Raw genomic sequence first — 71,911 nt, forward strand, 5'->3', positions numbered from 1 at the left:
CTCCGACGCCATAAGGCGGGACATCGCACTTCACCAAAATAGGCTTGTAGGGGTGGTAATGTGTCGTCAACCCTGATGACAATAGCTGCTGCTTTACCGTAGCAAAGTCATCCTTCTGAGGCGCTCTCCACACCCATTCTTGGTGCTTCTTCAGCAATGTGCGCAGTTGGGGCGAGTAGAGTCGCTGGGCCAGGGATAAATTTCCCATAGTACTTTACAAAACCTAAGAACTGCAGCAATTCTGTCGCGCTTTCCTGAGTGGGGGTTTCTTTAGCCGCCGCGCCTTCTCCTCTGCCGGGTGTGGTCGGGCCAATCCACCAGATACCCAAGTACGTGACTTCCTTGGCATAGAAAACGCATGTTCCCCTCTTGAGGCGGATGCCTGCCTCGAAAAAGTGGCGGAGGACTTCCTCCATGTTGCTCAGGTGCTCCCTTTCCGTGGCTCCGGTGACCAGGATATCGCTTGTTCTCTATAACGTGCTGGAAAATTGCAACAAGCCAATGACATTCCAAATGGCAACCCCGTGGATTTATAGAGAACCCCGTGGGTATTAATGCTTATGCAACATCTGGGATCGATGCCCAGCTCCAGCTGCAGTTAGGTGTGACTCATGTCAAGCTTGGAAAAGGAATGGCCCCCAGCTAAATTCGCGTACAGGCCTTGTTGGGTACCTGTCCAGGCGGGAGACCTTGTTTACGGTAAACTTATAATCTCCGCACAGGTGCACGGTTTTGTCAGGTTTTAATGCCGGCACTGCCCAATGGGCAAAACATACCGGCCGATGATACCAAAGCCTTCCAATCAGCTGAGCTCACCCTCAACATTCGGCAACAGCGCAATGGGGACCAGACGGGCCCAGCTGCATGTTGGCTGGGCCTCAGGGTCTACATATATCTTAGCCATTGCTCCCTTATTTAGCCCAGGCCCTCCATAAGGTTCTGGGTCCTTCTCCAAAACCTCGTAAAGTCCTCCGATGCCCATCCCAGAAGATCCGTTGCCAGTCCAACCAGAGGCATTGTAGCCAGTCACGGCTCAGGAGACTCGGTTCAGGAAATAGAACATAGAACTGTACGGCCCAGTACAGGCCCTTCGGCCCACGATGTTGTGCCGAACTAGTCTGAAACTAAGATCAAATCAACCTACTCCCAATCATTCTATTGCACTCCATATGCCTATCCAATAACCATTTGAAAGTTCCTAAAGTGTTCGGCTCCACTACCATAGCTGGGAGTGCGTTCCACGCCCCAACCACTCTCTGAGTAAAGAACCTACCTGTGACATCCCTCCTGTATACATAGAACATACAGAGCAGAAGGAGGCCATTCGGTCCATCGATTCTGCACCGATCCACTTAAACCCTCACTCCCACCCTATCCCCGTAACCCAATAACCCCATCTAAACTTATTTTGGACACTAAGGGGCAATTTATCCTGGCCAATCCACCTAACCTGCATGTCTTTGGGCTGTGGGAGGAGACCGGAGCACCCGGAGGAAACCCACGCAGACACGGGGAGACCGTGCAGACTCCGCGCAGCCAGTGACCCAGCGGAGAATTGAACCTGGGCCCCTGGCGCTGTGAAGGCACAGTGCTAACCACTGTGCTACCGTGCTGCCCATAACCCGGCACTGTTATTAACGGCCGCCTGACGGACTGCTGCCCATAATAACTGGGGTCATCGTCATGCCTGGAGGTTCTCCCGTGTAGGTCGCTCGCCTTGCCTCAGTGACCTACAAATCAGCTGTTGAACATCTGTCCTGATCCCGAAGGTCTGCCTCCCTATTACTGAAACTGTGCCCCCTGCGACCAACTCGAACGCATAACAGGCGACCTTTCACTTGGGCAGTAATCCTGATTCGGACAACTTGTGGTGCGGTGCGGCAATGCAATGCAACTGCATACACTTTTCATCAACAGGCTGCTCCAAGCGGAGGGTCCTGGCTCTGGGCTGGCGTCTCCCTCGGGCAGGGCAGCGGGTTTGCTGGCCGGCCTGCGGTTTCCTGTCCCTACCGCACGGCCTTGGATCAGGTTGTAATACCCGTGCCCCACCTGGTTGCAGCAGCCCAACAGGCCTGGTCCCGGAGGCGTTCATGTCAGGGTGGGGTTCTGGGGGTTCCAGCCCTAGGGGCACTGTTCGCCGGAATGAGAGCATCCGAGAGCGGTTTACCTCCATCCCTGACATCCCCTAGATTTAGATTTATTGTCACGTGTACCGAGCTACAGTGAAACGTATTGCTCTGCGTACAGTCCAGAGAGATCGTTCCATACATAAAAGAACTTAGGACATGGGAAATCCCGTTGACAAGCAGTGGTAAGAAATCATGCGGCCACCAGCGACCGACACGGAGCCGAGAAACACGTGGCTGGGAGTTTCCAGCCCATTGACACATAAACGTTCATACTCAACCTCACACATTCTCCAAATCACACTCCGGGACACTAGAAAAGCTCAGGAAGCCCGAAAAGCTACTTTAAACCACATTTAATTTGTAAGCATGAATGAAAAGCTGCGACGCGGCATACAGCTCGAAGGTCCCAGTCGGGACAACCAAAGTCCCACTCCATGTCTGGGCGTTTTTTAAAGGGCGAATAGCGAGCCCCCAGCCCACTAGCGGGGGAGCTTGTGTTCTCCGAGGCCCACAGGGAGATCAATCAATGTGTCCCAGTGGTCTCCGTAGAATCCCTACAGTGCAGAAGGAGGCCATTCGGCCCGTCGAGTCGGCACCGACCCTCTGAAAGAGCACCTGACCTAGGCCCACTCCCCTGCCCTATCCCCACAACCTCGCCTAACCTGCACACCTTTGGATTGTGGGAGGAAACCGGAGCACCCGGAGGAAACCCACGCAGACACGGGGAGAACGGGCAGACTCCACACAGTCACCCAAGGTCGGAATTGAACTCTGGATCCCTGCGCAATGAGGCAGCAGTGCTAACCGTGCCACCGTGAGGGTTATTATAGACACAAACATAACTAATTAATATTAGAGTACCACACCGCATGTATAATGACTCGAGCATCCTCGACAGTAAATATTTAATCATTGGTCACTTAGCCAAGAACGGAGACCTTGGAGAGTGTTAGCCCCTCCCCCACCCCCTTCAGTTTCTGTTTCTGTTTTAGTTGCGCCTGATTCACGGATTAATATCCGTATTCCGCCAACACCTACATGGGGTAAGCCAGGCATGAGCTGCCGAAATGGTGATGAAAATATAAAACTGGAAATGATCCAAAGGTGGGCCTTCAAGATCTCAAGTGATGGGCCTGTGACTAGTTCCTTTGACAGCTTGTTCCACTGTGGGACTGTGCTTGGGAAGAACGTTTGTTGGTACATTGTCTTGGCAACTAATGGGCCATTGTTGTTTGTGTGGATGGCTACCTTGTGTTTTATTATGGCCGAAGAGCACAAGGGACTTCTTTCTGTCAGTCCCCACCAGTCCATTCCATGTGTTATCGAACATGGCCCATCTACTTTTCTCCCCCCTCTTTGCTGCAGTTCCGAATTTTTAATTAAAGTTCTGACACTGGTGTACTCCCCGTCCTGATTTGTGTCGAATCATGGGGGCAGCACAGTAGCATAGTGGTTAGCACTATGGCTTCACAGCTTGGGTCACTGCCTGTGCGGAGTCTGCACGTTCTCCCCGTGTCTGCGTGGGTTTCCCCCGGGTGCTCCGGTTTCCTCCCACAATCCGAAGATGTGCAGGTTAGGTGGATTGGCCATGCGAAATTGCCCTTAGGTTAGATGGGGTTGATAGGTTACGGGGACAGGGTGGGCTTTAGTGGGGTGCTCTTTCCAAGATCCAGTGCAGACTCGATGGGCTGAATGGCCTCCTTCTGCACTGCATATTCTGTGAATCACGCAGCTTGTCTTTGGGTCCCTTCAATCTGACTTATATCTCTCGGCATTGTTTGGGTCCTTCCCGTTTATTCCCTTATTTTGCCGTTATTATTTTGATCCGTGGATGATTAATGAACATGTGACTTTAAAACAAACAGCAGAGAGGAGGGAGGAATCCAGTAGTTACAGGAGAGAACGCGCTGCTAGTCTCTGCTTTTTTGAACAGGAGTTCTCAGACTTTTCGGCACCAGAGAGAGAGATAGGGTGGGACTCAGTTTGATTTATTATGGCCAATGAATTGTCCCAAAAGGCCATACATGCCCGATAACAGGTCGTGATTGGATCCTATCCCTGCGGAATGATTTTCAGTCCTATTGAGCTCAGTTTGACTCCTGGAACTGCAGGGACAAGGAGGTAGTTTAGCTCCAGAAAGGGTGTGAGCGCTGTATTCCTGAAGCTGGAGAGAACCTGAATGAATGAATCCACAGGGAAACCATTGCAGGTGGCAACCCAAGACCACGCTCTCCAGAAACGCTGTGCGCGCTGTATTCCTGAAACTACAGAGACCTGAATGAGTCTGCAGTGAAACCTTGTACTGAAAGCAACGTCTGAAGAGGAGTAAGGTACTGGAAACAACCATCTGAAAGAAAGACTCTTTTTCCTGTTACTTATGATTTTTATCCCTTTCCTCCCTTCTGTGTTTGTCTGTCTTGTGTGTGTTTGTGTGTGTAGAGGGTGGGGGGACAAGTTAAAGTGGAGGATTAGGAATTAGGTAATAGTTAACTCATTGTATTTGCTGCATATTTCATTATAGTTCTTGTTATAAATAAACAGTAATTGTGTTTGCATTTACAAACCTGGTGACTGTAATTACTTGGCAACCAAGTGCCAAAGGCTTCGAGAATGTTTCGAAGATTGACTGGTAAATTCACCTGTGTTGTGACTCCAGGTCAAGTGGGGCAGGGATTGACCAGGCAGGAGCCCAGGGTGTCGTAACCGACATGAAGGGTCCCACAGCCAACTTGTATACTCCAGGAGTAGACCAACAAATGTTTCAGGATAAGTGGCCGATCATTTAGGACTGGGATCAAGCAAAATTCCTCCATTCAAACGGTCATGAATCTCTGGAATTCCCTTCCCCGGATCCGGGTTGTAGGTGCCGCAACATCGAATAAGCCTCAGATAGTCGTTTGATCAGGGAATCAAGGGATGTGGGGGTGAGGAGGAAAGCTCACCCCGACTTGTCTGTGCCGGTGTTTCTGGGGCACACGTGTCTGCTCCCACCTCACTTCATCAGATTCTAGCAACAGATCTTTCTATTGCCTCCTCCCTCAAGTATTTATCTAGCTTGCCCTGAAATGCATCTATGTTAACGTTCAGGAAATGGTGCTCTGGGAAGGCAGAACGCAGACGGGGCACATCAGCCACATCAGCAAGTGATCCCCTTGGATTCCCCTCCAGCTGAGGTTAACAGAAGAGAAATCTGCGGGGTTTTCGAAAGGATCCTGCGTTCTATATACGGGAAGGATTATCTCCTGTGACTCATCCCCCTGTGATGAATTTGTGAATTTTGGATATCTTGTATGATATGTATTTGGTGCAGTAAGGATTAAAAACCTGGGATAGTGTGTGACTGCTGCAGTCACGTTTTCAAACATCCTGTCTGGAAATTCAGCTAGCCTTTTCGGAGCCAGAGGTGCAATTAAAGCATCGTAAAAGCGAATTGACTTTTATTTAGATTAACAGGGTTCCCTGTGGAGTAGACAATTAGAGACAGTGTTCATCTTAGCAAGATGATGTAGTTAATAGGAGGAGCCACGGGATGAAGCAGTCGGATGTTGAGGTTTTCAATGTTAGTTTTGGGCTGGAAGGTGAGCTGAGAAGGGTTCTGAAGAAACAGCCAGAGATTCTGTATTATTCTGACTCTTTCTTTCTATTTTTTTAATTAATTTAGAGTGCCCAATTCATTTTTTTTTCCAATTAAGGGGCAATTTAGCGTGGCCAATCCACCTATCCTGCACATCTTTGGGTTGTGGGGGTGAAACCCACACAAACACGGGGAGAATGTGCAAACTCCACACGGACAGTGACCCAGAGCTGGAATTGAACCTGGGACCTTGATGCCGTGAGGCAACAGGATAACCCACTGCGCCACCGTGCTGACCTGACTCTTTCTTTCAAGCAGTCAAAAGATCACTCTTCCTCAAAGTGGAGTACCCTAAACATCCCAGTACAACAAATATTCCTTTGTGCGAACTTTATTTAAAAGTAGATTGGGATCTGAGATGTTTTTGTTGTTTGAATGGAAATTAAAAATAACAGTTAAGGGCTATTGTGTCACTGTTCTGAATAGCATTGTTTTAGAGGTAAGTGTAAGCTATTTTTTTCTGTGATGTTAAGGATATTTTAATGGGGGCAACAGGGTGGCACAGTGGGTTAGCACTGCTGCCTCACGGCACCGAGAATCCAGGTTCGATCCCAGCTCCGGGTCACTGTCCGCGTGGAGTTTGCACATTCTCCCCGTGTCTGCGTGGGTTTCGCCCCCGCAACCCAAAGATGTGCAGGGTAGGTGGATTGGCCACGCTAAATTGCCCCTTAATTGGAATTTCTTTTCAAAAAGACACTTTAGTAATAGTTTTAGCTCAGTTGGCTGGATGCATGGTTTGTGATGCAGAGTATGGCAGGGGGGTGGGCACAGGAGCAATAGGTCAGAAGGTGAGAGCATTGAGGGAGAACTAGGGAACTGGGGCTCTGAGGCAGAGCAGACAGGGAGAAGTTGCTGAACACAGCGGGTCTGGTGGCCTGAAGTGCATATGTTTTAATGCAAGAAGTATTACGGGTAAGGCAGATGAACTTAGAGCTTGGATTAGTACTTGGAACTATGATGTTGTTGCCATTACAGAGACCTGGTTGAGGGAAGGGCAGGATTGGCAGCTAAACGTTCCAGGATTTAGGTGTTTCAGGCGGGATAGAGGGGGATGTAAAAGGGGAGGCGGAGTTGCGCTACTGGTTCGGGAGAATATCACAGCTGTACTGCGGGAGGACACCTCAGAGGGCAGTGAGGCTATGGGTAGAGATCAGGAATAAGAAGGGTGCAGTCACAATGTTGGGGGTTTACTATAGGCCTCCCAACAGCCAGCGGGAGATAGAGGAGCAGATAGGTAGACAGATTTTGGAAAAGAGTAAAAACAACAGAGTTGTGGTGATGGGAGACTTCAACTTCCCCAATATTGACTGGGACTCACTTAGTGCCAGGGGTTTAGATGGGGCGGAGTTTGTAAGGAGCATCCAGGAGGGCTTCTTAAAACAATATGTAGACAGTCCAACTAGGGAAGGGGCGGTACTGGATCTGGTATTGGGGAATGAGCCCGGCCAGGTGGTAGATGTTTCAGTAGGGGAGCATTTCGGTAACAGTGACCACAATTCAGTAAGTTTTAAAGTACTGATGAACAAGGATAAGAGTGGTCCTAGGATGCATGTGCTAAATTGGGGGAAGGCTAATTATAACAATATTAGGCGGGAACTGAAGAACATAGATTGGGGGCGGATGTTTGAGGGCAAATCAACATCTGACATGTGGGAGGCTTTCAAGTGCCAGTTGAAAGGAATTCAGGACCGGCATGTTCCTGTGAGGAAGAAGGATAAATACGGCAATTTTCGGGAACCTTGGATAACGAGAGATATTGTAGGCCTCGTCAAAAAGAAAAAGGAGGCATTTGTCAGGGCTAAAAGGCTGGGAACAGACGAAGCCTGCGTGGAATATAAGGAAAGTAGGAAGGAACTTAAGCAAGGAGTCAGGAGGGCTAGAAGGGGTCACGAAAAGTCATTGGCAAATAGGGTTAAGGAAAATCCCAAGGCTTTTTACACGTACATAAAAAGCAAGAAGGTAGCCAGGGAAAGGGTTGGCCCACTGAAGGATAGGCAAGGGAATCTATGTGTGGAGCCAGAGGAAATGGGCGAGGTACTAAATGAACACTTTGCATCAGTATTCACCAAAGAGAAGAACTTGGTAGATGTTGAGTCTGGAGAAGGGTGTGTAGATAGCCTGGGTCACATTGAGATCCAAAAAGACGAGGTGTTGGGTGTCTTAAAAAATATTAAGGTAGATAAGTCCCCAGGGCCTGATGGGATCTACCCCAGAATACTGAAGGAGGCTGGAGAGGAAATTGCTGAGGCCTTGACAGAAATCTTTGGATCCTCACTGTCTTCAGGGGATGTCCCGGAGGACTGGAGAATAGCCAATGTTGTTCCTCTGTTTAAGAAGGGTAGCAAGGATAATCCCGGGAACTACAGGCCGGTGAGCCTTACTTCAGTGGTAGGGAAATTACTGGAGAGAATTCTTCGAGACAGGATCTACTCCCATTTGGAAGCAAATGGACGTATTAGTGAGAGGCAGCACGGTTTTGTGAAGGGAAGGTCGTGTCTCACTAACTTGATAGAGTTTTTCGAGGAGGTCACTAAGATGATTGATGCAGGCAGGGCAGTGGATGTTGTCTATATGGACTTCAGTAAGGCCTTTAACAAGGTCCCTCATGGTAGACTAGTACAAAAGGTGAAGTCACACGGGATCAGGGGTGAGCTGGCAAGGTGGATACAGAACTGGCTAGGTCATAGAAGGCAGAGAGTAGCAATGGAAGGATGCTTTTCGAATTGGAGGGCTGTGACCAGTGGTGTTCCACAGGGATCAGTGCTGGGACCTTTGCTCTTTGTAGTATATATAAATGATTTGGAGGAAAATGTAACTGGTCTGATTAGTAAGTTTGCAGACGACACAAAGGTTGGTGGAATTGCGGATAGCGATGAGGACTGTCAGAGGATACAGCAGGATTTAGATTGTTTGGAGACTTGGGCGGAGAGATGGCAGATGGAGTTTAATCCGGACAAATGTGAGGTAATGCATTTTGGAAGGTCTAATGCAGGTAGGGAATATACAGTGAATGGTAGAACCCTCAAGAGTATTGAAAGTCAAAGAGATCTAGGAGTACAGGTCCACAGGTCATTGAAAGGGGCAACACAGGTGGAGAAGGTAGTCAAGAAGGCATACGGCATGCTTGCCTTCATTGGCCGGGGCATTGAGTATAAGAATTGGCAAGTCATGTTGCAGCTGTATAGAATCTTAGTTAGGCCACACTTGGAGTATAGTGTTCAATTCTGGTCGCCACACTACCAGAAGGATGTGGAGGCTTTAGAGAGGGTGCAGAAGAAATTTACCAGAATGTTGCCTGGTATGGAGGGCATTAGCTATGAGGAGCGGTTGAATAAACTCGGTTTGTTCTCACTGGAGCGAAGGAGGTTGAGGGGAGACCTGATAGAGGTCTACAAAATTATGAGGGGCATAGACAGAGTGGATAGTCAGAGGCTTTTCCCCAGGGTAGAGGGGTCAATTACTAGGGGGCATAGGTTTAAGATGAGAGGGGCAAGGTTTAGAGTAGATGTACGAGGCAAGTTTTTTACACAGAGGGTAGTGGGTTCCTGGAACTCGCTATCAGAGGAGGTGGTGGAAGCAGGGACGATAGTGACATTTAAGGGGCATCTTGACAAATACATGAATAGGATGGGAATAGAGGGATACGGATCCAGGAAGTGTAGAAGATTGTAGTTTAGTCAGGCAGCATGGTCGGCACGGGCTTGGAGGGCCGAAGGGCCTGTTCCTGTGCTGTACATTTCTTTGTTCTTTGTAGGTGTGGTGATCCTCAGGTTAAATCACCACCAGCCAGCTCTCCCCCTCAAAGGGGAAAGCAGCCCATGGTCATCTCATACTATGGCGACATTAGTAATAAAGTTAATTTTAATATACCATAAATATCCCTATATTGTGTGAGATCACTCCTCGAGCAAGGTATCCTTTCCTCACGGTCTTACAAAATTAAAAATAAAACATTGGGGTTTCTGTCCAGTATTCTAGCCACTGTTGGGATCTGATCAAGGTCATGGTTCCAGTGATAATGATTGACACGATAATGAGCCTGATATTGTGTTTCACATTGCCAATCTGTAAACACACGGGAAAACTCTGCCTTCCCAGAGCACCATTTCCTGAACGTTAACATAGATGCATTTCAGGGCAAGCTAGATAAATACTTGAGGGAGGAGGCAATAGAAAGATCTGTTGCTAGAATCTGATGAAGTGAGGTGGGAGCAGACACGTGTGCCCCAGAAACACCGGCACAGACAAGCCAGGATGATTCATCAGTTTCCATTTGATTTGATTTGATTTTGATTGATTTGATTTATTGTCACATGTACCGAAGTACAGCGAGAAGTATTTTTCTGCGGCCGAGGGAACATAGAGCAAAATGTGCAGAGGATACTGGAAGTCTGCAGAGGGATTTGGATAGGCTAAGTGAATGAGCTAGGGTCTGGCAATGTTGACAAATGTGAGGTTATCCATTTTGGTAGGAATAACAGCAAAAGGGATTATTATTTAAATGATAAAATATTAAAACATGCTGCTGTGCAGAGAGACCTGGGTGTGCTAGTGCATGAGTCGCAAAAAGTTGGTTTACAGGTGCAACAGGTGATTAAGAAGGCAAATGGAATGTTATCCTTCATTGCTAGAGGGATGGAGCTTAGGACTAGGGAGGTTATGCTGCAATTGTATAAGGTGTTAGTGAGGCCACACCTGGAGTATTGTGTTCAGTTTTGGTCTCCTTACTGGAGAAGGGACGTACTGTCACTGGAAATGTGCAGAGGAGATTCACTAGGTTAATCCCAGAGCTGAAGGAGTTGGATTACGAGGAGAGGTTGAGTAGACTGGGACTGTACTCATTGGAATTTAGAAGGATGAGGGGGGATCTTATAGGAACATATAAAATTATGAAGGGAATAGATAGGATAGATGCGGGCAGGTTGTTTCCACTGGCGGGTGAAAGCAGAACTAGGGGGCACAGCCTCAAAATAAGGGGAAGTAGATTTAGGACTGAGTTTAGGAGGAACTTCTTCACCCAAAGGGTTGTGAATCTATGGAATTCCTTGCCCAGTGAAGCAGTAGAGGCTCCTTCATTAAATGTTTTTAAGATAAAGATAGATAGTTTTTTGAAGAATAAAGGGATTAAGGGTTATGGTGTTCAGGTCGGAAAGTGGAGCTGAGTCCACAAAAGATGATCTCATTGAATGGTGGAGCAGGCTCGAGGGGCCAGATGGCCTACTCCTGCTCCTAGTTCTTATGTACACAGTACGGACATAGCAGACAAAAGAATAATCGACAGAGAACATTGACAAATAGTACATTGACAAACAGTGATTGGTTACATGCTGTTAATGGTAACAGCATGGTTTCCATGCTGTTAATTCCATGTAACTAATGGCCGGAAACTCTCGGGCTGTGGAGGGGACGGAATTATGGAATTTCTCCGACACTCACCACCCCAGGAGCACCGGAGTGGAACATCCGATTACATGAAGCAGCAACGCTCTGGCCAGATCCTCCGCTCGTTCCTCCACACCGCGCAGTCTCGCGTTTTCCTCTTTGTAAGAGCCTCCCATTTTAAATTTCCAATTCTCTCGTATCATCATTCTCTTTCCCCCTCTTGGTCGACTTCCCTTTAATCCTCAGCTGCCTCTTCCAGTGAGTTCCCATGCCTGGGAATATGCCGAATCCAGCCAATCCAAACTTGTTGGCTTTTCTTGACGATATCCACTGACCACCCGCCCCGAGGCAGCAGCCAATTGGCCCAATCACTAAAAATGGAACTAATCGCCGTATAATCTGGCTTGTTTTGTGTGATGCTGGTCGAGGGATAAATATCACCAGGGCTACTCCCCCGCCCTCCTTTAGACCATTAGAACATTACAGTGCAGTACAGGCCCTTTGGCCCTCGATGTTGCGCCGACCTGTGAAACCACTCTAAAGCCCATCTACACTATTCCCTTATCGTCCATATGTTTATCCAATGACCATTTGAATGCCCTTAATGTTGGCGAGTCCACTACTGTTGCAGGCAGGGCATTCCATGCCCTTACTACTCTCTGAGTAAAGAACCTACCTCTGACATCTGTCCTATATCTATCTCCCCTCAATTTAAAGCTATGTCCCCTCGTGCTAGCCATCACCATCCGAGGAAGAAGGCTCTCACTGTCCACCCTGTCTAATCTTCTGATCATCTTATATGCCTCAATTAAGTCACCTGTTAACCTTCTTCTCTCTAACGAAAACAGCCTCAAGTCCCTCAGCCTTTCCTCATAAGATCTTTCCTCCATACCAGGCAACATTCTGGTAAATCTCCTCTGCACCCTTTCCAATGCTTCCACATCTTTCCTACAATACGGCGACCAGAACTGCACACAATACTCCAAATGGGGCCACACCAGAGTTTTGTACAGCTGCCCTGGGATCTTACATGTTGACCAGAATGGTTCCAATGATGAAGAACCTCAGTTATGAGGATAGATTGGGAACCTTCTCCTTGGAGAGAAGGCTAAGAGGAGATTTGATAGAGATGTTCAAAATCACGAGGGAGCTGGACAGAGTAGACAGTGAGAAACTGTTCCCTCTGGTAAAAGGATCAAGAATGGAAAGACACAGTTAAAAGTGATTTGCAGGGCGGCATGGTGGAGCTGTGGATAGCACTGGGACTGCGGCGCTGAGGACCCGGGTTCGAATCCCGGCCCTGGGTCACTGTCCATGTGTGGAGTTTGCACATTTTCCCCATGTCTGCGTGGGTTTCACCCCCACAGCCCAAAGATGTGCAGGTTTGGTGGATTGGCCAGGCTAAATTGCCCCTTAATTGGAAAAAATAATAATTGGGTACGCTAAATTTTGAAGAAAAAAAAAGTGAATTGCAAAATAGGCATATGTGATGTGAGAAAAAGCTTTTCCACCCAGTGAGTTGTGGGGGTCTGGAATGCACTGTCTGCAAGTGTGGTGGAGGCAGGTTCAATCGGAGCATTCAGGAGGGCATTAGATGATTATTTGAATAGAAACATTGTGCAAGGGTATGGGCAAAGGACAGGGGGAAGGCTCGGAGTCATGATGGTTGTTTGGAGAGCCGGTGCATTCACAATGGGCCGAATGGCCTCCTTCTGCGCTATGAATCTGTGACACGTTCCCCTGTGAGGGCAGAATGGGCCCTCGCATCCCAACACATCATCCCCAAGGTCAGTCGGAAGGACCAGCGGGAGTGAGGAGGCACCGATTGGAGCGGCATTGTTGATGACTATTGGTGTCACTGTCGCCACATGGAAAGGAGTTGAGGCCTACTTACAGTCTGGAATACCAGAAGCTGCTAGCAATGGGCCGCAAAAAAACTGCTGCCTCTTAGAATCCGTAGAATTTGTACAGATTCTACAAATCTGTAGAAGTTTGAGAGAGTTGATGCAGACATGCCAAATTTCTTTAGCTTCCGTAGGAAGTAGAGACGTTGCTGGGCTTTCTTGACTATTGCATCCACGCAGACACAGGAAGTGCAAACTCCACTCGGACAGTCACCCAAGGCTGGAATTGAACCCGGGTCCCTGGCGCTGTGAGGCAGCAGTGTTTTTTAAAATAAAATTAGAGTACCCAATTATTTTTTTTTCCAATTAAGGGGCAATTTAGCTTGGCCGATCCACCTAACCTGCACATCTTTGGGCTGTGGGGGCGAAACCCACGCAGACACGGGGAGAATGTGCAAACTCCACACATGGACAGTGACCCAGGGCCGGGATTCGAACCCGGGTCCTCAGCGCCGCAGTCCCAGTGCTAACCACCGTGCCACATGCCACCGAGGCAGCAGTGTTAACCACTGCACCACCCTTGCCACCCCGTAAGCCTCCATAACCCTCAGCGCTCCAACCCAACAAATAAGCGAAATACTGCTGATGCTGGAATCTGAAACAAGAGCAGAGGAAGGAGAGCAAGCAGGATTAATGTTCCAAGTCCTTTGGCTGTTCATCAGAACTGAAGAGAGGGAGAATGTGTTAGATATTAAAGTGTAGCGGTGAGAAATTGCAACAAGATGTGGCAACTTTAAGAACAAAAGTCAGATGTCCTGGTGTGGAATGGGAAGCAGAGGTTCACATTGAGAAAATACATGTACAGCATGATTAAAAACAAGGGATTTAGGATGGAGGAGGAAGGTCACAATCTAAAGCTGCCCAACTCAAAAGTTGAGACCCCAGGGTTGCAAAATGCCCAACCAGAAGATTTGATTTGATTTGATTTATTGTCACATGTACCGAAGTACAGTGAAATGCATTTTTCTGCAGCCGAGGGAACATACACAGTACGTACATAGTAGACAAAAGAATAATCAACTGAGAACATTGACAAATGGTACATCAACAAACAGTGATTGGTTACAGTGCGGAGCAAGGGGCCAAACAAAGCAAATACATGAGCAAGAGCAGCATAGGGCGTCGTGAATAGTGTTCTTGCAGGGAACAGATCAGTCTGAGGGGAAGTCGTTGTGGAATCTTGTAGCTTTGTCTGGATGTGTGGGTATTCAGACTTCTGTATGTTTTGCCTGATGGAAGGGTCTGGAAGAGGGCAAAGCCTGGGTGGGAAGGGTCTCTGATAATGCTGTCTTGCTTCCTGAGGCAGCGGGAGGTGTAGACAGCATCAATGGGAGGATGGCAAGCTTGTGTGATAAATTGGGCTGAGTTCACCACACTCTGCAGTTTCTTGCGATCTTGGACCGAGCAGTTGCCATACCAGGCTGTGATGCAGCCGGATAGGATGCTCTCTATGGCACATCTGTAGAAGTTTGTGAGAGTCGATGCAGACATGCCGAATTTCTTTCGCTTCCGTAGGAAGTAGAGACGTTACTGGGCTTTCTTGACTGTCACATCAACGTGAGTGGACCAGGACAGACTGTTGGTAATGGTGACCCCCAGGAACTTAAAGCTATCGACCATCTCCACTTCAGAGCCATTGATGCAGACGGGAGTGTGTGTCGTGCTACGCTTCCTGAAGTCGATGATCAGTTCCTTGGTCTTTCCGACATTTAGAGAGAGGTTGTTTTCGGTACATCATGCAACCTCGTGATTTATCTCCCTCCCTGATATGTTGTTCCTCCAGCTTGCACCGGGCTTCACTGGAGTATTGCAGCAGGCCAAGAACCAGCATGCGGGCAGGAGAGAAAGCTTTGTGTTTAGTCTGCCCAGTGTAGAGGAGACCTACCAAAATGGTCAATCTCTGTTTTGAAACTTGGATATGATGCCAAGCTTGTTGGAGGAGAGCGTTCCAGATTTGTGTGGAGAAGTGCTTCCTGACTTCAACGCTAAATAGCCCAGTTTTGTGTTTAAGGTTGTCCAGGGAGGTGTGAAACTTTCCTGAGACAGAAATGCAACAGAGCTGAGCTGAGAGATCCCTTCAAAGGTGAAGGCTGACAGGTCACCTGATCAAGGCTCTGGAGATTCGGAAAGAGTTGGTCAGGGTAGACAGAGAGAAACTGTTTTCACTCGTGTAGGGGAGTCTAAAAACGGGAATCATAAATATATGGTGGTCATTAATAAACCTATTAATAAATGGCTCGATCACAGAGGCAGAGGGGAGCAGTGAAGGGTATTGTTCTGAAAGGAAGGTTGTGACTAGTAGTGTTCCACAGGTATCAGTGCTGGGGCCTCTGTTATTTGTAGTATACATAAACGATCTGGAGGAAAATGTAGCTGGTCTGATTAGTAAGTTCGCGGATGACACCAAAGTTGATGGAGTGTTGAGGATTGTCAGAGGATACAGCAGGACATAGATAGTTGGAGATTTGGGCAGAGAAATGGCAAATGGAGTTTAATCCGGACAAATGTGAGGTAATGCAATTTGGTAGGTCCAACATAGAGGGGAAATATACCGTAAATGGCAAAACTCTTAGGAATATAGAAAGTCAGAGGGATCTGGGCGTACAGGTCCACAGATCTTTGAAAGTGGCAACACAAGTGGACAAGGTAGTCAAGAAAGCATACGGAATGCTTGCCTTCATTGGACGGGGCATTGTGTATAAAACCTGGCAGTCATGCTAAAGTTGCATATAACCTTGTTCAGGCCGCATTTGGAATATTGCGCACAATTCTGGTCGCCACACTATCAGAAAGATGTGGAGGCTTTGGAGACGGTGCAGAGGAGGTTTACCAGGAGGTTGCTTGCTATGTGGAGAGGCTGAATAGACTCGGACTGTTTCCATTCGAACGACAGAGGTTGAGGGGTGGCCTGATTGAGGTCTACAAGATTATGAGGGACATGGATAGAGTGGATGGGCAGGCACTCTTTCCCAGGATGGAAGGCTCAGTCACCAAGGGGCATAGGTTTAAGGTCTGTGGCGCAAAGTTTAGAGGAGATGTGCAAGGCAGGATTTTTACGCAGAGGGTGGTGAGTGCCCGGAACGTGTTGCCAGGGGAGGTTGTGGAAGCAGATACATTAACGGCGTTCAAAAGGCATCTCAACAAATACATGGATAGGATGGGTATAGAGGGACACAGCACGAGGAAGTGCTGAGGGTTTTGGCCAAGGTTGGTATCATGACCGGTACAGGCTCGGAGGGCCGAAGTTGCCTGATCCTGTGCTGTATTGTTCTTGTTCTTTGAGGAATTCTTTACTGGGACAGTGGTGAGAATGTTGAACTTGTTACCACATAGAGCAGCTGAAATGAATAGTGTTGATGCATTTGAGCGAAAGCTAGAGAGGCTCATGTGGGGGAGAGGAATCAAAGGGTACACAAATGTGGTGGGATGAAATAGGTTAGATTGGGGCTCATGTGGAGCTTATAGGCCAGCATGGAACAATTGGCTTGTATTGCCTATTTCTTTGAGTACATTTTGAGTGGGGCGGCACAGTGGTTAGCACTGCCACCTCACAGCTCCAGGGACACGGGTTCAATTCTGGCCTCGGGTGACCGTCTGTGCGACATTTGCACGCTCTCCCCGTGTCTGCGTGGGTTTCCTCCGGCTGCCCCGGTTTCCTCCCACAGTCCAAAAATGTGCAGGTCAGGTGGATTGGCCGTCCGATAAGTTAGGTTGGGTTACTTGGCTACGGGGCTGGGGTGGAGGTATGGGATTAAGTGGGGAGCTCTTTCCAAGGGCCGGTGCAGACTCGATGGGCTGAATGGCCTCCTTCTGCACTGTAAATTCTAGGAGTCACCTCAGCTTGTCCGTTTCTCTTCGTCTCTCCATTGGTCTCTCGATTTTAGTCTTGAAACTAGGTATAGACTAGAGACAAGAGTAAAGAGTTTGAGTTTTCTACTCGGCTAAAAAAAAACCTTGCGATTGTTGTATATTTTACATATTTCAGAGCAATGCAGGGATGACACAAACTTCAAAGTATGCAACAGGTTGAATTTTAAATATCTCTGCAATCACAATCACAAAATGCCTACCCTCGTGCTTATCCCTGTTCTAGTTTCTCATAGCTTCTGTGGTGCCTGCTAACTTTGCTCAGAGTCAACAGCCAGACTTAATCAATCAAGCACGGTGAGCATAGATCAGTTCCCAGACTCACATAATCAAATGCAGTGCAATTGAACCATTGAGCACCTCAACAATCTCAGGCCTCTAGGAGCTCAACAAGCATTGCCTCTACCTTCTTCGGGCCCTGCTCTCTGTTCCTGCCTCTGCATAAAAGACATGATGCAGGGGAACACGAACATCTCCAAGTCTCCCTGCCCACCCAAACTCCCCCAGCCACACACTATCCTGACTGATATAACGCTGGTCCTTCAAAACCCTGGAACCTACTTCCTAACAGCACTGCGGGTGTACCTGCACCAGATGGATAACGCCGATCGAAGAAATTATCTCGCCGCCATTTTCTCAAGGGCAAATGGTAATCATGCTGGCCTTACATCCCCAGAATGCCTCTTGGTTTCAGGTGCAAACTTTCAAGAACCAGAGCCAAGTTACCTCGGACACCTTTCATAGTTTTGTCTTGTGATTCATTGACAGCAGAGTTTCCTCCATTGCAACAACAATACACTTGATTAAAAAAATCTTCAACGGTCGTAAAAAAAAAAAGAGATCCCGAAGCCATAATCTTTGGAATTACAGGCTCTCTCTTTCTTTCATTCATTCATTTCTTCCACCTTTTCCTCTGTCTGCTCTCCTCTCGCGCAGGGCGTTGACTCTGACTGGGGAACCTAAATGAAAGTTGCCAATTCCCCATTGCTGAACTGGATGGCGAGAAACTGGACGAGGCCATTCAGCCTCTTGCATCGTACAACAAGATCGCGCATGACGAATACTGTGGTGAAAAACATCACTGTAAGTACACAAAGGGTTAATGTACATACACTACACCTAGCTAGACACTAGAGGGAACACCAGAGACATGACACACAGGCAGTCAACCAATAGGTCAGTAAGATAGGACATGACCAATGGGCAGTCACGATACACACAGAGGTGACACTACCACAGGGGGGTATTACACCAACCCGTATAAAAGGACACAGCACACATGACCTTCCCCTTTCCAGTGGAGACTCGCAGTGAGTACAGACACAGGGTTGATTGAAACACATCACTCCCACCACGTGGATTGGAGCAGACTGGTTAGTCAGTCTGAGTAGCTATAGCAGGATTAACAGTAGCGTTGAATCCAAGTAGCAGAATCATTAACAGTAATAAACGTGTTGAAGCTATCTCCAAGTCTGAACCTTCCTTTGTCAGAGTGCACATCACATCAAGGAAGCCGCTTATGCTGCATCAAGAGCATAACAAAAGATGGTAAAGTCCAGTTATGCAACCCAGCCCCATTTCCCTCGTCGCTTATTGTTCCTCTTCCCGTTATCTGGCAGAAGGCACATATACATACATACATACATATATGTTCTCATCGCCAGTACATTCCTGGAACAGGTCAGTCGTCTGTCACCAGAGGCTTGAGGTGGGCATTCTGCATGAAGCTTGGCTGACCAGGAGTCTCTCCCACTCTTATCGCCAGACATTGGTGTGTCGGAAGGATTTGGCAGGTTTGACCGTGTTACAAACACACCTGCCTTGACCATCAAGGGTGGGCCTCGAACCTGGGGCTCGTAGCACTGAGGCAGGGACGCGACCCGCTGGGCCACAGGATATACTTACGCCAATAATTTCAATCCGGGAGATCCAATTGTCGCCCCACAGCCACCTGGGGGAGAGAATTTCAGGTTTTCACGATACTTTGTGTGGAGAAAGTCCTTGATTTCACTCTCGACTGGCCTGGTACTCAGTTTTAGGCCTTATTGTTGACTCCGTCACCTTGGGGAAAGGATTCCTCCCTTTCTACCTGGTCAAATCCTTTTCACCCTATCAAATGATTTTTATAATTTCAGATGGGGTGGAGGTCGTGGCAACGTCACTGGGCCAGTAATAGAAATGTTGGGGGAAATCCTTTGTGGACGCAGGTTCAAATCGTACCACAGCAGCTGGTGGAATTTAAATTCAATTAATATTTTAAAAGTCTGGAATACATAAATCTAGGCTTGGTAATGGTGACCATCAAACTATCATTGGCTGTCGTTAAAAACCTATCTGGTTCACTGCTGTTCTCCAGGGGAGGAAATCGCTCATGGTCTGGCCTACATGTGACTCCCGACCAAGCCAACTCTGATTGACGGCAGCAATTGCCAGCTTTGCCCACACATCCCAGGAAAGAAGACATTTTTTTTTTCTTAAAGTCTTCCGGTCCCCCTGCCTTGGGTTCCTCGACAGTCAAGGGGGCGAACACCAGGAACAGCCATTGACAGCACGGTAGCACAGTGGTTAGCACAGTTGCTTCACAGCTCCAGGGTCCCAGGTTCGATTCCCGGCTTGGGTCACTGTCTGTGCGGAGTCTGCCCGTTCTCCCCGTGTCTGCGTGGGTTTCCTCCGGGTGCTCCGGTTTCCTCCCACAAGTCCAAAGATGTGTGGGTTAGGTGGATTGGCCGTGCGAAATTGCCCTGTGTGTCCAAAACGGTTGGGTTACGGGGATAGGGTGGAGGTGCGGGTTTAAGTGGGGTGCCCTTACCAAGGGCCGGTGCAGGCTCGATGGGCCAAATGGCCTCCTTCTGCACTGTAAATTCTATGATTCTATGGCAGGCTGTAAGGCCCCGCCACTTCTTCTGTTCCCGCCACTGTCAACGGAGTTTCCCGTTGAATGCATCCAAGGCTCCAGGAAATCTGGGGCAGGAGGTGCACTGTCGGCGGGGCGGTAGATCCAGCCAGCATTTTGTCCGTTGTCTCTGAACTCCACTGAGTGACAGGCCAGGTGTTTTGTGGTCAGTCGCCCGAGTTTAACCCTTTAAGGCCCGGTATCACCTTGAGTGATTGTTCCCCTCGGAGCCTTCCCAATTCCTTTGTATTAGACCAGGCGATGCCTGATGCTGCCTGCGGCTCCACATCAGACACATTGGGCAGCTTTCAAGGGTGAGAAGGTTGGCTGAATCTATGCAACCACAACCCCCAACCCCCCTCTCCACCGTACCTTGCCACCACCCCTATCTTTCCGGCTGATTGTGTCCGTGCTGCCTCCTTGCAGGGCACAGCGATCAGTCCCATTCTCCCGCCCTACCTACCCAGCCCTGAACGTTTACTTCTAGAAAGGGCCCGGCCCCAATCTCCCTCTTCAAATCATTCTTCGTCTCCGCTTCCACCAGCAAAGTTCCAGGCCATTACCACACGCCGAGTAAAAAAAGATTCACCCCCCCGCCCCCCTCAACATCCCGTTTGAATCTCTAGCCCACCACCTTCAGTCTGTGTCTCCGAGCCCTTGCACCATCAGCAAATGGGAGCAGCTTTTCTCTATCCGACTGTCACAACCTCGATCAAACCTCCCTTGCTGCATCCTAACCCTGTAGCTGAAAGGCCCCAGCCCGACCCTCGGAAACGTTCTGGGCAGTCTCCTCTTGTAGTAGCGAGACCCTACGAGTGCTGTTCTCCGAGGGAGGGGCCATGTGGCCCACTGGTCCAATCAGGGCCGGGAATTGGCAATTCACTGGGGCATGTTGGGACTTGTCCCAGCAGTTTGCACCCGAGGGCCGAGTATAGAAAACAAGTTTTAGAGCACTCTGTGAATAGTTGTTTACAGTCGGAATAAATCGTGGGTTCTTATAAGTTAACTGGTGGAGCTAATTCTTGAAGTCATTACCCTCTTGAAGACCCTCTCATCCGCCCTAAAGTGTGGTGGTCAGAACTGGGCACAGTACCCTACCCGTGGCCGAACTAGAGAAAGGCTCAGCGCGACTTCCTTACTTGTGTTCTCAATACCTCTACCTGGGGGGGGGGGGGGGGGTGGAAGAGGGGGAGGATGTTGGGAATAATTAGCAAGGGTTGCACTTCTGACCGTGACGCGGGGATCCTTTCCCGAAACGGCGGATGTCACAGGATGATGGGCCGCAAGAGACCAAATGGGCAGCCGGGCATGTGGACGGTGGTGAGCTGGAGGCGGGGCGGGAGGGAGGGAGGGAGGGATGGAGTGAGCGAGGCAGAGCGGGAGTCAGTCACGAAGGAGGGGATTGGGCAAAGAGGAACGTCAAACTGAAGGGAGCGGAGAGGAGAAAGAATAAAACCTGAGGGAGGAACGGGCTAACACGGAACGAGTCAACAAATCAAAAGAAAAGGAGTCTTTATCATAAAACCGCTCTCCATTTTTCTCTCACTAATTAGTGGATAATTACTTGCCTGGTTTGTTTAATTAAATGCAGTGAAAATGATACAGTTTTCAACTTTGTTGCTATCCTGTGACTCCCAATAAACTTAATTAATATTGGCTATTGCAGTGTGTTTAATGAGTTGCTAATTAACTGCGAGGGTACAGCATCTCTGGCTGCCTGCCCGGTCGGCCTCTTATGAATCTGATTTATTTTATATTGATAAACTGCTTGAGCACACACAGCTGTTACGCTGCACGGGTAAATAAGGAAAGTATTTGCGCTTCTCGTGCTTAGACTGCCACTTGCTGCCAAGACAATAGTGCGAAGAGAGCCGGAGTCCCTGATTCTCTACAAGCCTCGTAACATTAGCTCTCACCCACTCTATCGACCCAGTGGTGTTAACCCTCCAAGTACTGAAGAGATACATCGTGTCCTCGGAGTGCCAAATGAGTGTTTCTGTACCCAGTTCCCTCTGAGTGCTGAAGGAGTGTTTCTGTACCAAGTGCCCTCTGAGTACTGAAGGAGTGTTTCTGTACCCAGTGCCCTCTGAGTGCTGAAGGAGTGTTTCTGTACCCAGTGCCCACTGAGTACTGAAGGAGTGTTTCTTTATCCAGTGCCCTCTGAGTACTGAAGGAGTGTTTCTGTAACCAGTGCCCTCTGAGTACTGAAGGAGTGTTTCTGTATCCAGTTCCCTCTGAGTACTGAAGGAGTGTTTCTGTGCCCAGTGCCCTCTGAGTACTGAAGGAGTGTTTTGGTACCCAGTGTCCACTGAGTACTGAAGGAGGATTTCTGTACCCAGTGCCCTCTGAGTACTGAAGGAGTGTTTCTGTACCCAGTGCCCACTGAGTACTGAATGAGTGTTCCTGTACCCAGTGCCCTCTGAGTACTGAAGGAGTGTTTCTATACCCAGTGCCCTCTGAGTACTGAAGGAGTGTTTCTGTACCCAGTGCCCTCTGAGTACTGAAGGAGTGTTTCTGTACCCAGTGCCCTCTGAGTACTGAAGGAGTGTTTCTGTGCCCAGTGCCCTCTGAGTACTGAAGGAGTGTTTCTGTACCCAGTGCCCTCTGAGTACTGAAGGAGTGTTTCTGTACCCAGTGCCCTCTGAGTACTGAAGGAGTGTTTCTGTGCCCAGTGCCTTCTGAGTACTGAAGGAGTGTTTCTGTACCCAGTGCCCTCTGAGTACTGAAGGAGTGTTTCTGTGCCCAGTGCCCTCTGAGTACTGAAGGAGTGTTTCTGTACCCAGTGCCCTCTGAGTACTGAAGGAGTGTTTCTGTACCCAGTGCCCTCTGAGTATTGAAGGTGTGTTTCTGTGCCCAGTGCCCTCTGAGTACTGAAGGAGTGTTTCTGTACCCAGTGCCCTCTGAGTACTGAAGGAGTGTTTCTGTACCCAGTGCCCTCTGAGTACTGAAGGAGTGTTTCTGTACCCAGTGCCCTCTGAGTACTGAAGGAGTGTTTCTGTACCCAGTGCCCTCTGAGTACTGAAGGAATGTTTCTGTGCCCAGTGCCCTCTGAGTGCTGAAGGAGTGTTTCTCTACCCAGTAACACCCAGTAATGTTTGCCAGTCACTGCACAACATTTTAATTTGTTGGCATGTTCTTTCAATGTCAGTTTGACGTTCTGTGCTCTGTTCATTCCCATCAGGAAGACATCCTCTGATGGAGTAGCCTCTCCTCACGTTATTGCCAAGTTCTTGCAACACCACCAAAAACCTTGCTTAACAAACTTGCAGTTGTGCTGTGAACCAGTCTCATGACAGGCACAGCTCCACTCTCGCTCTGGGATATTGGCCTCCTTGAGCTTTGGAGCTGGTCACAAGCAAAACACCACCACCACAGACTCAGACACACACCGTCACAAACACACACACCCCGTCACACACACACACCCGTCACACACACACACCCGTCACACACACACACCCGTCACACACACACACCCGTCACACACACACACCCGTCTCATACACACACCCGTCACACACACACACACACCCATCACACACACACACACCCGTCACACACACACACACACCCGTCACAGGCACACACACCCCGTCACACACACACCCCGAAACACACCCGTAACACACACACACACACATACAGGTCCACAGGTCATTGAAAGGGGCAACACAGGTGGAGAAGATAGTCAAGAAGGCATACGGCATGCTTGCCTTCATTGGCCGGGGCATTGAGTATAAGAATTGGCAAGTCATGTTGCAGCTGTATAGAACCTTAGTTAGGCCAGACTTGGAGTAGAGTGTTCAATACTGGTCGCCACACTACCAGAAGGATGTGGAGGCTTTAGAGAGGGTGCAGAAGAGATTCACCAGGATGTTGACTGGTATGGAGGGCATTAGCTATGAGGAGCGATTGAATAAACTCGGTTTGTTCTCACTGGAACGACGGGGGTTGAGGGGCGACCTGATAGAGGTCTACAAAATTATGAGGGGCATAAACAGAGTGGATAGTCAGTGGCTTTTCCCCAGGGTAGAGGGGTCAATTCCTAGGGGGCATAGGTTTAAGGTGCGAGGGGCAAGGTTTAGAGTAGATGTACGAGGCAAGTTTTTACACAGAGGGTAGTGGGTGCCTGGAACTCGCTACCGGAGGAGGTGGTGGAAGCAGGGACGATAGTGACATTTAAGGGGCATCTTGACAAATACATGAATAGGATGGGAATAGAGGGATACGGACCCAGGAAGTGTAGAAGATTTTAGTTTAGTCGGGCAGCATGGTCGGCACGGGCTTGGAGGGCCGAAGGGCCTGTTCCTGTGCTGTACATTTCTTTGTTCTTTGTTCTTTGTCTCACACACACACCCGTCACACACACACACCCGTCACACACACACCCGTCACACACACACACCCGTCTCACACACACACACACACACACACACACCCATCACACACACACCCCCGTCACAGACACACACACCCCGTCACACACACACACCCCGAAACACACACACACACCCATCACACACACACACACACCCATCACACACCCGTCACACCCCCCCCCGTCACACACACACACCTGTCACACACACACACCCGTCTCACACACACCCCCGTCACAGGCACACACCCCCGTCACACACACACCCGTGTCACACACACACCCGTCTCACACACACACCCGTCTCACACACACCCCCGTCACAGGCACACACACCCCGTCACACACACACATACACCCCGAAACACACACACACACCCATCACACACACACACACCCATCACACACACACACTCGTCACACACACACACACACATCACACACACACACACACACTCAGACACACACACCCATCACATACACACACACTCACACACACACACCCGTCACACACACACACTCGTCACACACACACACTCACACACACACACCCGTCACACACACACACACCCCCGTCACACACACACAGCCGTCACACACACACACACACACACACACCCATCACACACACACACACACCCATCACACACACACACCCCCGTCACACACACACACACACTCGTCACACACACACACTCGTCACACACACACACCCGTCACACACACACCCATCACACACCCCCCCCGTCACACACACACACACCCCCGTCACACACACACACACACACACACCCATCACACACACACACACTCACACACACACCCATCACACACACACACCCCCGTCACACACACACACTCATCACACACACACACTCGTCACACACACACCCCCGTCACACACACACCCATCACACACACACACACCCCCGTCACACACACACACACCCCCGTCACACACACACACACCCCGAAACACACACACACACACACAGTATCTCACTCACTCTCACACACACACTCTCTCATGCTTACTCACATATTCACATTCACTCACATATTCACACTTACTCACACATTCACTCCCATATTCACACTCAAACATTCATACTCACTTAAGCAGACACAAATTCACATCCATCCACACACTCACACTCACATATTCACTCTCAGTTACACACTCATATATTCACTGTCAGTTACACACTCACACTCACATACAGTTACACACACACATACTCACACTCACTCATACCCTTGCACTTATTCACTCACTCGTGCACACACAAACTTACATTCAGACAAATTCATACTCCTCACACGCACACACGCACAGGCTCACTCACACACACTAACTCACACTCACTCACACACTAACTCACACTCACTCACACACTAACTCACACTCACTCACACACTAACTCACACTGACACACACTGACTCACACTCACTCTCACACACACTCACTCACGTTCACTCACACTTGCCGTCCGAATACTAGATCAGGAACAGGGAATCCTGCTGTTTAGTTTTCCTGCTTTCCTGACGGGAGAAGCACTGATGTTGTTCTCCAAATCCTCTTCCTGTTTTGGCACCTCCCGGGCGATTGTGGCCCTTTGCGGACAGAGCCCGAGATTCCGGGTTTTCCACATGGCGCTCCAGAAACCCCCCTACCCCCCTACCCCCTACCACCTACACCCTCCCCCCTACCCCCTCCCCCCTCCCCGAGATTCCGGGTTTTCCACATGGCGCTCCAGAAACCCCTCTAGCCCCCTCCCCCCTACCCCCTCCCGCCTCCCCGAGATTCCAGGTTTTCCACATGGCGTTCCAGCAACCCCCCTCCCCCCTCCCCCCTACCCCCTCCCCCCTACCCCCTACCCCCTCCCCCTTCCCAAGATTCCGGGTTTCCCACATGGCGCTCTAGTTATCCCCCCGGAACTACGTAGCCAGCTAAGCCGTATCCTGTTTAAATAGATTTTACAGCCTGGGAGTCTGTCGGAATGATTTATTCCCAGTGCCAGGTTCTGGCAAATTCCCGAATCTTAATTGTTTCCAGCTGCTAATACTTCGCAAACACCTGCAGCAGCTTTTAATGAGCTGCCGATTGAACAACATCTCAGCCATTCCTTTGGTTATTTCCCTGCTTATTTCACGAAAAGCTACCTTTTCAAACTGGTTCAAGGTGAAAAGAGGATTTCTTTTCAGCATCAGGCCAGATTCTGCCTGTCAAGCAACATCCACAAAAAACATAATGTTCCCACTTGTGTGAAACCTGTGGCGCTGCATTAAGATATTCAGAGAAGTTTTCCTCAGCACTCTGGGTAATATCCCCCCCCCCGCCCCCAACCCACCCCCTCAAACTCCATGCCCAAAGTCAGTGGATCTGTCATTTTTCTCCTCATTGTCCTCGGAGGTTTGCTCTGTGCAGTATTGGCTTGTAACCCCCATATCACAGTGAAAAAGCTTTAAACGATCACCATTGGCTGTCAGGCACATTGGAAAACCTGACCTCATGAAAAATGCTTCATTCACATTCCACTGGCTTCTTCACAGCACGGGGTTAGATACAGAGTAAAGCTCCCTCTGCACTGTCCCATCAAACACTCCCAGGACAGGTACAGCACGGGTTAGATACAGAGTAAAGCTCCCTCTGCACTGTCCCATCAAACACTCCCAGGACAGGTACAGCACGGGGTTAGATACAGAGTAAATCTCCCGCTACACTGTCCCATCAAACACTCCCAGGACAGGTACAGCACAGGGTTAGATACAGAGTAAAGCTCCCTCTACACTGTCCCATCAAACACTCCCAGGACAGGTACAGCACGGGGTTAGATACAGAGTAAAGCTCCCTCTACACTGTCCCATCAAACACTCTCAGGACAGGTACAGCACGGGGCTAGATACAGAGTAAAGCTCCCTCTACACTGTCCCATCAAACACTCCCAGGACAGGTACAGCACGGGGTTAGATACAGAGTAAATCTCCCTCTGCACTGTCCCATCAAACACTCCCAGGACAGGTACAGCACGGGGTTAGATACAGAGTAAATCTCCCTCTGCACTGTCCCATCAAACACTCCAGGACAGGTACAGCACGGGGTTAGATACAGAGTAAAGCTCCCTCTACACTGTCCCATCAAACACTCCCAGGACAGGTACAGCACGGGGTTAGATACAGAGTAAATCTCCCTCTACACTATCCCATCAAACACTCCCAGGACAGGTACAGCACGGGGTTAGATACAGAGTAAATCTCCCTCTGCACTGTCCCATCAAACACTCCCAGGACAGGTACAGCACGGGGTTAGATACAGAGTAAATCTCCCTCTGCACTGTCCCATCAAACACTCCCAGGACAGGTACAGCATGGGGTTAGATACAGAGTAAATCTCCCTCTGCACTGTCCCATCAAACACTCCCAGGACAGGTACAGCAACGGGTTAGATACAGAGTAAAGCTCCCTCTACACTGTCCCATCAAACACTCCCAGGACAGGTACAGCACGGGGTTAGATACAGAGTAAAGCTCCCTCTACACTGTCCCATCAAACACTCCCAGGACAGGTACAGCACGGGGTTAGATACAGAGTAAAGCTCCCTCTACACTGTCCCATCAAACACTCCCAGGACAGGTACAGCACGGGGTTAGATACAGAGTAAAGCTCCCTCTACACTGTCCCATCAAACACTCCCAGGACAGGTACAGCACGGGGTTAGATACAGAGTAAAGCTCCCTCTACACTGTCCCATCAAACACTCCCAGGACAGATACAGCACGGGGTTAGATACAGAGTAAAGCTCCCTCTACCCTGTCCCCATCAAACACTCCCAGGACAGGTACAGCACGGTGTTAGATTGAGAGTAAAGCTCCCTCTACACTGTCCCATCAAACACTCCTAGGACAGGTACAGCACGGGGTTACATACAGAGTAAAGCGCCCTCTACACTGTCCCCATCAAACACTCCCAGGACAGGTACAGCACGGGGTTAGATACAGAGTAAAGCTCCCTCTACACTGTCCTATCAAACACTCCCAGGACAGGTACAGCACGGGGTTAGATACAGAGTAAAGCTCCCTCTACACTGTCCCCATCAAACACTCCCAGGACAGGTACAGCACAGGGTTAGATACAGAGTAAAGCTCACTCTACACTGGCCCCATCAAACACTCCCAGGACAGGTACAGCACGGGTGAGATACAGAGTAAAGCTCCCTCTACACTGGCCCCATCAAACACTCCCAGGACAGGTACAGCACGGGTGAGATACAGAGTAAAGCTCCCTCTACACTGGCCCATAGACGCTGCCATTACATTCCCGTACCAGCCTCCGCGAACAGGCGCCGGAATGTGGCGACTAGTGGCTTTTCACAGTAACTTCATTTGAAGCCTACTTGTGACAATAAGCGATTTTCATTCATTTAATTTCAGGTGGAATTTTCCTTTCCAGGACTAAGTCCGAAGGACTCATTAATTGAGCAGTCAGAGGTGGGGCTCTCTCTGCCACCATACCTGGGCACGTTGTTTGACCTACCTAATGTTGAAGGACTCTTTCTGCACTCAATACCCTCTGAGTCCTGAAGCAGTGTTCAGTGCAGGAAGCGGGTGAAAGGCCAAGCGCGATTCCGGCCTCACGGCGGGTGCCAGCTTCACAGCAAATCGCAATTCTCCGGTGCCTCGACAGCGACATTCCACTCCGGACATACTGTAAACAGTGCACGCAGTTTGCATAGCGGGACTGAGGCCTCCATGATGCTCCGTCTCCACTGGGGGAAAGTTCCGACAGCACGGTAGCATTTTGGATAGCACAATTGCTTCACATCTCCAGGGTCCCAGGTTCGATTCCTGGCTTGGGTCACTGTCTGTGCGGAGTCTGCACATCCTCCCCGTGTGTGCGTGGGTTTCTTCCGGGTGCTCCGGTTTCCTCCCACAGTCCAAAGATGTGCAGGTTAGGTGGATTGGCCATGCTAAATTGCCCTTCGTGTCCAAAATTGTCCTTTGTGTTGGGTGGGGTTACTGGGTTATGGGGATAGGGTGGAGGTGTTGACCTTGGGTAGGGTGCTCTTTCCAAGAGCCGGTGCAGTCTCGATGGGCCGAATGGCCTCCTTCTGCACTGTAAATTCTATGATATTCTATGAGATTCACTCGTGCATTTAAAAATCGAGAAACGGTGTTGCTCTTTTTAGCCTTAGTCTATTGACTCTGATTAGGTCACCTTTGCTCATGAGTTGCCAGGTATCTTTATGATACCGCCACGTGGTTCAAGTTCAGGTTATGATTAATAACACAGCACACCGCTTAGTAAGGATTAAAACAACGGTCATTTATTATATACAACAAGCAATATTAATACAATAATACTACTTTCGAAATAATAAACCTATCACTACTGGCCAATACTTAACTGAGGAAGAGCCCACCAGGTCAGGGAAACAAATGGCTTGCCCAATCAGATCTGGCCCGCGGGATTCAAAAGGCTGCTACAGGTCGGTGGCTAGGTGTCTCTACCGGATAGCGATCGCTGGATTCAAACTTACTGTTGCCGGTTGCTGTTCTTGCGAAGGTCTCGAGCAGGCGAAGAGGAGAGAGAGAGAGATCTGAACTTGGCCCCTCACTTTATAGGGCCCAGCGGCTTCCCGCCTCACTTGAGTCCCAAGTGATTGGATCTGTCCCCAATCTCTGGGGTCGATGTGTCCAATGGTGAGGCGATTCCTCGATCGGGGGGTGGTCGCTCACCTGTCTTTGTTTCGGCCGCTGCAGGCGCCGACAGGTCTGGCCCGGTATTCAATTGCTAATATGTTGCAATTGTTCCCGGGGATAGCCGATTTAACTGCAGATGTCTGGGTTGATGGGCTGTTGATAGTCCTGAGCATCGATCTGGGCTAACTTCCCCAGAGTCGAATATGCAATACTGTCTGCAGCTGCCTGCTTGTGTCTTGTTACCTGCATTTCCCAGCAGTCTTTCGGGTTAGCCATTTCAAACTGGGTTTTGGCCAGATTAATTGGAACGCAGCCATTTTACGTGGCTACAACGGGTAGTTTCCAGAGGAGAGGTGGGAGAGGGGAGGGTCTCCGACATTTATAAAGAACTAATGGGAGCAGAGGAGGCACAGACGGAAGAACTGAAGCTTAAGTGGGAGGAGGAGCTCAGGGGGGGAGATTGAGGACGGCATATGGGCAGACGCTTTGAGCAGAGTAAACACGACCGCAACATGCACCAGGCTCAGTCTGATCCAGTTCAAGGTCGTACATCGGGCCCACATGACGGTGGCCCGGATGAGCGAATTCTTTGGGCGGGAGGGCAAATGTGCTAGATGTGCCGGAGGACCAGCAAACCATGTACACATGTTCTGGGCGTGTCCTAAACTGAGGGGGTACTGGCAGGGATTCGCGGACGTCATGTCCCGGGTATTGAAAACTAGGGTAGCAATGAGTCCTGAGGTGGCAATTTTGGGGGTTTCGGAGGACCCAGGAGTCCAGGAAGAGAAAGAGGCCGACGATCTTGGCCTTTGCTTCCCTGGTAGCCCGGCAACGAATACTGAATACTCAAAGCCCCCGAAGTCTGAAGTATGGCCTTCGGACATGGCGAGCTTTCTCGGGCTGGAGAAAATTAAGTTCGCCTTGAGAGGATCGCTGTCGTAAAAGTCCGTTAATCCTGCCCTGGCGTCAACACTTAGTTTCAGGAATGGAGGATCCCGCCGCTTGTCCGTTCCGCCTGGGAGGTGAAACCTCGACTGCTGACACTCACCTCGCGGAATGGTCACGAGCCTCAGGGTCAGCGTGATGAGGTAGCTCACCGCCTCATTGCTGCCCATCAGCTCTGCAGGTGATGAGACCCCTGTAGGGCCCTGACGCTTCCACACTGAGAGCTCACATCACGCCTGGGAGAGTTGGGGAAGGAATTCAAGTGTCGGGGGGGGTACCAGGAAAAACGGCCAGTGACACGGTTCCGCGAGCCTTCTATCTCCAAAGCAAAGCTGTAAAGCGGAGGGAAGTACAAGTAGTCCCAAGCGGGACCGTCCGGAAATACCGGTTCCCTTCCTGCTGGCTTTTATGGGTGGGTTCCAATGATCCCGCTGGTAGATCACCGCCCCTCAGGGGGGAGCTTGCATTCCACGAGCCCCCCGGGGAGATCAAGCAGGTTGAGCCCCGTGTGTCTCCTGGGGGTTTCATAGAATTTACAGTGCAGAAGGAGGCCATTCGGCCCATCGAGTCTGCACCGGCTCTTTGAAAGAGCAATCCACCCAAGCTCACACCCCCACCCTATCCCCATAACCCAGTAACCCCACCCAACACTAAGGGCAATTTTGGACACTAAGGGCAATTTAGCATGGCCAATCCGCCTAACCTGCACATCTTTGGACTGTGGGAGGAAACCGGAGCACCCGGAGGAAACCCACGCACACACGGGGAGAACGTGCAGACTCCGCACAGACAGTGACCCAAGCCGGGAATCGAACCTGGGACCCTGGAGCTGTGAAGCAATTGTGCTAACCGCCATGCTACCGCGCTGCCCCATTACAGAGGGTTATTACAGTAAATAAGTCAGAATAGGAGAGAGAGGGAGAAGGCAAGAGGGGGGTTGACCACACTTCAAAGGCCTCGCCGGCTTTGAGTGACGGGCAGCCCAGTTGGTAGGGGTGGAGCAGACTGATCCTGCGGCGAGGGAGAGATTGGCTTCCGGCCTCCATTCTGGAGGGGGTCTATGACTGTCATAGATGGGCCGAATGGCCTCCTTCTGCACTGTAAATTCTATGACATCTATGACACCTAATACACACGCACCTCTGTGTGCGTATTAGATCTAGTTTAGGAAGGGTCTCACGTTCTGATGGTTGTGCCCCGGACACGTGTACGCAGCAGGAGGACACAGGGTCAGCCAGGGTCACAGATACTCGGAGGACTGCTGGGGAAGGTTCATGCCCGATGATCAGCCTCTGGGACCTGCACTCCATGAGATGCTGAAGAGGCAGCAAGAGACAGGGGGGGGGGAGTCAGGCAGAGACATCAGAGTGGCGTGCGAGGTGACTGAATGATGTGATGCTGACCTGCGTGTGTGAATGGAGCTCTCCATGGAGGGGGGGGGGGGGGGGGGTGGATTCCATGGAGAACCCAATCCAGCAGTTTCTGCTGCAGATGCGCGTAGGCCTGCACTCCATCACTGTCGCCCTGGGTGAGCTTTTCCAGTGGCTACACGAGAAGGGGGGGGGGGGCAGGGCAACGTGACCTCCCTCCAGGTGTCCCTTCGCCTCAAGGAGTCAGGCAGGAAAGCCTTGGACACCTGAAGGGAGGAGGAGCAGTCGGACATTACTGTGACCCCCACCCAAGAGTCCCTTCGCAGTTCTCCCCTTGCCTGTGACCCGCCTCCACAGCGGGACAGCCAGGGTAAGCCGCGGCCCTCCAGGCCTGGGGCCTCCAGGGGCTGGCCGCCGAGGTCGTCAAAGACTACAGGGTCAACTAGTCAGTAGGCTGTGTCCACCCCTACTGCAGATGTCAGGGGAGCAGGTCGGAGGAGGGGTGTGGTGGAGAAAAGTGAAGACGTTCTGATTTCAAATGTGGGCGGCGCTGCTGCAAATCGTTGCACAGTGGTTAGCACGGCTGCCTCACAGCACCAGGGAACCGGGTTCGATTCCAGCCTCGGGTGATTGTTTCTGTGGAGTTTGCACGTTCTCCCCGTGTCTGCGTGAATTTCCTCCGGGTGCTCCGGTTTCCTCCCACAGTCCAAAGACGTGCAGGTTAGGAGGATTGGCCATGCTAAATTGCCCCTTCGTGTCCAAATGTTTAGGTGGGTTTACTGGGTCCCGGGGATAAGGTGGAGACGTGGGGTGCTCTTTCCAAAGGCCAGTGCAGACTCAATGGGGTGAATGGCCTGCTATGTGTGTGTGCGATTGTGTATGTGTGTGTGTGCGATTGTGTGTGTGATTGTGTATGTGCGTGCGATTGTGTATGTGATAGTGTATGTGTGTGTGTGCGATTGTGTGTGTGATTGTGTATGTGCGTGCGATTGTGTGTGTGAATGTGTGTGCGATTGTGTGCGATTGTGTGTGTGATTGTGTATGTGTGTGTGTGATTGTGTATGTGTGTGTGTGCGATTGTGTGTGTGATTGTGTATGTGAGTGTGATTGTGTATGTGTGTGTGATTATGTGTGTGTGATTGTGTGTGTGCGATTGTGTGTGTGTATGTGTGTGTGTGATTGTGTATGTGTGTGTGATTGTGTCTGTGCGTGCGATTGTGTGTGTGATTGTGTATGTGTGTGTGATTATGTGTGTGTGATTGTGTATGTGTGTGTGTGATTGTGTATGTGTGTGTGATTGTGTCTGTGCGTGCGATTGTGTGTGTGATTGTGTATGTGTGTGTGATTATGTGTGTGTGATTGTGTATGTGTGTGTGTGATTGTGTATGTGTGTGTGATTGTGTCTGTGCGTGCGATTGTGTGTGTGATTATGTGTGTGTGTGCGATTATGTGCGCGTAATTGTGTACGATTATGTGTGCGTATGTGTGAATGATTATGTGTGTGTGATTACGAGTGTGTGTGTGTGGTGTATGATTGTGTATTTGTGTGATTATGTGTGTGTGTGTAATTGTGTTTTTGTGTAATTACGTGTGTGTGTAATTGTGTATTTGTGTGATTATGTGTGTGTAATTGTGTATTTGTGTTTTTGTGTGATTACGTGTGTGTGTATGTGTGTGTTTATTTGTGTTTTTGTGTGATTACGTGTGTATGTGTGTGTTTATTTGTGTTTTTGTGTGATTATGCGTGTGTGTATTAAATAGCATGTTAGCTGTTAGTACTTCAGTGTGGGCGGTAAACAGGGCAGCACGGTATCACAGTGGTTAACACTGTTGCTTCACAGCTCCAGGATCCCAGGTTCGATTCCCCGCTGGGTCACTGTCTGTGCGGAGTCTGCACATTCTCCTGCGCGGGTTTCCTCCGGGTGCTCCGGTTTCCTCCCACAGGTCCCGAAAGACGTGCTGTTAGGTGAATTGGACATTCTGAATTCTCCCTCCGTGGACCCGAACAGGCGCCGGAGTGTGGCGACTAGGGGCTTTTCACAGTAACTTCATTGCAGTGCTAATGTAAGCCTACTTGTGACACTAATAAAGATTATCATTATGATTAAGTGCCAGCACTCTGAGCACAAGTGATTGGGTCTTAGGTCTGCAGGTCACTCAGACTCCACACCGTCTCTCGCAGCCAAATATCAAACTCAGTGTTCCCATGGAGTGTCCGGTGATTGAGCAGAGAGCTGTTTAAAAGGAAGTCAATAGGGGAAAAGGTATGTTGGTGGAGTTAGATAAAGAGGAATAAGGAAGAGGTCTGTGTGGATGGTGGCCCGAATGGCCTTTTCTTTGTGCTGTTAATACCATGGACCCCATGGGAGTCTGACCAACATTCTTCCTTCAAAGAACTTGACACAGCCGTTTGTGGGACACCGCCTTGCACAAATTGGCTGCCATCAGTTTGGTGAGATTGTAATTGCACACACAAGAGTAATTATTTGGTTTGGAGCATGGTGGGAAGTTCTGAGGATGTGAATGGTTTTCTACAGGCCTACATCCTTCATACAGAGCCTCCAACATCTGCCTCTGCACCCGTTCCCAACCCTGGCTGGTCCGACACCCCGAATATGGCCTCCCGGGGGCCCGGGTCTAGTTTCACGTGCACCGCTTTAGAAATTACCCTAAAAACCTCCTTCCAGTAATCCTCTAGCTTTGGGCAGGACCAAAACATATGACCGTGATTAGCGGCCCCCCCCTGCAACGTTCACACACATCTTCTACTCCTTCAAAGAATCGGATCATCCTCGCCCTCGTGAGGTGTGCTCTGTATATCACCTTCAGCTGTATCAGCCCCAAACCCATGCACGAGGTGGAGGCGTTCACTCTCCGGGGCACCTCACACCAGAACCCCTCCTCCATATCCTCTCCCAACTCTTCCTCACACTTTGCTTTGATCCCTTCCAGTGGTGCCTTCTCCTCTTCCAAAGTAGCTCCGTAAACCGCTGACACTACCCCCTTCTCCAGTCCCCCTGTCGTCAGCACCTCCTCCAGCAATGTGGAGGTCGGTTCCACCGGGAAACTCCTTCATGGCAAAATCTCGAACCTGCATGTATCTAAACATTTCCCCCTGCTCCAGCCCATACTTCGCTTCCAGCTCCTTCAATCCTGCAAACCGACTCCTAAGAAACAAATCTTTTAGCGTCTTAATCCCCTTCCCCTCCCATTTCTGAAAATTTCCATCCCACCTCCGTGTCTCAAATCTGTGGTTCCCCCGAATCGGCATTTCCCTTGACCCTGCCCCCAACCCGAAGTGTTGGCGAAACTGCCTCCAAATTCTCAATGAAGCTATTATTACCGGACTCCCTGGCTATTTCCCCAGGGCTATCGGGAGCAGCACTGTTGCTAGTGCTTTCAATCCCGACCCCCTGCACAAACTCTCCCCCATTCTGACCCACTGGGAATCAACACCCCTGACCCAGCTCCGCACCTTCTCCACATTCGCCGCTCAGTAGTAATACATCAGGTTCGGAAGATCAAAACCTCCTGCCTGCCTTCCCCTCTGTAGCAGCACCTTTCTAACTCTGGCCACCTTCCCTCCCCATATGAACGAGGTAATCCTTCCCTCAATCGCTCTGAAAAAAGCCTTTGGCAGGAAAATCGGCAGGCATTGAAAAATAAACAGAAATCGCGGCAAGACGTTCATTTTAACCGCCTGTACCCGACCCGCCAGTGACAGAGGGAGACCATCCCACCTTGCCAGATCGGCTTTCACTCTCCTCACCAAACTAGAAATGTTGTACCTGCGGAGCCCCCCCCGCCACTCCCAGGCAACCTGCACCCCCAGGTACCTAAAATGAGCCCCTGCTCTACGGAATGGCAGCCCCCCCACCCCTGTCCCCACCCCAGGCCGAGACACCATAGATTTCATAGAATTTACAGTGCAGAAGGAGGCCATTCGGCCCATCGAGTCTGCACCGGCTCTTGGAAAGAGCACCCTACCCAAGGTCAACACCTCCACCCTATCCCCATAACCCAGTAACCCCACCCAACACTAAGGGCAATTTTGGATATTATGGGCAATTTATCATGGCCAATCCACCTAACCCACAAAATATTCACTCTTGTCTAGATTTAGTTTGTACCCCGAGAAAGACCCAAACACTCGAAGCAGCTCCAATATTCCCCCTATCGACAGACTCGGTTCCGACACGTATAACAGCAAGTCATCGACATACAAGGACACCCTATGCTCTATCCCTCCCGCACTATTCCTTTCCATACCCCCGAACTTCTTAATGCGATGGCCAACGGCTCAATCGCGAGTGCAAACAGCAGGGGGAACATAGGACATCCCTGCCTACTCCCACGGTGGAGAGAAAAGTATCTCGAGCTGATGTTGTTTGTGTGGACACTCGCCCTCGGCTCCTTATATAGTAGCTTTACCCAGTTCACAAATCTTGGTTCAATCCCAAACCGCTCCAGAACTGCCATTAAGTACCCCCATTCTACCCGGTCAAACACCTTCTCAGCGTCCAATGCCACAACCACCTGTTTCCTTCCCCTCTGCCGGTGCCATAACGATGTTCAATACCCTTCTAAAGTTTTGAAAAGAGCCGCCTCCCTCTCACGAACCCCGTCTGATCTTCACCTATCACCTTCGGGAGGCACTCCTCCAGCCTACCCGCCAGTACCTTCGCCAATGCTTTTGCGTCCACGTTTAAAAGTGATATAGGTCTATACGACCCACACTCCGTCGAGTCCTTATCTTTTTTAAGCAACAGGGAAATCGATGCCTGTCCCAAAGTTTGTGTAGTAAGAAGTCTTACAACACCAGGTTAAAGTCCAACAGGTTTGTTTCAAACACTAGCTTTTGGAGCACTGCTCCTCCCTCAGGTGAAGGTGCAGCGCTCCGAAAGCCAGTGTTTGAAACAAACCTGGTGGACTTTAATCTGGTGTTGTAAGACTTCTTACTGTGCTCACCCCAGTCCAACACCGGCATCTCCACATCATGGCTACCAAAGTTTGTGGTAACACCCCCTGCCCTGTCGCCTCTTCAAACATCCCCACCATCAGGGGTGCCAGCTTATCCTTGAATTTTATATAATATTCCACCAGAAACCCATCCGGCCCTGCCACCTTCCCCGACTGCATCCTCCCAAACGCATCCTTTATCTCCTGCTCCACTATTGCTCCTTCTAATGTAGCCCTGTCCCCCTCCCCTAACATCGGATACTCCAACCCATCTAGAAATTCCTGCATCTCACGGTCTCCCCCGAGTGGCTCTGACTTGTACAACCTCTCATAAAACTCCTCAAAAACCTTGTTAATCAGATCCGGAGCCACCACCAACTTCCCTGCCCTATCCCTCACCTGCACAATTTCCCTTGCCGCTGCTTCCCTCCGGAGCTGACCTGCTAACATGTTCATAAACTGCACCCCTTGCTCGTCTCAGTTGGCGCACCATCTTCCTGGTGGACAGTCGGTCGAAGCTCGCCTGTAGTTCCTTCCTCTTTTCCAGCTTCGCTGGGTCCCCATCCTCTGCATACCTCCTATCTACCTCTAACATTTCATCTATTACCCTCTGCCGCTCCAACCTCTCCTCTTTGTCCACCCTGGCCTTAAACAAGATCGCCTCACCCCTCACCACCACCTTTAGAGCCTCCCAAACAATTGCCTTCGACACCTCACCCGTACAGTTGAAACCTACATATTCCTCAATTACCTTTTCAATTTTGTTACAGAACCCTTGGTTCCCCAAAAGCCCCACATCCAGTTTCCACCCCGGCCTCTGCGCTACCCCCTTCTCCAGTACCATATCCACCCAATGCGGAGCATGATCTGGCACTGCAATTGCCAAGTATTCCGACCCCTTAACCCCAGCCAGCAAAGCCTTCCCCACCACAGAAAAGTCGATTCGCGAGTATACCTTATGGACTGCTGAGAAAAACGAGTCCTCCCATTTCCTCCGGTGCAGAAACCTCCAAGGGTCCACCCCTCCCATTTCCACCATTAGCCCAGCCAACCCCTTCGCCCCTCCTGATGGGACCAGCGAGCGCGGCCGTGACCTGTCCAACCTTGGCTCCTGCACCAAGTTCCAGTCCCCCCCCCACTATCAGTTCGTGTGTTCAAGTCGGGGATGGCCCCAAACACCTTCTTTGCGAATCCCACATTGTTCCAATTGGGACCGTATACACTTAACAGCGGGCTAATCTTCCCTCCAGCGCCCCTGTCACAATCACATATCTACCCCCCTGATCTGCCACCACCTTCTCCACCTGGAAGCGTACCCTTTTACTGACCATTACCGCTACCCCTCGAGCCCTTCCGTCAAATCCGGAGTGAAACACCTGACTAACCCAGCCCTTTTTAAGTCTCACCTGGTCCTTCACCCTCAAGTGAGTCTCCTGCAGCATTGCTACATCGGCTTTCATACTTTTAAGATGCGCAAGCACCCTTGATCTCTTGACCGGACCTCCTAACCCCCTAACATTCCACGTGACTATCCTAACTGGGGGTCTCTCACCCCCCCCTTCTTATCCACCATCATCATACCACCGGGCCCTGCCCCATGAGCCTGACCCGCCCCTATCCATTGTTAACATCGAATCCCTTCCCCCCCCCTCCCAAAATCCTCTCCCCCTCCTCTCGGAAAAACATCTCCCAGCATCAATCCCTTCCCCCCCTCCCTCGCTCGCCTCGTAGGCCCATCGAAATCTGATAACCAGGCTCCAATGTCTGCAGCCTTCCTCTCACCTCACCTCCGTTCACTAGCCGAGTTTAGTTAGCTAGCGCGGGTGGCTCCCCCCGCCAAGGTATACCGTCCCCTCCCACCCAGTCCCAGAGAAAGAACAAACAAAAACAACAATCCAACCCATACAATTCACGAAAATAAGATATAACCGTCGCAACACAGAATGCCAATCAACCCAACCATTAACTTGAACTCTGTTACAATGCAAGGAGAAGTAAATTACAATACACGTCAGTAAAAAGAAAGTTGTAGCATTTATACATTTTCCAGCTGCCCAATCACAGTCCACAGTCTCTCTTCCAGCTCCGCTCCTCACGTCTGTCCCAAGCCTTCTGCCCTCACGAACGCCTCATCCGCCTCGCTGTCTCGAAATAAATGTCTTTGGCATCATACGCCACCCTCAGCTTTGCCGGGTACACCACACCAAATCGTACCCCCTTTTTGTACAGTGCCGCCTTCATTCGCCTGAACGCCGCTCGTCTTTTTGCCAACTCCACCGTCAGGTCCTGGTAGATCCGAACTCCAGCACCATCCCACTGCACCTCACGCTTCTGCTTCGCCCAACTTAACACCTTCTCATTCATGCAGTACTTATGGAAGTAGATAATTACTGCTCTTGGCAGCTCATTCACTTTGGACTTCGGCCTTAATGACTGGTCCAGCTCATACTGGGAGGGGTTCGCACCCTCCCCCTTCAACTCCGCCAACTTCTTAGCGAAGTACTCTGTTGGCCTTGGGCCCTCTGTCCCTTTGGGCAAGCCCACAATTCTCAGATTGTGCCGCCTCGAGTGGTTCTCCAAGTCCTCGAGCTTTGCTCGTAGTCCTCAGTTGACCTCCACCACCCTCCGCAGCTCGTCCCCCGTCGAGGTGAGCTGGTCGCTGTGCTGCGACACGGCCTCCTCCACTTCCTTCATCTTCTCGCCCTGCTCTCTCACCTCGGCCGATGTCTCTGCCACAGCTACCCTCACCGGGTACCCAATTATTTTTTTCCAGTAAAGGGGGCAATTTAGCATGGCTGAATCCATCTAACCCGCACATCCTTTTGGGTTGTGGGGGTGAGACCCACGCAGACACGGGGAGAACGTGCAAACTCCACACGGACAGTGACCCAGAGCCGGGATCGAACCTAGGACCTCAGTGCCGTGAGGCAGCAGTGCTAACCATTGCATCACAGATAGACAAAAATATGAAGGTAAGAGATAGAGAGGACAGGATAAAATAGTTTCCCCGGTGGAGAATTCTAGAACCAGGTGACATAGATTCAAGGTAAGTGGCAGCAGGTGGAGAGGGGACATGAGGAAGAACCTTTTTACGCAGAGGGTAGTGGGAAACTGGAATTCGCTGCTCGAGTTGGTGGTGGAAGCAGAGATACTAAACTCTTTTAAAAGGTACCTGGATCTGCACTTTAAGTGCTGTAAAATACACAGCTATGTACCAGGTGTGGAGAAGGTGGGATTAGAAAGGGCTCTTGGATATCCTCGGGCAGGCATGGACAAATTGGGCTGAATAGTCTCCTTCTGTGCGTTTCTATGTTTCTAACCTGCACACAGGGTCTTCATCTTCCAAGCTGGGCCTTCACCCAGCACCCTGGGCCTTCATCCTGCAGCCTGCCCTTCATCCTGCACCCTGGGCCTTCATCCTGCACCCTGGGTCTTCATCCTGCACCCTGGGCCTTCAGCCTGCACCCTGCCCTTCATCCTGCACCCTGGGCCTTCATCCTGCACCCTGGGCCTTCACCCTACACCCTGGGCCTTCATCCTGCACCCAGCCCTTCATCCCGTACCTTGGGCCTTCATCCTGTACCCTGGGTCTTCATTCTGCCCCTGAGCCCTTCAGCCTGCACCTTGGGCCTTCATACTGCACCCTGGGATTTCATCCTGCACAAGGCCTCTTCCTGCACCTGGGGTGCCTGTCCCTGACTGGTGACACCTGCTGGCAACATGGACATGTTAGGGAGGATGGCGTTCCACTATCACCCAGTAGTCAGTTCGTACTCACTGCCAGGTCTCCCGCCATGAGTGTACACTATAAAGTGATACCTCTGTGACATAAATTAAAGTAGACACTTCAGCAAGTTGTTCTTGTCAGTATTTCAGGACTAAAGTCCTGGGCAGCAGTGATTCCCACATTCCTCACTGCTTTGGAGTTGTGGACAATATACAGCAGTCACTTTGAAAGACTGGAGAGGGCATCCCCAGCAGTGCCCATGATCCTCTACACTGAGGGATAGGAAAAACAGTCCGTCACAGCAGCGCCACTCTCCCACGCCAACATGCCCGGCATCAAGGTGCTCATCATTCAAAACCAGCTCTGCTTCGCGGTACAGGTCGTTCGTAAGCCTGACACCAGGATCCAGAAGAAAAGTCCATAGAATCACTTCCAGAGAGTCCCTACAGTGTAGAATAGGTTATTTGGCCTATTTAGTCAGAACCGACCCTCTGAAAGACCACCCTACCTAGGCCAACTCCTCCCCCGCCTCGCCCTAGCCTCGTAACTCCACCAACCAGCACATCTTTGGCCTGCAGGAGGAAACCGGAACACCTGGATGAAACCCACGCAGACAGAGGGAAGAACGTACAAACTCCACATGGTAACCCAAGGCCGGAATCAAACCCGGATACCTGGTGCTGTGGGGCAGCAGTGCATAGAGCATAGAACATACAGTGCAGAAGGAGGGCATTCGGCCCATCGAGTCTGCACCGACCCACTTAAGCCCTCACTTCCACCCTATCCCCGTAACCCAATAACCCCTCCTCACCTTTTTGGTCACGGAGGGCAATTTAGCATGACCAATTCACCTAACCTGCACGTCTTTGGATTGTGGGAGGAAACCGGAGCACCCGGAGGAAACCCACGCAGACACGGGGAGAACGTGCAGTCTCCGCACAGACAGTGACCCAAGCCGGGAATCGAACCTGGGACCCTGGGGCTATGAAGCCACAGTGCTAGCCACTTGTGCTACCGTGCTGCCCATTGCGCCACTCGGAGCTCATACGTGGCAGGAGAGTCCAGTGGGAACAGCGAAAAGCTTTCGGGGTGCGCTCAGAGCACCCCTGAAGAGGTCAAACGTTGCTGCTGACTGTTGGGAGCCCCATGGTTGACATAAATGGAGCAGGTGTCTTCCGGCAGGCACAGGATACATGAAGAGACTTTATTGGCAACACACAGGGGCGAAGTTCAGACATGTGTGGGAATGCAGAAAGAGTCCGAACAGTCCAACCTACCCGGCCCTTAAAGCAGCACCTGTGCCCCATGTTGGCAGAGTCTCCAGTGACTTTTGAGGTCCCCTTTCAGCCACAGAAAATATCAGCGAGATCAACCAGATCCAGGTTGCAAAGGCTGGAGACGACGGTGCAAATAAGCAGCATCTAGGATGCAATATCATTGTACGGTATGGTCAGGACAAACAGGTGGAGGTTTTCATTGTATTCTGAGGCTGGCTGTTGACTGCATGTTCAGGGAGCTTTACTGAGTATCCCACATATGAAGTTCCTGTTCTGGGAGTGTTTGATGGGACAGTGTAGAGGGAGCTTCACTCTGTATCCAACCCTGTGCTGTACCTGTCCTGGGAGTGTTTGATGGGGACAGTGTAGAGGGAGCTTTACTCTGTATCTAACCCCGTGCTGTACCTGTCCTGGGAGCGTTTGATGGGGACAGTGTAGAGGGAGCTTTACTCTGTATCTAACCCCGTGCTGTACCTGTCCTGGGAGTGTTTGATGGGGACAGTGTCGAGGGAGCTTTACTCTGTATCTAACCCCGTGCCGTTCCTGTCCTGGGAATGTTTGATGGGGACAGTGTAGAGGGAGCTTTACTCTGTATCTAACCCCGTGCTGAACCTGTCCTGGGAGTGTTTGATGGGGACAGTGTAGAGGGAGCTTTACTCTGTATCTAACCCTGTGCTGTACCTGTCCTGGCAGTGTTTGAATGGACAGTGTAGAGGGAGCTTTACTCTGTATCTAACCCTGTGCTGTACCTTTCCTGGGAGTGTTTGATGGGGACAGTGTAGAGGGAGCTTTACTCTGTATCTAACCCTGTGCTGTACCTGTCCTGGGAGTGTTTGATGGGGACAGTGTAGAGGGAGCTTTACTCTGTATCTAACCCTGTGCTGTACCTGTCCTGGGAGTGTTTGATGGGGACAGTGTAGAGGGAGCTTTACTCTGTATCTAACCCCGTGCTGTACCTGTCCTGGGAGCGTTTGATGGGGACAGTGTAGAGGGAGCTTTACTCTGTATCTAACCCCGTGCTGTACCTGTCCTGGGAGTGTTTGATGGGGACAGTGTCGAGGGAGCTTTACTCTGTACCTAACCCCGTGCCGTTCCTGTCCTGGGAATGTTTGATGGGGACAGTGTAGAGGGAGCTTTACTCTGTATCTAACCCCGTGCTGAACCTGTCCTGGGAGTGTTTGATGGGGACAGTGTAGAGGGAGCTTTACTCTGTATCTAACCCTGTGCTGTACCTGTCCTGGCAGTGTTTGAATGGACAGTGTAGAGGGAGCTTTACTCTGTATCTAACCCTGTGCTGTACCTTTCCTGGGAGTGTTTGATGGGGACAGTGTAGAGGGAGCTTTACTCTGTATCTAACCCCGTGCTGTACCTGTCCTGGGAGTGTGTGATGGGGACAGTGTAGAGGGAGCTTTACTCTGTATCTAACCCTGTGCTGTACCTGTCCTGGCAGTGTTTGAATGGACAGTGTAGAGGGAGCTTTACTCTGTATCTAACCCTGTGCTGTACCTGTCCTGGGAGTGTTTGATGGGGACAGTGTAGAGGGAGCTTTACTCTGTATCTAACCCCATGCTGTACCTGGCCTGGGAGTGTGTGATGGGGACAGCGTATCGGGAGCTTTACTCTGTATCTAACCCCGTGCTGTACCTGTCCTGGTAGTGTTTGATGGGGACAGTGTACAGGGAGCTTTACTCTGTATCTAACCCCGTGCTGTACCTGTCCTGGGAGCATTTGATGGGGACGGTGTAGAGGGAGCTTTACTCTGTATCTAACCCCGTGCTGTACCTGTCCTGGGAGTGTTTGATGGGGACAGTGTCGAGGGAGCTTTACTCTGTATCTAACCCCGTGCTGTAACTGTCCTGGGAGTGTTTGATGGGGACAGTGTAGCGGGAGCTTTACTCTGTATCTAACCCTGTGCTGTACCTGTCCTGGGAGTGTTTGATGGGGACAGTGTCGAGGGAGCTTTACTCTGTATCTAACCCTGTGCTGTACCTGTCCTGGGAGTGTTTGATGGGACAGTGCAGAGGGAGCTTTACTCTGTATCTAACCCCGTGCTGTTCCTGTCCTGGGAATATTTGATGAGGACAGTGTCGAGGGAGAGGTGCAGTGTGCGCCATCCCTACCTCTGGGCCACAGGCTCTGTAAATCTTTCCAATACGCCTGACGGAAGTGGTTAAGAGCGGGAGAATCCTCTTCTCATCCATCCTGCAGAAGACAATGGAAAACCCGTCACAGTGCATCGGCAGGCATCACCGTGGACCAATCTAGTGGAGGTGCACTGTCGCCCATGGCCCCTTCTGGCACGGTGCCTGAGGGAGGAGGTGTGCTAGGGGAGCTGTAATCTGCACGAACCTGTGCTGGACCACCTCCAGGAATGCTGGAATCAAACATGAAAAATAAACTGTCCAACCTGCTTAAGACTGTCACGTTCACTTGATGAAACGGTGCCTCCTTAAAACTGTCAAATAATATAGAGTAAATACAATAAATATGTAACAGGGTCCAGAACCTTCAGCTAATGACAGGATGAGATAAAACTCTCTGAAGGGAAAATCCATTCAGTTCTGAAGGCATAAAATAATACAACCTGCTGCCTTTTATTTATGGGTGGATTGATTGTGCCCGGGAAGACTAAGTCTACCTTAGGGACACGGGGAGGCCTCCGACTGAGGGGAGGAAGTGTTTATTGTGGTGATGGGTCACCCTCCATCACACAGACATTGCCTCCTGCCTATTATCTCCCGACCCTTGCACGCTATGTAAAGCTGTCATTTCGTACGCTCATTCTCGCACACAGGGCTCACTCACATGATTCATTTCAACCAAGTCGCAGCGCCCTGCACCCATGTGAATGATGCGGGGCAGCCATGACGGGTGGCTGTTCCTCGTTGCAGGCGTTAGCAGCTGAGGGAGTGGCCAATTTGCGGCCCCCGCTCCCCGCCGCCAGCCCCCCCCACCCTCCCCCCCCCCCCCCACCCCGGTGCCCCTGTGGTGTCGGCCGTGGCTCAGTGGGCAACATGCCCATCTCTCAGTCAGAGAGCTCCGGCACCAAAGCGAGGTTGGCACTCCGTCACCACGGCAACACTGCGGGAGCGCTGCACCATTGGAGGCGGGCGAGACATTGAACACCCCTGCACCCCATTGAGACAGTGGCCGGTTCTCCCCCCCCCCCCCCCCGTATCATGTTTGATATTTATCCCTCAATCAACTTGACCAAAAAAAAAATCATTCACCCGTCGCTGTTTGTGGCCGCTCCCTGAGCTCAAATGGGCTGACACCTTTCCTGCATTACCAGATTGAATACACTTCAAATATACTTCATCTCCCCCCCCACCACACACACACACACTTACACACGCACCTCGCCAACCAGGACAGTCTCAGGATTCTCCACTCCTTCCTCAAATGGAGACCCAACCAGCCTCTTCTACACTGGGACCACCAAATGCAGACAGTGTTGTCGCTTTGTGGAACACCTCCGCTCAATTCGCCAACACGACCCTGGTGCTTCTCATTTTAATTGTCCTCCTCGCTCCCCCTCCGACCTTCCTGTCCTTGGCCAAGCTGGAGGAACAGCGCCTCATCTTACGACCCAGCACTCCCCAACCTCCTGGGTGAGATATTGAGTTCAGCAACTTTCCGACCACTGCCTCCATCTTGTTCCATGCGCTTTCTTTTGTTGCTGGTCTGTCTCCTGCTTTATCCTCCATGTTGGATTACAGAAAGTTACTGTACAATCATTCATGGCTCACGTGACACATTTGTTTCTTTGCTGTACCCATTACCGCTCTTTTCAGATTTTGCACCATGAAATCCATGGAATCCCTACAGTGCAGAAGGGGGGCCCATCGATCGGCACAGACCCTGTCAAGTGCACTCGACCTCGGCCTATAATCCCGCCCAACCTGCACACCTTTGGACACCGAGGGGCAATTGCTCATGGCCAATCCCCTAACCTACCTGGGTTGTGGAGGCGAAACCCACGCAGACACGGGAGAATGTGCAAACTCCACACGGACAGCGACCCAGAGCCCGGGATTCGAACCTGGGACCTCGGCGCCGTGAGGCTGCAGCGCTAACCCACTGAGCCACCGTGCTGCCCCCAGCTTTCTCCTATTCTAATGAAAGGCCGTCGATCTGAAACAGAATGTACAAAATGATCAGGGGGTTGGATAGGGTGGACAGTGAGAGCCTTCTCCCGCGGATGGATATGGCTGGCACGAGGGGACATAACTTTAAACTGAGGGGTAATAGATATAGGACAGAGGTCAGAGGTAGGTACTTTACGCAAAGAGTAGTGAGGCCGTGGAATGCCCTACCTGCTACAGTAGTGAACTCGCCAACATTGAGGGCATTTAAAAGTTTATTGGATAAACATATGGATGATAATGGCATAGTGTAGGTTAGATGGCTTTTGTTTCGGTGCAACATCGTGGGCCGAAGGGCCTGTACTGCGCTGTATTGTTCTATGTTCTATGTTCTATAGAAGCTCTGTTTCTCTCTGCACAGGTGCCGGGTGGCCTGCTGGGTATTTCCGGCACTTTTGCGCTTTGAACTTTCGAAATTACTTCAGTTGCTGCGCAGCACTTTGCGACGTCCGTATTCCCGAGAGCGTGGTCTGAATTCAAGTCTTTCTTTTATGATTCCTGGGCTGAGGGTTTCACCGACCCCCCCCTCCCCCCATCGCCTATGCGGTGAGCCATTGGCTGCCGGTGAGATCCTTCAGTCCCGCCCACGTCTATGAGCTTTTGCATGGTTGACCTCCCCAATGCCGCCTGGGGAACCTGTCGCGAGGGGCCGACTCTGCAAGATCCCGTTGGCGGGACGGTTCGGAAAATCCCACCCCTCGCCTCCCCAACCAAACAAAATAGATTCTTCAGATTTAGCCCCTCTGTTCCCCTTAATATCTCGGAAACTTCAATCAAATCACCCAGATCATTCCTCGTTCCAGAGAATAAACCCTGGTTTGTTTAATCTCATTCCCCCCCCATTCCCCCCCCCCCCCCCCTATAATTCAACCCTTCGAGTCCAGGCTGTCAGTAAAGTAAACATACGCTTCACCCATTATACAGGATGTGGGCATCGCTGGCTGGGCCCAGCATTTATTGCCCATCCCTAATTGCCCTTGAGAAGCTGGTGATGAGCTGCCTTCCAGAACCGTAGCAGTCCATGTGGTGTAGGTACACTCACAGCGCTGTTAGGGAGGGAGTTCCAGGATTTTGGCCCAGCGATAGTGAAGGGACTGCCGCTATAGTTCCAAGTCAGAATGGTGAGTAGCTGGGACTCCAAGGTCAATGTATCCTTTCTAAGATGTGGTGCCCAGAACGGCTCACAGTAATTTCAGGTGTGGCCCAACCGAGGGCTTCATTCAGCTGAAGCGTTACCTGCACGATCTCATTGAGAGGAGGAACAGGCGGCACGGGAGCACAGTGGTTAGCACTGTTGCCTCACATCGCCAGGGAACTGGGTCCAATTCCGGCCTTGGGTCACTGTCTGTGCGGAGTCTGCACGTTCTCCCCATGACTGCGTGGGTTTCCTCCGGGTGCTCCGGTTTCCTCCCCCAGCCCGAAGATGTGCAGGTTAGGTGGATTGGCCGTGATAAATTGCCCTAAGTGTCCAAAGTGTCAGGTGGGGTTATGGGCTTACAGGGATAGGGTGAGGGAGTGGGCCTGGTGGGGTGCTCTTTCAGAGGGTCGGTGCAGACTCGATGGGCCGAATGGCTTCCTTCTGCACTGTAGGGATTCAATGAAATGACACACCGAGAAAGTTTACTTGACTGTGTTAACTGATGCATTGCTGCATGGATGTTAAACCCCATCCAATTAAGCTGGAGCAGGTGATGTAATAGTGGGGGCTGGTGCAGGACATTGGTTTGCCTGGTTCTGCTGCTGAGACCCTTACTCTTGTTTCCACCACCTCCGCACTCAGTTACCCCAATACTTTCACACTCATCGAGTCCCTCGTCTCCTGGAAATTTCAACTCATCCAAGACCCTTCTCTGTGTGCTATGTCTCACACCTATCCCCGCTCATCAGATCACAGGAACACCAGCAGATCCATCCAGCTCCTCAAGGCTGTGCCCCCGTTCACTTTGATCTTGGCAGACCTGTGCCTCCTCTCCATTTACCCACCAATGCTCCCCATCTGGATTCTCCACTCTCCCGAAATCGCGTTCGGCGACAGGGCAGACAATCCGTTTTGCCACCCATATCGGGAGCGGTGCCGGTATTCTCCACCCCCTGCGCGGCCACAGAACCGGAGGTACTCAGGGCCGTATCGGCAGGTAGAGCTCTACGCTGCCTCCCTACTAGCCCGCAGCAAAACGGGAAATCGCTGGCCGTTTTTCGCCAGTTTTCCTGGCGTAAAAGACCACCGTTTTCACGCTGGCCTGGGGACTTAGTCTCCAAAATGGAAAATCCTGCCCAATATCTTTACCTAAAACCCGCCATTGATCTAACGCCCGCCCTTCCTCTCCTAATGACTCAAATCAAAAATCTTTCTGGGTGTTTAAGTCTTTCCGAGACTTTTGCACCCATCCCCCAGTCCCTATCACGTCATGTAACTGTTCCCTCTCAGCACAGCCCCCATGCCCACCCCTGCATCTCACCAGCGTGCCTCAGTGCAGGCATACCCTCGCCACCTCACCCGCCCCACCTGTCCGCCATGGCTCAAGTGAGGAGCACTCTCGTCTCTGAGTCAGAAGGTTGCGGGTTCAAATCTTACCCTTGAGCAAGTTCACCTTCTCCAGAGTGCTGCACTGCCAGAGGTGCTGATTCTCCGATAAGATGTTAAACCGAGGCCTTGTCTGTCCTCTTAGCTGGCTGTAAATAAAACCCCCCGATATTTATCCCCCAGTCAATATTATTCAAACAGATCATTATCTTGTCGTTTGTGGGAGTCTGCTTGACAAATCCTGCCTGTCGTTTCCTGCATTACACTTCAAGAAGAGCTTCTTTCCGCTTCATGTGCTTTGGGACATTGCAAGAGGCGCGTTTTTCTTTCATCGAAATTCCTCTTCATCGTGACTTCTCCCATTTTACCTGGGCTGGTCACGACACTGGCTGAGTACCCTTCCCCCCTCCCCATCGCCTTCTGTCACTCAGGAATTTCTCTTCCACTCCTGCTGCACTTAACTCTCTGGCCACCTCACCTTTCCATCCGTTCGTACCCTTTCCTCAGCCCCTGCTTCCTGACAGTCTCGTGTCTAACACCCGCCTCAGCACCTCTCCATCTCCGCAATAGATGCCCAAGAGTCTAGGACCCGGGGGGGGGTGGCACTGTTTAAAAGTACGCAGTCGCTCATCTGCGACGGCGATCAGGAGAAATCCCTTCCTCAGAGCATCGTGTGTCTCTGGAACTGTCTGATTATATTTTGGAGGCAGAGCTGAATAGATTCATTATTGACGAAGAGGTGAAAGGTTATCAGGGTATTGGCAGGAATGTGGGGTGAAGGTTACAAGCAGGGCAGCCACGATCTGAGTGACTGGCGGAGCAGGCTCGAGGGGCAGGATGGGCCTATTCCTGCTCCTAGTGCTGGAGAGAATCCCTGCAGTGCAGAAGGAGGCCATTCGGCCCATCGAGTCTGCACCCGACCTCGGCCCACTCCCCCACCCTATGCCCGTGACCCCACCTATCCTGCACATCATTGGACACAAAGGGGCAATTTAGCACGGCCAATCCCACCTAACCTGCACGTCTTTGGGATGTGGGAGGAAACCGGAGCACCCGGAGGAAACCCACGCACACACGGGGAGAACGGGCAGACTCCGCACAGACAGTGACCCAGAGGCCAGAATCGAACGCGCTTTCCCTGCCGCTGCATGGTGGCAATCTAACCACTGACTGTGCCAGCCGATCTCCGATGCACTGGCTCCTGATTTTGGTTCCTTGATGTGGACTTTCAGCACCGATCCCCCACTCCCCTCCCAGCTTTCCGGAGAGTCGGCCATGTCCTGCCGCCCCCCACCCCACATCGCCACCACAGAGCTCGATGCCATATGCGACCATGGTTGGCCGTGACGCTTCCGGTCCCTGCTAGAAAGGCCATGACTGGATATTCTCCCCCATTCTACCAATGAAGCAAAGTCCACTGAGAGAACAAAGAAAAATTACAGCACAGGAACAGGCCCTTCGGCCCTCCAAGCCTGCGCCAATCCAGATCCTCTGGATCCTCAGGAAACTAAGGAAATTCGGCATGTCCACATTAACTCTTACCAACTTTTACAGATGCACCATAGAAAGCATCCTATCAGGCTGCATCACAGCCTGGTATGGCAACTGCTCGGCCCAGGACCACAAGAAACTTCAGAGAGTCGTGAATACCGCCCAGTCCATCACACAAACCTGCCTCCCGTCCATTGACTCCATCTACACCTCCCGCTGCCTAGGGAAAGCGGGCAGCATAATCAAAGATCCCTCCCACCCGGCTTACTCACTCTTCCAACTTCTTCCATCGGGCAGGAGATACAGAAGTCTGAGAACACGCAAGAACAGACTCAAAAACAGCTTCTTCCCCACTGTCACCAGACTCCTAAATGACCCTCTAATGGACTGACCTCATTAACACTACACCCTGTATGCTTCATCCGATGTCAGTGCTTATGTGGTTACATTGTATATGTTGGTGTCGCCCTATTATGTATTTTCTTTTCTTCCCTTTTCTCCCCACTTAATGATCTGTTGAGCTGCTCGCAGAAAAATACTTTTCACTGTACCTTGGTACACGTGACAATAAACAAATCCAATCCAATCCAATCTATCTAAAACTGTCGCCTATTTTCAAAGGATCTGTATCCCTCTGCTCCCTGCCCATTCATGTATCTGTCTAGATATATCTTAAATGACGCTATCGTGCCCGTCTCTACACCTCTGCTGGCAATGCGTTCCAGGCACCCACCACCCTCTGCGTAAAGAACTTTCCACGCACATCTCCCTTAAACTTTTCCCCTCTCACCTTGAACCCGTGACCCCGAGTAATTGAGACCCCACTCTGGGAAAAAGCTTCTTGCTAAACAATTTTGATAAGAGATTTGACAGAGATGCAGATCTATCACCAACAAGAACGCTGAGAGGATTTTGTTGAAAAACAAGATTGGGGCAGTGTCTCTTTAAGAAACCCATCCCCCCCTCTGGCCTCTCTCTCTCTCTCGAACATCTATCTGCATTACAAAGTAAGGTACTGTGGCAGCAGTGCGAGTTGGCACAGGCGAGTAAAGCTGGGAGCACTTTTCCTTCCTTCTGTCTGACTGTGTGTGTGGGGAGAAAAATAATATTTTATTCTGTGTGGATTTGAGAGGCTCAACAAGCAAAACAAAGAGGTGGAGGAGGGAGGGAAGTGAGAGAGAGAAAGTAAATAAATTTGAGTGAATTTGCACTCTCCCTCTCCTTCCACTACCTCCTTTCCTCTCTCTGTGTCTTAGAGGGGGGGAGGAGAAGGGAAGGCAGAGAGAGAGAGAGAAAAAGACACACACATACACAACACTCGACGTTTGCCTCGATCGCTTGGGATTCCCCCCCTCCTCCCCACACACACACTCCTGTCGGGAGACCTTCAGAAAGCAGAGGCGCTGGACCTGTCTGTTCCTATTTTCTACCTGGGAGGAAGGATGGAAGACCAGAGCCGGCTGCTGCAGGCTCGGGGAGCTGGCGGCGGTGGTGCTGGAGGAGGAGGAGGAGGTGGAGGTGGTGGTGGTGCTGGAGGAGGGGTGGGAATCCCCGGGCACTCGGTGCAAAGCGGCCTCCAGTCCCTCAGCGTTCACATGCATGAAAACGCCACCGACAACGGGGATGGCAGGAAGCAAGACATCGGGGACATTCTGCATCAGATCATGACCATCACTGACCAAAGTCTGGACGAAGCTCAAGCCAAGTTGGTTATTATTTTGTTATTTTCCTCCCCCAATCTATATATTTTGCTTTTAAAAAATAAATAAATAAGCAATTATAAATTGTTTTTAAAAAACAATGCGCGTGCAGAGAGAGCTCTAGCCTCTTTATGTTAGTTTGAAAGTTTGCATTGAGTCTCTTCCCCCCCCCCCTCCCTCTTTGTTGATCATCTGAATTTTTCTTTTTCTTTTTTAAAAAAAACAAACAAGGAAACATGCCTTGAATTGCCACAGAATGAAGCCAGCCCTCTTCAGTGTTTTGTGTGAGATTAAAGAAAAGACTGGTGAGTTTGAATTCAACTGCAAAAATGTGTATGTGGGGTTTTTTTTTCAATAGAAAGAGAAATATGTCAGCCTCTCTCTCCCTCTCTCACACACACACACACAAAAAGGGAAATAATTTTCTGGCCCGCCATCTTGGCCTTAGCTTTGGAAAGCTCTTCCTCTCTCTCTCTCTCAGCTGAAATCTTTGTGAGTTTCCATCTCTTTCTCTCCGTCCCCCCACATCTCTCCTCCCTGTCTCTTTGCCAAAATGTCACAGGAAAAAGAGTAGGGGGGGGGGTAACAATGTAACTCCTGAATCTGATCACTTTTTTACCTTCTCCCCCACAGGAGAGGCAGACTGGGGGGTGGCTAGGGTTATTTTGTATCGTTTCCCCAAGCGAAACTGATCAATGCCTTTTCCCAGATCCTGCTTTGCTCTCCCTGTAAGCTTCTTATTTTTAAATAATTTTCTTCCCTCTCTCTCTCTCTCTCCAACCCAATGCTCCGGGAGGTTTTAGATCAATTTCCTTACTTGACACACACACACACACACGGTGTGGATTTCTGGGCTAAAATAACACTTGGTGGGGGGAGGAGATGCATTCGAACAATCGACCCCCCACTTTAAACGTGAATGAGTATAAATAACCATCATGCTGTCTCTCTCTTCCCCCCCCCCCCCATTCAGAATCAAAACGATTACGTCTAAAAAGAAAATTAAAAAGGATTTGCGAATCAGCTTTAAAAAAAAAAATAAAGAAAACGAATTGGTTGCTGCTGTGTTAATAGTTTGTTGAGGTTTGATTTCTATACGAGTGTTAGGATGGATGGTGGGAAGAGGAGGGGGGGGGGGGGGTGAGTTGGGTTCAAGTTTGACCTGGGAGAGAAGAGCAATTTTTTCCCCCTCTTGAGAGAGAGAGAGAGCTATCAACACCGAGTTCATGTTTCAAATAGCTTTGAGATGGTGTAGCAGGCAAGTTAATGTGAAAACCACCCTTGCATGTAAAGGAGGGGGAGAGACAAAACCCCTTGGTGCTGTCTTTATGTCCAAACAGGGATTTTGCTGTGTCTGGAATATTTACATTTTTGTATCTTTCCATGCGATTCATATATATTATATAACTGGGGATTTTGAAATGTTGATTCTCTAAGTTTGTTTTGGATTTTTCCGCATGCTGTTCAAGTAGGATTCTTTCTGTGCATTCTTTTTGGTATTGGCTTAATGATTCTGTAATGTATTTTTTCGAATGTGGGAGTGTACAGCCCTCTGAAAGACTTTACTTTGTAGCTAGATTATCAGTAGACTTTGTGCATAATCGAGATCTTGCATCAGTGTAGCGCCTTCCAGCCTATCTCAAAATGCTGTACGGCCAATGAAGTACTTGGGTCACTGCGTACACTGCGTAATGTGGGAAATGCAGCATCCAGTTGACACACAGGAAGCTCCCTTCAACAAAAAATCAGATAATGACCGGAATCTCTTTTTTCAGTGACGTTAGTTTTTTTTAATACATTTAAAGTACACAGTTCATTTTTTTCCAATGATGTGGAATTTTTTCCAATTAGGGGGCAATTCAGCATAGCCAATCCACCTACCCTGCACATCTTTGGCTTGTAGGGCTGAGACCCACGCAGACATGGGGAGAATGTGCAAACTCCGCACAGACAGTGACCCGGAGCCAGAACGGAACCTGGGTTCTTGGCGGCGTGAGGCAGCAGTGCTAATCACTAGGCTACCGTGCCGCCCAATCAATGATGTCAGTTGAGAAATGAATATGGCCATGGTACATGTAAATAATGGGATCTTTTGGAGTCATCTGAGTGTCTCATCTGAAGGATGGCACACAGAACGGTGCAGTTCTCCCTCAGTGCTGACCCTCTGACAGTGCAGCTCTCCCTCAGTACTGACCCTCTGACAGTGCAGGACTCCCTCAGTACTGACCCTCTGACAGTGCAGCACTCCCTCAGTACTGACCCTCTGACAGTGCAGCTCTCCCTCAGTACTGACCCACTGACAGTGCAGCAGTCCCTCAGTACTGACCCTCTGACAGTGCAGCACTCCCTCAGTACTGACCCTCTGACAGTACAGCTCTCCCTCAGTACTGACTCTCTGACAGTGCAGCACTCCCTCAGTGCTGACCCTCTGACAGTGCAGCACTCCCTCAGTACTGACCCTCTGACAGTGCAGCACTCCCTCAGTACTGACCCTCTGTCAGTGCAGCTCATCCTCAGTACTGACCCTCTGACAGTGCAGCACTCCCTCAGTACTGACCCTCTGACAGTGCAGCACTCCCTCAGTACTGACCCTCTGACAGGGCAGCTCTCCCTCAGTGCTGACCCTCTAACAGTGCAGCACTCCCTCAGTACTGACCCTCTGACAGTGCAGCACTCCCTCAGTACTGACCCTCTGACAGTGCAGCACTCCCTCAGTACTGACCCTCTGACAGTGCAGCACTCCCTCAGTACTGACCCTCTGACAGCGCAGCAATCCCTCAGTACTGACCCACTGACAGTGCAGCACTCCCTCAGTACTGACCCTCTGACAGGGCAGCACTGCCTCCGTACTGACCCTCTGACAGTGCAGCACTCCCTCAGTACTGACCCTCTGACAGTGCAGCACTCCCTCAGTACTGACCCTCTGACAGTGCAGCACTCCCTCAGTACTGACCCTCTGACAGTGCAGCAGTCCCTCAGTACTGACCCTCTGACAGTGCAGCACTCCCTCAGTCCTGATCCTTTGACAGTACAGCACTCCCTAAATACTGACCCTCTGACAGTGCAGCACTCCCTCAGTACTGACCCTCTGACAGTGCAGCACTCCCTCAGTACTGACCCACTGACAGTGCAGCACTCCCTCAGTACTGACCCTCTGACAGTGCAGCATTCCCTCAGTACTGACCCTCTGACAGTGCAGCATTCCCTCAGTACTGACCCTCTGACAGTGCAGCACTCCCTCAGTACTGACCCTCTGACAGTGCAGCACTCGCTCAGTACTGACCCTCTGACAGTGCAGCACTCCCTCAGTACTGACCCTCTGACAGTGCAGCACTCCCTCAGTACTGACCCTCTGACCGTGCAGCACAGCTCAGTACTGACCCTCTGACCGTGCAGCACAGCCTCAGTACTGACCCTCTGACAGTGCAGCACACCCTCAGTACTGACCCTCTGACAGTGCAGCACAGCCTCAGTCCTGACCCTCTGACAGTGCAGCACAGCCTCAGTCCTGACCCTCTGACAGTGCAGCACTCCCTCAGTACTGACCCTCTGACCGTGCAGCACAGCCTCACTACTGACCCTCTGACCGTGCAGCATTCCCTCAGTACTGACCCTCTGACAGTGCAGTCCTCCCTCAGTACTGACCCTGTGACTGTGCAGCACTCCCTCAGCACTGACCCTCTGACAGTGCAGCACTCCCTCAGTACTGCCCCTCTGACAGTGCAGCTCTCCCTCAGTACTGACCCTGTGACTGTGCAGCACTCCCTCAGTACTGACCCTGTGACTGTGCAGCACTCCCTCAGTACTGACCCTGTGACTGTGCTGCACTCCCTCAGTACTGACCCTCTGACAGTGCGGCGCTCCCTCAGGAATAGCCCGTCGACAGTGTGGCGCAACTCAGGATTGGTTTTCCGAAAATGCGGTGCCCCCCCTCAGGAATGATCTTCCGACAGTGCGGCCCCCTCCCTATGAGTGTGACTTGGACCCACAACCATCGGAGAGTCAAGTTTTTGAGCCAGTGCGATGTGTTTATATCGATGACAGTAATGAGGACGCACTGCTCTGATGGGCAAGCTGCCTTTCCGATGAGATGTGAAACTGATGCCTCGGTTACCTTCCCTGGATTTAATATCTCCAAGGAGGACCTCTGAATCCCTCTGAGGAAAACGGACAACTTCTCCCTGGCCCACCTCCCGATATTGATTCCTCAATCAGCTTTGCCGGGTTAATGTGGTCATTTATCGTCTTTTTGGAGCTTGCTGTGCACAAATTGGTTGCCACACTTCCTACATCACGACAGACGGTGACTGTCCTTTTTATTGAAAAAAGGTGGAATAAGTGGCTGGACAACACGTCCTGAGGTAAAAGGCACTGGATAAATGTGAATATGTTGGTAAATTTATTGCCTTGGTGTCTTATTGAATGTGATGTCAATGGTTCAACTAGCGTGTCCGGACATATCTCTTTAAGATATTTGGCGAAACAGTTGTTCCCGTTTACCGGAGGTATTTGTGGTACCCGCCCCCCCCGGGCTGAATAATGGGCTGTCCGTCCGCGGTTGTTTGCAATCCCTGTCTTGGACCCACTCCGATGAGGCTCGATCAAGACCATCAGGGTGGTGGCGGGAAGGGCTACACATGGCCCAAAGAAGTCACAGCAGTATTGGGGGGGGGGTGGTGGTGGAATTTAACCGGTTCTGGGGTTCTCCGCTGGCCAGCCAGACTACCACCACCTCACAACCAACGTTCCCGACCCCACCATCTTGAAACATGTTCTTTCCCGCTCCGCCAATGTCTTTGTCCTTTTCCCCTATGTGTGTGTGCCGGTGTGGGTGCGCCGGTGTGGGTGTGCCGGTGCGCCAGTCTGTCTGTGTGTGCGCGTGTCTGTCTCCCGTGTGTGTTACTCTGTCTAAGTCACTCTGCATGTCTCTCTGTCTGCATGTGTGTATGTCTCTGTGTCTGTCTGTGTGAGTGATCTCTCTCTCTCTCTCTCTCTCTCTGTATGACTATTTTTCTCTCTCCATCTCTCTGTCTCTCTCTCTGTATATGTGAGTCCCTGTCTCTGTGTCTGTGTCTCCCTCGGTGTCTATTAGTCAGTGTCTGTCTCAGTGTGTGACTCTGTGTCTCTCTCTCCTGTCTCTATCCCAGTGTGTGTGTGTGTCTATCCGTGTGTGTGTGTGTGAGTCTATCCCTGTGTGTGTGCGCGTGTGTGTGAGTCTATCCCTGTGTGTGTGTGTGTGTGTGTCTCTATCCCTGTGTGTGTGTGTGTCTCTATCCCTGTGTGTGTGCGTGTCTCTATCCCTGTGTGTGCGTGTCTCTATCCCTGTGTGTGCGTGTCTCTATCCCTGTGTGTGAGTGTCTCTATCCCTGTGTGTGCGTGTCTCTATCCCTGTGTGTGCGTGTCTCTATCCCTGTGTGTGCGTGTCTCTATCCCTGTGTGTGTGTGTCTCTATCCCTGTGTGTGTGTGTGTGTGTGTGTGTGTGTCTCTATCCCTGTGTGTGTGTCTCTATCCCTGTGTGTGTGTGTCTCTATCCCTGTGTGTGTGTCTCTATCCCTGTGTGTGTGTCTCTATCCCTGTGTGTGTGTGAGTCTATCCCTGTGTCTGTGTGTGTGTCTCTATTCCTGTGTCTGTGTATGTGTCTCTATCACTGTGTGTGTGTGTGTCTATCCCTGTGTGTGTGTGTGTGTGTCTATCCCTGTGTGTGTGTGTCTATCCCTGTGTGTGTGTGTCTCTATCCCTGTGTGTGTGTGTGTGTGTGTGTGTGTGTCTCTATCCCTGTGTGTGTGTGTGTGTGTCTCTATCCCTGTGTGGTTGTGTGTGTGTATCTCTATCCCTGTGTGTCTCTCTATCCCTGTGTGTGTGTGTGTGTGTGTGTGTGTCTCTATCCCTGTATGTGTATGTCTCTATCCCTGTTTGTGTGTGTGTGTCTCTATCCCTGTGTGTGTGTGTGTGTCTCTATCCCTGTGTGTGTGTGTGTGTGTCTATCCCTGTGTGTGTGTGTCCCTGTGTCTCTATCCCTGTGTGTGTGTGTGTCCCTGTCCCTGTGTGTGTGTGTGTGTGTGTCTATCCCTGTGTGTGTGTGTGTGTCCCTGTCCCAGTGTGTGTGTGTGTCCCTGTCCCAGTGTGTGTGTGTGTCTCTATCCCTGTGTGTGTGTGTCTCTATCCCTGTGTGTGTGTGTCTCTATCCCTGTGTGTGTGTGTCTCTATCCCTGTGTGTGTGTGTCGCTATCCCTGTGTGTGTGTGTGTGTGTGTGTGTGTGTGTCTATCCCTGTGTGTGTGTGTGTCTATCCCTGTGTGTGTGTGTGTGTGTCTATCCCTGTGTGTGTGTGTGTGTCTATCCCTGTGTGTGTGTGTGTGTGTGTCTATCCCTGTGTGTGTGTGTGTGTCTATCCCTGTGTGTGTGTGTGTGTCTCTATCCGTGTGTGCGTGTGTGTGTGTCTAGCCCTGTGTGTGTGTGTGTGTCTATACCTGTGTGTGTGTGTGTGTGTGTGTGTCTATCCCTGTGTGTCTCTGTCGCTGTGTGTGTGTCTCTGTCCCTGTCCCAGTGTGTGTGTGTCCCTGTCCCAGTGTGTGTGTGTGTGTCCCTGTCCCAGTGTGTGTGTGTATACCTGTGTGTGTGTATCTATACCTGTGTGTGTATGTGTATATCCCTGTGTGTGTGTGTGTCCCTGTGTGTGTGTGTGTCCCTGTCCCATGTGTGTGTGTGTCCCTGTCCCATGTGTGTGTGTGTCCCTGTCCCAGTTTGTGTGTGTGTCTCTATCCCTGTGTGTCTCTATCCCTGTGTGTCTCTGTCCCTGTGTGTGTCTCTATCCCTGTGTGTGTGTGTGTCTCTATCCCTGTGTGTGTGTGTGTCTCTATCCCTGTGTGTGTGTGTCTCTATCCCTGTGTGTGTGTGTGTCTATACCTGTGTGTGTGTGTGTCTATACCTGTGTGTGTGTGTGTATCCCTGTGTGAGTGTGTCTCTATCCCTGTGTGTGTGTGTCTCTATCCGTGTGTGTGTGTGTGTGTGTGTGTGTGTCTATCCCTGTGTGTGTGTGTCTATCCCTGTGTGTGTGTGTCTATCCCTGTGTGTGTGTGTCTATCCCTGTGTGTGTGTGTCTATCCCTGTGTGTGTGTGTCTCTATCCCTGTGTGTGTGTCTCTATCCCTGTGTGTGTGTCTCTATCCCTGTGTATGTGTGTCTCTTCCTGTGTGTGTTTGTGTGTCTCTATCATTGTGTGTGTGCGTGTGTGTGTCTCTATCCCTGTGTGTGTGTGTCTCTATCCCTGTGTGTGTGTGTCTCTATCCCTGTGTGTGTCTCTATCCCTGTGTGTGTCTCTATCCCTGTGTGTGTGTGTGTGTCTCTATCCCTGTGTCTCTATCCCTGTGTGTGTGTGTCTCTATCCCTGTGTGTGTGTGTCTCTAGCCCTGTGTGTGTGTGTCTCTAGCCCTGTGTGTGTGTGTCTCTATCCCTGTGTGTGTCTCTATCCCTGTGTGTGTGTGTCTCTATCCCTGTGTGTGTGTGTCTCTATCCCTGTGTGTGTGTGTGCGCGTGTGTGTGTGTCTCTATCCCTGTGTGTGTGTCTCTATCCCTGTGTGTGTGTCTCTATCCCTGTGTGTGTCTCTATCCCTGTGTGTGTCTCTATCCCTGTGTGTGTGTGTGTGTCTCTATCCCTGTGTCTCTATCCCTGTGTGTGTGTGTCTCTATCCCTGTGTGTGTGTGTCTCTATCCCTGTGTGTGTCTCTATCCCTGTGTGTGTCTCTATCCCTGTGTGTGTCTCTATCCCTGTGTGTGTCTCAATCCCTGTGTGTGTGTGTCTCTATCCCTGTGTGTGTGTGTGTCTCTATCCCTGTGTGTGTGTGTGTCTCTATCCCTGTGTGAGTGTGTCTCTATCCCTGTGTGAGTGTGTGTCTCTATCCCTGTGTGAGTGTGTGTCTCTATCCCTGTGTGAGTGTGTGTCTCTATCCCTGTGTGTGTGTGTGTGTGTGTGTCTTTATCCCTGTGTGTGTGTGTGTGTGTGTGTCTATCCCTGTGTGTGTCTCTATCCCTGTGTGTGTGTGTGTGTCTCTATCCCTGTTAGTGTGTGTGTCTCTATCCCTGTGCGTGTGTGTCTCTATCCGTGTGTGTGTGTGTGTGTGTGTGTGTGTGTGTGTGTGTGTGTGTGTGTGTGTGTGTGTGTGTGTGTGTGTGTGTGTGTGTGTGTGTGTGTGTGTCCCTGTGCGTTTGTGTGTGTGTCTCTATTCCTGTGCGTGTGTGTGTGTGTCTCTATCCCTGTGTGTGTGTGTCTCTATCCCTGTGTGTGTGTGTGTCTCTGTCCCTGTGTGTGTGTGTGTCTCTGTCCCTGTGTGTGTGTGTGTCTCTGTCCCTGTGTGTGTGTGTGTCTCTGTCCCTGTGTGTGTGTGTCTCTGTCCCTGTGTGTGTGTGTCTCTACCCCTGTGTGTGTGTGTGTGTGTGTCTCTATCCGTGTGTGTGTGTGTGTGTGTCTCTATCCCTGTGTGTGTGTGTGTCTCTATCCCTGTGTGTGTGTGTCTCTATCCCTGTGTGTGTGTGTCTCTATCCCTGTGTGTGTGTTTGTCTCTATCCCTGTGTGTGTGTGTGTCTCTATCCCTGTGCGTGTGTGTGTGTCTCTATCCCTGTGCGTTTGTGTGTGTGTGTGTGTCTCTATCCCTGTGTGTGTGTGTGTGTCGCTGTCCCTGTGTGTGTGTGTCTCTATCCCTCTGCGTTTGTGTGTGTGTGTGTGTGTGTGTGTCTCTATCACTGTGTGTGTGTGTGTCTCTATCACTGTGTGTGTGTGTGTCTCTATCCCTGTGTGTGTGTGTGTCTCTATCCCTGTGTGTGTGTGTGTGTGTGTGTGTCTCTATCCCTGTGTGTGTGTGTGTGTGTGTCTATCCCTGTGTGTGTGTGTGTGTCTATCCCTGTGTGTGTGTGTGTGTGTCTATCCCTGTGTGTGTGTGTCTCTATCACTGTGTGTGTGTGTGTGTCTCTATCACTGTGTGTGTGTGTCTCTATCCCTGTGCGTGTGTCTCTATCCTTTTGCGTGTGTGTGTCTCTATCCCTGTGTGTGTGTCTCAGTCCCTGTGTCTGTGTGTGTCTCTATCCCTGTGTGTGTGTGTGTGTGTCCCTGTCCCAGTGTGTGTGTGTGTCCCTGTCCCAGTGTGTGTGTGTGTCTCTATCCCTGTGTGTGTGTGTCTCTATCCCTGTGTGTGTGTGTCTCTATCCCTGTGTGTGTGTCTCTATCCCTGTGTGTGTGTGTCTCTATCCCTGTGTGTATATCGCTATCCCAGTGTGTGTGTCGCTATCCCTGTGTGTGTGTGTGTGTGTGTGTGTCTCTAGCCCTGTGCGTGTGTGTGTGTCTCTATCCCTGTGTGTGTGTCTCTCTACCCCTGTGTGTGTGTGTGTCTCTATCCCTGTGTGTGTTTGTGTGTCGCTATCCCTGTGTGTGTGTGTCAATCCCTGTGTGTGTGTCTATCCCTGTGTGTGTGTGTGCCTATCCGTGTGTGTGTCTATCCTTTGTGTAGGTGTGTGCATATCCGTGTGCCTGTCTATCCGTTTGTGTATGTCTATCCGTGTGTGCGTGTCTATCCGTGTGTGCGTGTCTATCCGTGTGTGCGTGTCTATCCGTGTGTGCGTGTCTATCCGTGTGTGCGTGTCTATCCGTGTGTGCGTGTCTATCCGTGTGTGTCTCTGTCCCTGTGTGTGTGTCTATCCATGTGTGTGTGCCTATCCGTGTGTGTGTGTCTATCCTTTGTGTGTGTGTGTGTGTGTGTGTGTCTATCCTTTGTGTGTGTGTGTGTGTGTGTGTGTCTATCCTTTGTGTGTGTGTGTGTGTGTCTATCCGTTTGTGTGTGTCTCTCCTTTGTGTGTGTGTGTCTCTCCTTTGTGTGTGTGTGTGTGTGTGTGTGTCTATCCGTATGTGTGTGTCTATCCGTATGTGTGTGTCTATCCGTGTGCATGGGTCTATCCATGTGCGTGTGTCTATCCGTGTGTCTATCCGTGTGTGTGTCTATCCGTGTGTGTGTCTATCCGTGTGTGTCTATCCATGTGTGTGCCTATCCGTGTGTGTGTCTATCCGTGTGTGTGTGTCAGTGTGTGTGTGTGTGTGTGTGTATATCCATATGTGTGTGTGTGTGTGTCTATCCTTTGTGTGTGTGTGTGTGTGTGTCTATCCCTGTGTATGTCTATCCGTGTGTGTGTGTCTATCCGTGTGTGTGTGTGTGTCTATCCGTGTGTGTGTGTGTGTCTATCCTTTGTGTGTGTATATCCTTTGTGTGTGTCTATCCGTGTGTGTGTGTATGTGCGCCTATCCGCGTGCGCCTATCCACGTGTGTGTGTCAATCCCTGTGTGTGTAAATCCCTGTGTGTGTGTCTATCCTTTGTGTATGTGTGTGCATATCCGTGTGCCTGTCTATCCGTGTGTGTGTCTATCCGTGTATGTGTGTGTGTGTGTCTATCCGTGTGTGTGTGTGTGTGTGTGTGTGTGTGTGTGTGTGTGTGTGTGTGTGTGTGTGTGTGTGTGTGTGTGTGTGTGTGTGTGTGTGTGTGTGTGTGTGTGTGTGTGTGTGTGTGTGTGTGTGTGTGTGTGTGTGTGTGTGTGTGTGTGTGTCTATCCTTTGTGTGTGTGTGTGTGTGTGTGTGTGTCTATCCTTTGTGTGTGTGTCTATCCTTTGTGTGTGTGCCTATCCTTTGTGTGTGTGTCTATCCGTGTGTGTGTGTGTGTCTATCAGTGTGTGTGTGCGTGTGTGTGTGTCTATCCTTTGTGTGTGTGTGTCTATCCTTTGTGTGTGTGTGTGTCTATCCGTGTGTGTGTGTCTGTGCGTGTGTGTGTGTGTGTGTCTATCCTTTGTGTGTGTGTGTGTGTGTGTCTGTCTATCCTTTGTGTGTGTGTGTGTGTGTGTGTCTGTCTGTCTATCCTTTGTGTGTGTGTGTCTGTCTGTCTATCCTTTGTGTGTGTGTGTGTGTGTGTGTGTGTGTGTCTATCCTTTGTGTGTGTGTCTATCCATGTCTATCCATGTGTGTGTCTATCCATGTGTGTGTGTGTCTATCTTGTGTGTGTGTGTGTGTCTATCCATGTGTGTGTCTGTCCATGTGTGTGTGTCTATCCTTTGTGTGTGTGTGTGTGTCTATCCTTTGTGTGTGTGTGTCTATCCTTTGTGTGTGTGTGTCTATCCTATGTGTGTGTGTGTCTATCCTTTGTGTGTGTGTGTGTGTGTCTATCCATGTGTGTGTGTCTATCCTTTGTGTGTGTGTGTCTATCCTTTGTGTGTGTGTCTGTCCATGTGTGTGTGTCTATCCTTTGTGTGTGTGTGTCTATCCTATGTGTGTGTGTGTCTATCCTTTGTGTGTGTGTGTCTATCCATGTGTGTGTGTCTATCCATTGTGTGTGTGTGTGTGTCTATCCATGTGTGTGTGTCTATCCATGTGTGTGTGTCTATCCATGTGTGTGTGTCTATCCATGTGTGTGTGTCTATCCTTTGTGTGTGTGTGTGTCTATCCTTTGTGTGTGTGTCTATCCTTTGTGTGTGTGTCTATCCTTTGTGTGTGTGTCTATCCTTTGTGTGTGTGTGTCTATCCTATGTGTGTGTGTGTCTATCCTTTGTGTGTCCGTGTGTGTGTGTCCGTGTGTGTGTGTCCGTGTGTGTGTCCCCGTGTGTGTGTGTCCGTGTGTGTGTGTCCGTGTGTGTGTCTATCCATGTGTGTGTGTCTATCCATGTGTGTGTGTCTATCCATGTGTGTCTCTATCCCTGTGTATGTCTATCCGTGTGTGTGTGTGTGTGTGTGTGTCTATCCGTGTGTGTGTGTGTGTGTGTGTGTCTATCCATGTGTGTGTGTGTGTGTGTGTGTCTATCCCTGTGTGTGTGTGTGTCTCTATCCCTGTGTGTATGTGTGTGTGTGTGTCTCTATCCCTGTGTGTATGTGTGTGTGTGTGTCTCTATCCCTGTGTGTGTGTGTGTGTCTCTATCCCTGTGTGTGTGTGTGTGTGTGTCTATCCGTGTGTGTGTGTCTATCCGTGTGTGTGTGTCTATCCGTGTGTGTGTGTGTGTCTCTATCCGTGTGTGTGTGTCTTTATCCGTGTGTGTGTGTGTGTGTCTCTATCCGTGTGTGTGTGTCTCTATCCCTGTGTGTGTGTGTGTCTCTATCCCTGTGTGTGTGTGTCTCTATCCCTGTGTGTGTGTGTGTCTCTATCCTTGTGCGTGTGTGTGTGTCTCTATCCCTGTGCGTTTGTGTGTGTGTGTGTGTATGTATGTGTGTCTCTATCCCTGTGTGTGTGTGTGTCTCTATCCCTGTGTGTGTGTGGGTCTCTATCCCTGTGTGTGTGTGTGTCTCTATCCCTGTGTGTGTGTGTGTGTCTCTATCCCTGTGTCTGTGTCTCTATCCCTGTGTGTGTGTGTGTGTGTGTCTCTATCCCTGTGCGTGTGTGTGCGTGTGTATGTGTGTGTGTGTCTCTATCCCTGTGTGTGTGTGTCTCTATCCCTGTGTGTGTGTGTCTCTATCCCTGTGCGTTTGTGTGTGTGTGTGTCTCTATCCCTGTGTGTGTGTGTCGCTATCCCTGTGCCTTTGTGTGTGTGTGTGTCTCTCTATCCCTGTGTGTGTGTCTCTATCCCTGTGTGTGTGTGTGTCTCTATCCCTGTGTGTGTGTGTGTGTGTCTCTATCCCTGTGTGTGTGTGTCTCTATCCGTGTGTGTGTGTGTCGCTATCCGTGTGTGTGTGTGTCGCTATCCCTGTGTGTGTGTGCGTGTCGCTATCCCTGTGTGTGTGTGTGTGTCGCTATCCCTGTGTGTGTGTGTGTGTGTGTGTGTGTGTGTGTGTGTGTGTGTGTGTGTGTGTGTGTGTGTGTCGCAATCCCTGTGTGTGTGTGTGTCGCTATCCCTGTGTGTGTGTGTGTGTGTGTGTGTGTGTGTCGCAATCCCTGTGTGTGTGTGTGTCGCTATCCCTGTGTGTGTGTGTCTCTATCCGTGTGTGTGTGTGTGTGTGTGTGTCTCTATCCGTGTGTGTGTCTCTATCCGTGTGTGTGTGTCTCTATCCGTGTGTGTGTGTCTCTATCCGTGTGTGTCTCTATCCCTGTGTGTGTGTGTCTCTATCCCTGTGTGAGTGTGTGTCTATCCCTGTGTGTGCGTGTGTGTCTCTATCCCTGTGCGTGTGTGTCTCTATCCCTGTGCGTGTGTGTCTCTATCCCTGTGTGTGTGTGTCGCTATCCCTGTGTGTGTGTTGCTATCCCTGTGTTTGTGTGTGTGTCTCTATCCCTATGTGTGTCTCTGTCCCTGTGTGTGTGTCTATCCCTCTGTGTGTGTCTATCCTTTGTGTGTGTGTGTGTGTGTGTGTGTCTATCCTTTGTGTATGTGTGTGCATATCCGTGTGCCTGTCTATCCGTTTGTGTGTGTGTGTCTATCCGTTTGTGTGTGTGTGTCTATCCGTTTGTGTGTGTCTATCCGTTTGTGTGTGTCTATCCGTTTGTGTGTGTCTATCCCTGTGTGTGTCTATCCCTGTGTGTGTCTATCCCTGTGTGTGTCTATCCCTGTGTGCGCGTCAATCCCTGTGTGCGCGTCAATCCCTGTGTGCGCGTCAATCCCTGTGTGCGCGTCAATCCCTGTGTGCGCGTCAATCCCTGTGTGCGCGTCAATCCCTGTGTGCGCGTCAATCCCTGTGTGCGCGTCAATCCCTGTGTGTGCCTATCCTTTGTGTATGTGTGTGCATATCTATCCGTGTGTGTGTGTCTATCCGTGTGTGTGTGTATCTATCCGTGTGTGTGTGTATCTATCCGTGTGTGTGTGTATCTATCCGTGTGTGTCTCTGTCCCGGTGTGTGTCTATCCGTGTGTGTGTGTGTCTATCCGTGTGGGTGTGTGTCTATCCGTGTGTGTGTGTCTATCCATGTGTATGTGTGTCTATCCGTGTGTGTGTGTCTATCCCTGTGTGTGTGTGTCTCTATCCCTGTGCGTTTGTGTGTGTGTGTGTGTCTATCCATGTGTGTGTCTATCCGTGTGTATCTCTATCCCTGTGTATGTCTATCCGTTTGTGTGTGTGTGTGTCTATCCTTTTTGTGTGTGTGTGTCTATCCTTTTTGTGTGTGTGTGTCTATCCGTGTGTCTGTGTGTGTCTGTCCGTGTGTGTGTCTCTCCCTGTGTATGTCTATCCGTTTGTGTGTCTGTGTCTATCCATGTGTGTGTGTGTGTATCCTTTGTGTGTGTGTATCCTTTGTGTGTGTGTGTGTGTCTATCCTTTGTGTGTGTGTGTGTGTGTCTATCCTTTGTGTGTGTGTGTGTGTGTGTCTATCCTTTGTGTGTGTGTGTGTGTCTATCCTTTGTGTGTGTGTGTGTGTGTCTATCCTGTGTGTGTGTGTGTGTGTGTGTGTCTATCCATGTGTGTGTGTGTGTGTGTCTATCCTTTGTGTGTGTGTGTGTGTGTGTGTGTCTATCCTTTGTGTGTGTGTGTGTCTATCCATGTGTGTGTGTGTGTGTGTCTATCCATGTGTGTGTGTGTGTGTGTCTATCCATGTGTGTGTGTCAATCCATGTGTGTGTGTCAATCCATGTGTGTGTGTCTATCCTTTGTGTGTGTGTCTATCCTTTGTGTGTGTGTGTCTATCCTTTGTGTGTGTGTGTCTATCCTTTGTGTGTGTGTGTGTGTCTATCCTTTGTGTGTGTGTGTGTGTCTATCCTTTGTGTGTGTGTGTGTCTATCCTTTGTGTGTGTGTGTGTCTATCCAGGTGTGTGTGTCTATCCAGGTGTGTGTGTCTATCCTTTGTGTGTGTGTCTATCCGTGTGTGTGTGTCTATCCATGTGTGTCTCTATCCCTGTGTATGTCTATCCGTTTGTGTGTGTGTGTCTATCCGTGTGTGTGTGTGTCTATCCGTGTGTGTGTCTATCCGTGTGTGTGTCTATCCATGTGTGTGTGTGTCTATCCATGTGTGTGTGTGTCTATCCTTTGTGTGTGTGTCCATCCTTTGTGTGTGTCTATCCTTTGTGTGTGTGTGTGTGTGTGTCTATCCATGTGTGTGTGTGTCTATCCATGTGTGTGTGTGTGTCTCTATCCCTGTGTGTGTGTGTGTGTGTCTCTATCCCTGTGTGTGTGTGTGTGTCTCTATCCCTGTGTGTGTGTGTGTCTCTATCCCTGTTTGTGTGTGTGTGTGTCTCTATCCCTGTGTGTGTGTGTGTGTGTCTCTATCCCTGTGTGTGTGTGTGTCTCTATCCCTGTGTGTGTCTCTATCCCTGTGTGTGTCTCTATCCCTGTGCGTGTGTGTGTGTCTCTATCCCTGTGCGTTTGTGTGTGTGTGTGTGTGTGTGTGTGTGTGTCTATCCCTGTGTGTGTGTGTGTCTCTATCCCTGTGTGTGTTGGTGTCGCTATCCCTGTGTGTGTGTGTGTCGCTATCCCTGTGTGTGTGTGTGTGTCTCTATCCCTGTGTGTGTGTGTGTGTCTCTATCCCTGTGTCTGTGTCTCTATCCCTGTGTGTGTGTGTGTGTGTGTCTCTATCCCTGTGCGTGTGTGTGGCTCTATCCCTGTGCGTGTGTGTGTGTCTCTATCCCTGTGTGTGTGTGTCTCTATCCCTGTGCGTTTGTGTGTGTGTGTGTCGCTATCCCTGTGTGTGTGTCGCTATCCCTGTGTGTGTGTCGCTATCCCTGTGTGTGTGTCGCTATCCCTGTGTGTGTGTCGCTATCCCTGTGTGTGTGTCGCTATCCCTGTGTGTGTGTCGCTATCCCTGTGTGTGTGTCGCTATCCCTGTCTCTATCCCTGTGCGTGTGTGTGTCTCTATCCCTGTGTGTGTGTGTGTGTGTGTGTGTATGCGTGTGTGTGTGTGTGTCTCTATCCCTGTGTGTGTGTGTCGCAATCCCTGTGTGTGTGTGTGTCGCTATCCCTGTGTGTGTGTGTGTGTGTGTGTCTCTATCCGTGTGTGTGTGTCTCTATCCGTGTGTGTGTGTCTCTATCCCTGTGTCTGTGCGTGTCTATCCCTGTGTGTGCGTCTCTATCCCTGTGTGTGTGTCGCTATCCCTGTGTGTGTGTCGCTATCCCTGTGTGTGTGTGTGTGTGTGTGTGTGTGTGTGTGTGTGTGTCTCTATCCCTATGTGTGTGTCTATCCCTCTGTGTGTGTCTATCCTTTGTGTATGTGTGTGCATATCCGTGTGCCTGTCTATCCGTTTGTGTGTGTGTATCCGTTTGTGTGCGTGTCTATCCGTTTGTGTGTGTCTATCCGTGTGTGTGTCTATCCGTGTGTGTGTCTATCCGTGTGTGTGTCTATCCCTGTGTGTGTGCGTCTATCCCTGTGTGTGTGCGTCTATCCCTGTGTGTGTGTGTATCTTTGTGTGTGTGGGTGTCTGTCCGTGTGTGGGTGTCTATCCTTTGTGTGTGTACGTCTATCCATGTGTGTGTGTCTATCCGTTTGTGTGTGTGTGTGTGTGTGTCTATCCTTTGTGTGTGTCTATCCCTGTGTGTGCGTCAATCCCTGTGTATGCGTCTATCCCTGTGTGTGCGTCTATCCCTGTGTGTGCCTATCCTTTGTGTATGTGTGTGTCTATCCGTGTGTGTGTGTCTATCCGTGTGTGTGTGTCTATCCGTGTGTGTGTCTATCCGTGTGTGTGTCTATCCGTGTGTGTGTCTATCCGTGTGTGTGTCTATCCGTGTGTGTGTCTATCCGTGTGTGTGTGTGTCTATCCGTGTGTGTGTCTATCCGTGTGTGTGTGTGTCTATCCGTGTGTGTGTGTGTCTATCCGTGTGTGTGTGTGTCTATCCATGTGTGTGTGTGTCTATCCATGTGTGTGTGTCTATCTGTGTGTCTGTGTGTCTATCCGTGTGTGTGGGTGTGTGTCTATCCTTTGTGTGTGTGTGTGTGTCTATCCGTTTGTGTGTGTCTGTCCTTTGTGTGTGTGTGTCTATCCGTGTGTGTGTGTCTATCCGTGTGTGTGTGTCTATCCGTGTGTGTGTGTCTATCCGTGTGTGTGTGTCTATCCGTGTGTGTGTGTCTATCCGTGTGTGTGTGTCTATCCGTGTGTGTGTGTCTATCCGTGTGTGTGTCTATCCATGTGTGTGTGTCTATCCATGTGTGTGTGTCTATCCGTGTGTGTGTCTATCCGTGTGTGTGTCTATCCGTGTGTGTGTGTGTGTCTGTCCTTTGTGTGTGTGTGTCTACCCGTGTGTGTCTACCCGTGTGTCTATCTGTGTGTGTGTGTGTCTATCAGTGTGTGTGTGTGTCTATCCGTGTGTGTCTCTATCCCTGTGTATGTCTATCTGTGTGTGTGTGTGTGTGTGTGTCTATCCATGTGTGTGTGTGTGTCTATCCTTTGTGTGTGTGTGTGTCTATCCTTTGTGTGTGTGTCTATCCTTTGTGTGTGTGTGTGTCTATCCGTGTGTGTATGTGTGTCTATCCGTGTGTGTATGTCTGTGTCTATCCGTTTGTGTGTGTGTGTGTCTATCCGTGTGTGTGTGTGTGCGCCTATCCGCGTGCGCCTATCCACGTGTGTGTGTGTGTCAATCCCTGTGTGTGTGTCAATCCGTGTGTGTGTCTCTATCCCTGTGTGTATGTGTCTCTATCCCTGTGTGTGTGTGTCTCTATCCCTGTGTGTGTGTGTTGCTATCCCTGTGTGTGTGTGTTGCTATCCCTGTGTGTGTGTGTGTCTATCCCTGTGTGTGTGTGTGTGCCTATCCGTGTGTGTGTGCCTATCCGTGTGTGTGTGCCTATCCGTGTGTGTGTGCCTATCCGTGTGTGTGTGCCTATCCGTGTGTGTGTGCCTATCCGTGTGTGTGTGCCTATCCGTGTGTGTGTGCCTATCCGTGTGTGTGTGTCTATCCTTTGTGTATGTGTGTGCATATCCGTGTGTGTGTGTCTATCCGTGTGTGTGTGTTTATTCGTTTGTGTGTCTATCCGTTTGTGTGTGTCTATCCGTTTGTGTGCGTGTGTCTATCCGTGTGTGTCTATCCGTGTGTGTCTATCCGTGTGTGTCTATCCGTGTGTGTCTATCCGTGTGTGTCTATCCATGTGTGTGTGTGTCTATCCTTTGTGTGTGTGTGTCTATCCTTTGTGTGTGTGTCATTCCCTGTGTGTTTGTGTGTCTCTATCCCTGTGTGTGTCGCTATCCCTGTGTGTGTGTGTCTATCCCTGAGTGTGTGTGTGTGCCTATCCGTGTGTGTGTCTATCCTTTGTGTATGTGTGTGCATATCCGTGTGCCTGTCTATCCGTTTGTGTGTGTCTATCTGTGTGTGTGTCTATCCGTGTGTGTCTATCCGTTTGTGTGTGTGTGTGTCTATCCGTTTGTGTGTGTGTGTGTCTATCCGTTTGTGTGTGTGTGTCTATCCGTTTGTGTGTGTGTGTCTATCCGTTTGTGTGTGTGTGTCTATCCGTTTGTGTGTGTGTGTGTCTATCCGTGTGTGTCTATCCGTGTGTGTCTATCCGTGTGTGTCTCTGTCCCTGTGTGTGTCTATCCATGTGTGTGTCTATCCGTGTGTGTGTGTCTATCCGTGTGTGTGTGTCTATCCTTTGTGTGTGTGTGTGTGTGTCTATCCTTTGTGTGTGTGTGTCTATCCTTTGTGTGTGTGTGTCTATCCTTAGTGTGTGTGTCTATCAGTGTGTGTGTCTATCCTTAGTGTGTGTGTGTCTATCCGTGTGTGTGTCTATCCGTGTGTGTGTCTATCCGTGTGTGTGTCTATCCGTGTGTGTGTGTCTATCCGTGTGTGTGTGTCTATCCGTGTGTGTGTGTCTATCCTTTGTGTGTGTGTGTGTCTATCCTTTGTGTGTGTGTGTGTCTATCCTTTGTGTGTGTGTGTGTCTATCCTTTGTGTGTGTGTCTGTGTCTATCCGTTTGTTTGTGCGTGTGTGTGTGTGTGTCTATCCTTAGTGTGTGTGTGTCTATCCTTTGTGTGTGTGTGTGTGTGTGTGCCTGCCTATCCGCGTGCGCCTATCCACGTGTGCATGTGTGTCAATCCCTGTGTGTGTGTCTATCCTTTGTGTATCTGTGTGCATATCCGTGTGCCTGTCTATCCGTGTGTGTGTGTCTATCCGTGTGTGTGTGTCTATCCGTGTGTGTGTGTCTATCCGTGTGTGTGTGTGTGCCTATCCGCGTGCGCCTATCCACGTGTGTGTGTCAATCCCTGTGTGTGTGTCTATCCTTTGTGTATCTGTGTGCATATCCGTGTGCCTGTCTATCCGTGTGTGTGTGTCTATCCGTGTGTGTGTCTATCCGTGTGTGTGTCTATCCGTGTGTGTGTCTATCCGTGTGTGTGTGTGTCTATCCTTTGTGTGTGTGTGTGTCTATCCGTGTGTGTGTGTGTCTATCCGTGTGTGTGTCTATCCATGTGTGTGTCTATCCGTGTGTGTGCCTATCCGTGTGTGTGTGCCTATCCGTGTGTGTGTGCCTATCCGTGTGTGTGTGCCTATCCGTGTGTGTCTATCCGTGTGTGTGTGTGTGTGTGTCTATCCGTGTGTGTGTGTGTGTCTATCCGTGTGTGTGTGTGTGTATCCGTGTGTGTGTGTGCCTATCCTTTGTGTGTGTGTGTGCCTATCCTTTGTGTGTGTGTGTGCCTATCCTTTGTGTGTGTGCCTATCCGTGTGTGTGTGTGTCTATCCGTGTGTGTGTGTGTGTCTATCCGTGTGTGTGTCTATCCGTGTGTGGGTGTGTGTCTATCCGTGTGTGTGTGTGTGTCTATCCTTTGTGTGTATGTGTGTCTATCCATGTTTGTGTGTGTGTGTCTGTGTGTGTGTATACCCGTGTGTGTGTGTATGTATATACATGTGTGTGTGTGTCTATCTGTGTGTGTGTGTCTATTCCTGTGTGTGTGTGTGTCTATTCCTGTGTGTGTGTGTGTCTATTCCTGTGTGTGTGTGTGTCTATCCGTGTGTGTGTGTGTCTATCCGTGTGTGTGTGTGTGTGTGTGTGTGTGTGTGTCTATCCGTTTGTGTGTGTGTGCCTATCTGTGTGTGTGTG

This window comes from Scyliorhinus torazame, chromosome 14, assembly GCF_047496885.1.
Source record: "Scyliorhinus torazame isolate Kashiwa2021f chromosome 14, sScyTor2.1, whole genome shotgun sequence".
In the NCBI taxonomy this organism is placed as follows: Eukaryota; Metazoa; Chordata; class Chondrichthyes; order Carcharhiniformes; family Scyliorhinidae; genus Scyliorhinus; species Scyliorhinus torazame.